The 72,089-nt window shown below is 34.5% G+C and overlaps 1 protein-coding gene, 1 long non-coding RNA gene and 1 pseudogene across 2 annotated transcripts; 2 read left to right on the plus strand and 1 right to left on the minus strand.

Annotated features, from left to right (window-relative positions):
- The first annotated feature begins 9,398 nt into the window (after positions 1 to 9,398).
- LOC129901575 (uncharacterized) lies at positions 9,399 to 21,590 on the plus strand. The gene is made up of 2 exons (XR_008769875.1): positions 9,399 to 9,633; positions 20,316 to 21,590. It is a non-coding gene; the product is annotated as an uncharacterized LOC129901575 (long non-coding RNA).
- Positions 21,591 to 24,414: 2,824 nt separating this feature from the next.
- LOC129900257 (probable LRR receptor-like serine/threonine-protein kinase At3g47570) lies at positions 24,415 to 27,919 on the minus strand (annotated as a pseudogene).
- Positions 27,920 to 49,611: 21,692 nt separating this feature from the next.
- On the plus strand, positions 49,612 to 50,478 carry LOC129899821 (uncharacterized). The gene has a single exon (XM_055974830.1). It carries the CDS (start codon positions 49,612 to 49,614, stop codon positions 50,476 to 50,478), a length of 867 nt encoding a protein of 288 aa, XP_055830805.1.
- Positions 50,479 to 72,089: the final 21,611 nt, after the last annotated feature.

The raw sequence follows: 72,089 nt of genomic DNA on the forward strand, positions 1-72,089 counted from the left end.
TTCAGTTTGGGTCCTTAGTTTTTGAAGTGAGATTGGAATTTTGGGGCTTTGCCTTGGGCTATTTCCCTTGTTTAGGTTGTTGTCATCCTTGGAGGTTCAATTAAGGTATGTGACTTCTTTGAAGTTGTGTCGTTGGAAACTGTAAGCAAGTTTCAAATGGCGTTGAAGGTTTTTTGGACAACTAAGGACCGGCAAGACGCCCTTGGTGGCTAGAAGAAGAAGGAGTTAGAAGCATAAGATGAGTATTTGAAATTTTAATTTGAGTTGTATCTGCCATGGTCCTGTATTGCGCATTTTGGTATTTTTGGTGTAGTTAGTCTTCCTCAAATGAATCTGGTGTTTTCGGTTAAGTTCGGGTTGTTTGGGTGGGACTTAAAGCCCAAAAGGGATTTGGGAGAGTTTTTGGAGTTTGAAGTGAATTTGAGGCTTTTCTTGTCATCCTGAGTTCTATGATGGTGTTGTTCAACCTGAGAGAGTTTCCGAGGATATGGGATAGCGTGCGAGCCCAGTACCCTCATTTTTTCGTGCTTTCAGGGTGTAGATGTACTTCTAAATTCGTGGATGAAAGTTATTTTAGTAGTGGATGTTGCAATGACCCTCTGAGTAATTTCCTCTATTTTCTGGTCTTTTCTGCATTTATAGCTTTCATGTAGCGATCTCAAGTCATTTATGACTTCCAGGCACTGATAGTTTAGTCACCGGGTCGTTCATTTGAGTTTTATGACCATTTCTATATTTTGGAGCTCTTAGAGTGTGAATGGTTGACTTCCGTCAAAACTTTAGGAAAACAACATCAGAATAGAATTCTGACGATTTAATCAGCTCCGAAATATCCAAATAGGCTAGTAAGATGGTTGGCATAAGTATCGACACTTTCGGTTCTAGTTTGGGCCATTTGACACTTTAGCTTTTGAAATTTGGCTTAAGGTTGACTTTGGTCAATATTCTTGGTAAACTTACTTGGATTGAAATTCCTTCAGCGTAGTTGGCTCCAGAATGTCGAGTTTGGTCTAGAATGATCTTTTATTCGATTCTCGAGGCTTTTGGTCTCATTTCGAGACTCTTTGTGGATTTTGGTTTAAAATGGTGCTTGGGTGTGGGAAATTTTTGTCAAGGTGACCTTAGATGGAAATTCTGAGTGCGCCATTGAGTCTGGAATGTTAAATTTGGTGGGGTAGCATAGTTCGTTTGCGTGCCTGAGGTTCCAAACGAATTTTGAGCACCCGATCGGAGACATGTACATTTTCAAAACTCCTTTGCACCTGTTTTACCTGGTGCTATCTCTAAATCCACCCTTGGTCACTAAAGAGACAAGGGTTCCTTAAAACGACCATGGCCCCTAGGCGGGTGTCATTAAAGTGACTAGTAGTCGCTTAAGTGACCACCTCGCTTAAGTGAGGCTCCTAAGGAGACAAGGTTTCCTTAAAGCGACCATGGCCCCTGGGCGGGTGTCACTAAAGTGACTGGTGGTCGCTTAAGCGATCCCTCTAATAAGCGAGGCCTATCTCCTTTGAGGTGGTCACTTAAGCGACCTTCGGGGTCATTTTTGTGACGCTTATGAGATTATTTTACGCTCTATTTTCAGTTTATTTCTCCAAGTCCAAACTCTCATTTCTCTCTCGTTTTAAGTCTGATTTTGGTGATTCGAAGTCCTGAGTGTTTAGGGTGATCTTGGCTATGCTGTGAAATATTTAGAGAACTTTGAAAAATGTCATTTTAAGGTAATTTCATGCCCTAAGGGCTGCCCTCCTTCTTGATTATTCCATTAATGTGTAAAATATTGCATGGACTGTTTTCCGTGTTTACGAGCCTTGAATTATGTTGTATTTTGGACCACAAGCTCATTAATCTCAAATGAACCTCTTCACAAAGTCGAATTCAAGATTTCTGATGTGGGTCTCACAATCCTATTTTAGACTCTATTTTGGGTCCATCTCTGAAAAATGTGATTTTGGTGCCAAAACACTTGTATTGACAGCAAGATTGATATTTTATTAGCATAGTGGAAATTGGAGGTGATTTAGAGGTCAAAAGCTTCAAATTAGAGGATTCGGAGCACGTGTGATTGACTTCAAGGTAGGCTACATTCTCCCACTTTGATTGAGCTTTAGTAGATATTGTTTAGTGTATATTTCATGTGATTTAGGTTTGTATTTGTCGAGTTTAGGACTTTCCTCCTTCTATTTCATTTTCTTGACTCCGAGTTAGTTATAGACTAGTATAGTCTCTTGAAATCTTTATCTTAGGCCTGTGGCTTTAGTTGCGTGTTGGATTGGCGAGATTATCCTTCTTAGGATTGGTGTTGATGGACTTAGACTATTTTTGAGCCTTAGATGCTCCAACTGTGTTTCATTGCCCCTATAGCTAGGTGTAGCTTTAGGTAGGGTCAGTTACAGTGGGTGTGCCTTTGTGCTAGTGACTAAGACCTCTGTGGATCGTCGTAGCCATAATTTCAGCTTAGCCGTGTGCGTTGGGAGATGAGATGACATATTTTAGGTTAAGGCATCTATCCTAGAGATATTTTCTACTTCTATCTGATATTGAGTCGGTTCCCGGTTACTTTGATTTTTGTTTAACGATAGGCTTGTGATGCCATTGTATCTATTATTTGTTGTTGGGCCCGAGTCCGTATTCTAGGAACGATTAGATCTCAGGTTAGTTCCTTTGCCTTGTCAGTATGTATGACTTGATGTACTGTTTAGACTGTGTATATATCTTTTTTGGATGGCGGTGATGGCATGCTTGCTGTCACGACCCAATCCTAGGGCCTAAATGTGACATGGCGAATGCGGAACCCGGAAGTACCTCAATCAGGCCTCTTAGCATTCTTTTAGCCTTTCATAGGTAATGATGATAAATAAACAAGCGGAAATCTTAATAGTAAATCTTCAACTTACATATGTCCAACAATACCTCTAACTATTAGATTTAACTGGGCTAAGACAAGTCCCTAGCTCACCCTCAATCATAATAGAAGAAATGCCATAGTAAAATATCTTAACATATCATAAGCTAGAAAGATAAAGGAGTATTGTTCCCGGAACATGGGAACTCACCAAAAGTAGTCTTCAATGGAATATCAACTAGCCACGTGGAGGAGAACGAGGAGGAGCACTGATCCCTACATGGTGATATCATGTAGGCAAAGAGTATGCGTTAGTACTTCGAATGTACTAAGTATGTAAGGATGCATGAACATTGAGGAAACATTAAAAGTTTATGTAATATGGAACATAATTTAATGTATGCATAATAAATCATATATATATCCTTTAAAACATTTATTTTGTGGGAAATTAACCATAACCGACATTTAAGACCATGCGAGATATTACATGGAATCCAACATAACCCCCTACGTTGGCCGGGGAGACTACTTGCCAGGTAGAACTCCGTCAACTTCATTCATTTCTTTAACTTTAACTTTAAGGGCTTTCATGGATCCATTAGCCTAAGCCTACAAGGGCTCCTATGTTGGCACATAGTTAATGAGACAAGGGGTTGCTACTAGGATTCCCTTATCGAATCCCACCTCAATGCCTCATTCGGTGCTAAGTCAATCCCACGGTATAGTTTAATACTTCAAAATATTCATAGCATATAACTTGAGAATTCAAACATCATATTCGGTAGAATAGCTCATTAAAATATTTGATAATTCAAATATGCAAGAATTGTCCTTATTGCATAAAGAATCCATCATTCATATCATTTCATCATTCTTTCATTTCATAAGACTCCCTTTTTGATCATAGATATTGCTTTCATAAATATTTATTTGGAGTCAAAGCTTTCAAGTCAAACTTTATTAAAAATATAGTAAAACTAGGTGGGTTCAAATCACTTCAACTTGCAAATATGTATGTAAATAAATATACATAAATACTTTGAAATCCATTAATTAAAAATCATGCTTTAAACAACCCACCATGAATTTCAAGAACCTTTAAATAGATAAATAGAGGAATTACTTGCAAACCATCAATTCATACATATGAAGTTATGTTGCATCAAAATAGACCAATAATCATTAGTTTAACCATAATTCATACTATTAAGTAAAAATAAGAATTTACCATAAGAAAATATTACTTGAAATCAAAAGACTTAATTGAAAGAATTTTTGGACTACATGAGTGAAAGAACCCATGGATAAACACCCACATAACTTAGAGTAGAGCTTAAAAAAAATACATATAATGTATCATATAATGAAAATAATTTAGACATGAGAGTGGAAGGAATACTCTCATTGAAGCCTTACATACCTGGAGACCGAAGCTTTAGTTGGTACCGAAAGACTTAATGAACACTTTTGAGTCTAGCTTCTCTCCTCTACGGAACGTTTTGTGTACTACCCGGAGTATATGAATCACCGAAATAGTATTTCTTCACTACTAAGAACTAAAACTATATTTGAGAATGTGTAAAGAAGTGTATAGAGAGAAAATTTGCTTGAGAAAGCTTGATGAATAAAATGAGGAAATAAGGTGGGTATTTATAGGTGGGAAAGAGGACCTAACAATAAATAAAATAATTATAAAGAAAAATCTGAAAATTTAGTGGAATATATTGATGTCATGGATGATGTTAAATGGAGGACAATTTATGTCATGAGTGATGTCAAATGTATCTAGATCTTTCTATGGTAGGTGAAATGAGTTATCTTTGACAGAATACTCTTTTTGGGAGCTGCGTTTGAATAAGATAAATTCCTTATTAGGATTTGGTGTCTTCATAAGAATTGTAGATATGGAAGTCTAGTTTCATATCGTTTAAGAATCAACCAATTTGGATAAACCTACAGTGAGATATGAGTTTTCTTCTATAAACACTCATTTCCGTCAAAGCATCCTACCTTACAAAAATTAATTTATTTGACCTACTTAACCTCCGAATCTTAAAATATGGTCTTCATAAAAGTTGTAGGTAATGATCTTGTGGTTACTCAGAAATTTGAATCACTCAATTTGGATATTCTTATGAAAAGTTATTCCCAAAATATAGAGGTTGTATCATGTTTAGGCGAAAATTGAAACATCGTATACAACGTTTTTAGGGGATGTTACACTTGCATTGATTGAGCATTTTCACATGTTTGGTAATACGATCCCGGGTCCTTCATGGGTTTTCACTATTGCATTAATTGAGCATTTTCACATGTTTTGTAGTATGATCCCGGGTCCTTTATGGGTTTTTACTACCGCTTTTGAGAAGGCTTTCTCACAATTTTACTATTTGAAACTGTGTTACGGGAGTCGCACCACCTAGATCATTTGGACACTAGTTTTGAGATTTACTAGGCGACGGGAATATGGGCGTCCGGTCGGTTATTATTTGATTATACTTGTTCTCACCTCTTGTTGTATTGTAGTTGGTCTGTAGGGTGTCCTAGTTTGGAATTGTGGTTGGTATTTTTTTGCTAGGTTCAGTGGGATTAGTCCATAGGTGGTTATGTGTTTTAGCGGTGATAGTTAGTATTCCATTCTTGGGTAGTTGAATCCTATGGTGCCTTCTTATCATAAATAGGTTGTTTGTTGGCACTTTCAGGTGCGTTTCTTGACTTTGCTCTTTTCGCTATATATCCTTTTCCTTATTTCTTGTCTATATTGTTTTAGTTCTTGATTAGTTATTTGTGTTGTATTTACCTTGTTATATGTTATCTCTACTTGTTTTATCTGTGGAGCTCAGTCGGTCTATGCCTACTGAGTATCATTCTTTTTGTACTCATACTACACTTCTGCATCATGTAGTACGTGTTATTGTCGTTGGTTTAGACCAGTGCAGAGTAGCTGCTGATTCAGAAATTGGGTGAGCTCCTGGCGTCCTAAGTTGTCGATTTCCATCTACTTGGTTAGGACTAGTCTTTACTTATTTTTGAAGGCTGTCTGTATCTATTTTGTATTTGTATAAGACTTGTACTCCCATTTTAATTTAGATGCTTGATTACTAACTAATGACAGATCTTGTAGTGGTTCCTTATGTTTTATTTCAGTTGTTCTTGTTCTTCTAATTGTCATTTGCCTTCCGCTTTATTCACTTACCTTCTGCTTGATAACCCGTTGTCTTTGGTTTCAGGCTAAGGGTTAAGGGTTAGGCTTACTTGCTGGTGGGTGTTAGCAGATGCAATCATGATCTAAAAAATTGGATCGTAACAAAAACAATTAAAGGTGTCGTCCCTATCATGATGTTGTTGTGTACGGCGTTGAATTCTTTTTTTGAGTTTGGAAGTTTAAGGAAACTGAAAAGTTAACTTCCTTAATTATAGGAGCTAAAAACAAGGAAGAAAAATAATTCCACGTTTCCTTAATTAATGTTGGTTGGTTGCACGTTGTTTTAAAAAATAAATCTATAAAAATGATGTTAATTACTTTTGGGATATTTAGTGCTATTTCTTTTTTTTTCTCTATTAATGCTAAGTAAAATTGGGCTATAAATTGCTAATAATTTGTAACAGTTGTCCTTTCATGTCAATTCCTCTTAATATTCAGCCTTAATTGTATGTTAAATCTTCAATTCAGCGGTTCTAATATTCTTGCTTTGCTATCTTTTTACTTTCTTCATTATACCATATAAAGGTGCACAACACACTATGTAATCATTTTATCACATTTCCTATTCTTTTTCTTCTAACAGTTCTTTTAACCAAAAAGATTCATGGGTCTTTCGTACTTCTCTTTCTTGAATCAGTATTATCAAAACATATCGCAGGTATATTCATTTATTTTCTAAGATTGAACTTTCTTTTAGGACATGTTTCTACTTATTTTTTGGCATCGGTAACCCTTAAAAAAGAAGTTTGATGAGCACACAAGAACATTAGAATTTAGAAATATTGCTGACAACAAACAGACTTTTTGTCTCCATTTACTAATTATTGAACAAAATCCCTGTTGAGTACTAATTGTGTGCTGAAAATGTGACAGCAATTTCTTCTACAATCTGCTATAGGGAATTGTGTTTTAATCATCCTATAGCACAACATCAAAAAATAATTTTTAGCAGCAATTAATTACCGATAATACTTTAATTGCCGCAAAATATATTTTTTAGAGGTAGTTAGCACTCTTTGTAAATATTTCCAAAACCTATAGCAACATTGGATCTAATGATACTTAACTAATATTGTAAAGACTTTAACACTCTTTGTTAATGTGCATATTTATCGTAGATAGAAACTGTCTTTGTTGTAGTGTAGATGTCATGCTTCGCGTTTATTTTTGCATAAGACCTCGTGCTTGAAGTTCATTTTTTATTGGAGATCCATCCTCCATTTATGGATTTCTTTTATAATTTATTTAAGTATTTTGTTAGTTTTTCCTTACACATAATGATAAGAATTAAATGCAGAAATTTCATACGAATAAGTTAAAAATTACTTTGCATTCCTGACCCCAATTTGATAAACCTGCAATATATAGAGAATGTAACTTTATGATACTCAGTTTTTGAATATACAGGTTTGAATGGAAACGATTGATTTTATGGGAAGACTTAGCTGAAGGTGACGGAAAAAATGTTTAGAAAGTGTCAAATCAATAATAGTTTTTTGTAATGTTAAAGGCTCTACTTAGTAAGACATAATACCCAACACCTTTACCGACCTAAATTTTATTTTACAATTTTACAAGTTCAGACAATATCTCAACATTTGAAAAGGGTGATTGTTCATCAATTTCAGCTTGAACTTTTTCACTTTGATTTTTTTTGTTACTCATGATTACAATGTAGTTGTACTACGATATTCACGTGCAATGCACGAGTCTAGATACTAATATCTACAAATACATCAAGTTAGTTATCATAAACTCCTCCCTGCCAATAATCACTCACATGCCATTAATTGCACACACAAGGAAAAAGTACTGACTGTCAGAAGTAGGATTAGGCTAGGGCCTAGGAGCAACAACCACCAATTATGGAGGTAATCTTTATTGGTGCACCCTATGAAAATTATAAGAGTTCATTGATATTTTGTTTAGTATTTAAAGGTTTAAATTGAAAAATTATCTTGATAATGGTAAGGTAGTGTGCATATAACACTTATATTACGATCAATCTTTTTAACCGCATGTAAACTAGGCTTACTGTTAGGATATACTATTAATCATGCGTTTAGATATAGTATAATTTACTGAATAATTATTTATTTATTTATTCAATTCAATAAAGTGTTACATTAAATAGCTCATTTTGTCATATATGTGTTCTCAACTTATAAAGTATATGATTTGGTGTATAGAATTTGAGTTTATACACAGAAGATTAAATAATCGGTTCTTATAAGTTAAAAATTATAATTCACAATCGTAGATGAGAATTTGGACAAACCATCAGAAAGATTGTAGCACGAGATTAAATGTAATTTATCTTGATTATGAGAATGATATAGTTCTAACTTCTCATGCTTGTGCATTTTGTATGTATTGAACGGGACCGAGTAAAGATAGATGTTTTAGAATGAGTGATAAAAACGTATTCTCTAAACTATTAAATGTACTTATATTCTCAATCTTGATATAACGATTATGATATGTATATATTAATTATGAGATTCTGAGATGGGTCAATATGCTTAGTAGATTGGATGATAATAATATATATTGGTGAAATAATTAGTTAATTGATGGAATTCATGTCTCAATATAAAGATTGATGATACACCTTTTTATGAGAAGCTTATAAGATTTCATGTGCAAACCCGGTCGGTAGATTTATGAATCCAACACATGAAATAAGTTAAGTATTGCTCTAAAGGAAATTAATCATTAAATTAAATTCGTCAGTAATTTAATTTATTAATTAGTATCTGTAATCTTAACATGGAGAATTACATAAGTGTTTAATGGAGAATTTCGAAATATAAATAGAAAAGTGCAATTATGAATTTTTAGTGGAATTATTTATAATTTATTATGGTAAGAATAATTCAAATTAAATTTTGGAATTATTTCCATAATATGAAGCGTCGGTAATTAATTCTGTGGTTCCTACAGTGTCCATATTTAACTAGAGCTCAGAATCTTATTTCTAAGAAAAAGGGAGGAAGCACGTGGGTTTCTTATTTTTCAAGAATAGTGGTATAGTCGGTATTTTCATACGTTGAGTTATTCGCAAGAGAATCGACTCAAGTTAAAAACAGGATTATTTTCGGACACGAAATAGAAATCTTTAATGTCCAATTCTAATTAGAATATATTTTGGAGACTAGGAGTTCATTTAATTGGGGTTAGATGACTAAGTAAAAAAAATTAGTGATTGATTAAATTAATTAACCTAAGTACTTGTGTGGTCTCCATCTGAATTAATTAATAAAAGGTAGATAGATGCTATGTAGGTTGGGCACGTGGTAGTTAGGGGCTGCTTTTAGAAAGCAAATAAAGGCTATGCCTTAAGGGATAATGCTGAAAATACAATTTATTTTTTTCTTCTTGACCAAATTAGTTTAGAGAAAGAAGTGAGAGGTGTAGAGAGAGAGAAGTTCGGCCAAGCTAGGGCTTGAGGAAGAAATTAAGGGTTCAAGTGTGGTGATTATTCAAGGTCATGGAAGCAAGGATGGAGTCATTAGGGCAGTAAAAACATTGTTGATCAAGTCCTCAAGTTTCCAAGCAAATTGTGTCATTAAAGCTTAAGGTAAGATTCCATATTTTTCCTCATCTTGGAGGTAATTTAAACTTGCATAAGTTGGTAAATGTGTGATGAATGTATGAAATTGTGGGTGTTGATGTTGAAGCATGGTGGAAGACGTTGGGGGTTGTTTGGTGTAGATGATGGTGGACTGATTTTTCTTAGTATTTTGATTGTTATTGTTATAAATTTTTATGATGAGAATAAAGGTATTTAATGGTTAAAATTGAAGTTAAATTGATTTGTGGATTGTTGTAAGAATTATAGTGATAATAATATAGTTGACTTGCATATGAATAGGTGATATAGTTGTCTTGTGGCTGCTGCTATGTCTCACGAAAATTAGATGAAAAGATAGTATGAAATAAGATGTAAAAATCATATGTGATTTCCTTGGTGTGTTCACAAGTATTCACAAGATTTTCGAGCATCTTTATGTTGTTAGTTAGGGGTTGTTTTGATATGTTATTGTTGTTCTTGTTGAGCTTGGAAGATTAATGATAATTAAGAATATATGTTGTGTTGTATGTTGGTTGGGCTGCTGTAGGGTTGTTTCAATGAAAACGTTACGACTATGGATCATTAAAGATAACTTGAAGATGTAGTAGTTGTGTGTGGATTTGAATTTTTGTCGGATGCTATGAATGTGGGCTGCGTTAACCTAAAAATAATGTTATAATGAAGAGATTAGCTAGTATTAAATGGAATTAAAAGTAAAAAAACTCCATGATTAGTGTTGGTGTTGAAATGGACAGAATTGGAGTTGCTTGAATTAGATTGGGTTGATTGTTGTTGTTGCTATTATTGTTATGGATTATGTGTTAAAAGTGAAGGAATTGTATATGTTAATGTTAAATCTCCGTTTGGACCGTGTTGGGGCTGTTCTAATCTAAAAATGGTGTATTAATTTCGATTAATGTTGTGGTTGTTATTGTGGCTGATTATATAATGAAAATGAAAGAATTTGATATGTCAAGTTAGAGTTGTAATTGTTTTAAGGGCTGGTTGTAACGTGTGGCTGCTTGTGTTGAATTGAAAAATTAAGTGTAGTTACGATTATGTATTGTATGGTTATAATTATTGGGCTATTATAAATCATTTCGGTAGAGTGTGATGGCTGCAAACTATTAGGAGTAATTCGATAGCACCGTAGTCGTCATGTTGATAATTAACGGAAGTCAAATATTATGCGGGCTGTTCAGAGTATTCTTGAATCTCGACTTGGTTGGTCTTAACATGGCATTTGAACGTGTGATTGTTGATGTTGCTTAATGATTGTATGGCTGCTTTGGAGGTGGGGAGAGTGAGCGATATAGGGGAGGTGTTGTCCAATTTTTTAGAAATGACGTACTAACGATAAAGTATGTTTTATGCCTTTTCATAGCTTAACCGTAGAGCTTAACGTCTTAATATAGATTGAGACGCTATTGGGCAGCATATACGTGTTGTGTGCGAATAAACGCTAAAGGTATGTAAATCTAACATTTTTTTCTTTTGGCATGATCCATATGAAACAAACGAACAAAGAATTTATAAATTTCAAAGAAGTTCTTCTTCTTAGATACACTAGAATGGCTAATGTTCTTAATTTCCAGAAATTATATCATTATGTCTTGATACATGTGTATGATTCCAGCCGTCCTAGGTTGGTATAATTCATAATTTGGTGTAATTCATATTTTGTCATAATTTGGTATAATTCATATTTCGGTATACTTCGTATTTGATATAATTCATAATGACAATCGAAGGGTACTTGAAATGACTGTCTTGATTTTCAAATGATGGTTTATTTTGATTATTCTATTGAGTCTCAGATGATGATCTAATTGTACATGATTGCTAATGATACCCTATTCGTGCATATTGTTATTGTATTATCCATCGAGTCCTATGATAGGCCGGGTATGTTATCATGTATGGATTTCATTACATTATTCACCGAGTTCCTCACTAGAGGGCCGGATATGTGATATGATGAAATAAGGATATAATTATGACACCGAGTCCCATGACAGACCAAGTATGGTATGTGTACACGATTTTATTCATCGAGTCCCATAATGGGCCGGGTACGGCATATGAAAATGATATGTATGACTTCATTTATAAAATACAGGTATAGTGATTTCTTGATTATTATACTTTTCTTCTGAATCTCTATTTTAGATGTGATCTCCTTTATGGTATTTTATGCTTTATATACTCAGTACATATTTCATACTGATCCCCTTTTTTCGGAGATCTGCATTTCATGCCTGCAAGTATAGATACTCATTTTGGGAATTCGTCAGCTTAAGATTTCCATTCAGCTGTTTTGGAGTACTCCATTATCCCAGAGCCTAGATTTTTGGTACCGATCCTTTTGATGTATATATTTGTTTATCTAGGAATATGGCGGGGCCCTATCCCATCATATGCTACTGTTAATACTTTTAGAGGTCTGTAGACATGTGTGAGTTGTATATAGATGTTATCCAACTGTACTAGTATGACTTATGTTTGGGACGTTCCTACTCGTAAGGGCAGCCTTATCGGCTTGCGTATGTACATGTAAATTTTGAGAATATGGTGTATAGTGGCAGCCTTGTCAGCGTGCATATATGTATATAGTGGGACGTTCTTACATGTAGTGACAGCCTTGTCGGCTCACGTACTATGTTACCTTTTGATGATTGTGACTCCTCAAGAGACAGGTGGTTTTGGTGTATATATATATATATATATATGTGTGTGTGTGTGTGTGTGTGACAGTCTTGAGACGACGTTTTTTCTGTATAAGTTTCATATCATATTTAGTTGCTGATTGATTATAGATAATAGGTGTGTATACGAGTGTCTAGTTTGGTCACTAGTCAAGACCCACGGGGTTAGGTCGTGATAAATAATGGTATCAGAGTAGTTCATCCTCGGAATATCTACAGACCGTATCTAATAAAGTCTTATTTATTGATGTGTTGTGCACCACACCTATAAACAAGAGGCTAGAGGACATTTAGGATGTTATCCTTCCTTTTTACTTTAAATCGTGCGATAGAGCTATATTATTAGGATAATTCCTCCATAACGAATTATTATGTTTATAGCGATGCCTCCAAGGAAAGCGACAACTGTCCATAAGGGCAAGTCAATAGCAGGAGAGACTAGCCAGACTACGAGAGTTACTAGGGCTCATGCCCAGTCGATGTGCTATTTTCCAATAATTGGTAGCAAAACCTTCCTTAAATCTTTATGGATGACTATATATATCATGAGAAAAATCACTAAAAACATAAACTGATTATGAATTGGTTTGGTCGAATTTTTTCTTGAAATAATCATAGACCTTCTTTTCTATCGGATGAATTTAATACAAGTAATTATGTATTTAATTGCTAGTTTGATAATCTATATTAACTCTCCTGAACTGAGCAATATATGATTGTATCAATGTAACTAGGGTCTTAACTTTCACTTGACTTAAACTAACAGTAGACTCTCTATCTGAGTTAGGTCTGTAAGAGTTCAGAGAGTGAATAATCAGTCATTATATATGTATATTGTATGAGTAGTTCTCCCATCCCATCGATTGGCTATTCAAGATCATGAATGTATATGTATGTGATGAGTTTGAATGTAAATATTCAATGTTTAATTGATCTATTGTAACTATTTTTCTAATCTCAGATTCAACATGTCTCCTTTTAACCCCCTTAGCACTATTTTGGGTCAAAATAAACTTGAGGGTCCTAATTATGTTGATTGTTGGAGAAATATTGACATTGTGTTAACTGCTAAAGAGTACAAATTTGTACTCTATGAAGAATGTCCATCGAAACCAAGTGAACAGTCTAGTGATGAGGATAAGTTAGCTTATCAAAAATGGCAAAGAGGTGATGAGATGGCGTGATGCTACATTCTAGCTTCAATGTCAAATGTGCTGCAACATCAACATCAAGGTATAATTTTTTCTTTTGAGATTCTAGAGAATCTGAAACAAATGTTTGGGGACCAGATTCGCTCATCTAAGCAGACTGCCATAACAGATCTCATGAACACTAAGATGCCTGAAGGCACTCCTGTTAGAGACCATGTGTTGAAGATAATAAGTCTTTTGAATGAATTAGAGGTCTTGGGGGCTGAAATTGACAATGACTCTTAGGTTGAGATGATATTGCAGTCCCTGCCAGTCAGCTTTCAACAATTTTGCCTGAACTATAATATGAATAAGATGGGTCTATCTTTGGCGCAATTATTGAATGAGCTGTAGGAGGCAAAGACAATTATCAGAAAACAGGCACCACTCATGGCACTATATGTTAAGAAAGGTTCTACTTCTAAACCGAAAGGTGGACAGAAGAAGAAAAAGGCTCACAAAGGTAAGGCAGTTGCACATCCAACCAGAGGCGTGAAAAAGCTTAAGAAAAAGTGTTTTCATTGCAAGATGCCAGGTCATTGGAAGGCTCATTATCCAGTTTTCTTAGCCAAGCAAAAAAAAATAGGTAACTCACTTTCACTTGTCGTTGAAACGTTTTTAGCGACTGTTTCTTCCACATCATCGTGTGTAGACTCAGGAGCCACTAATCACATTTGCACTTCTTTGCAGGGGTTTTAAGAAACATGCAAGATGATTAGAGGTAAAGTTAGTATTTTTCAGGCGGATGGTTCAGCAACTCCAGCTTTAACATTAGGAAATATTAGTATTTTGTTTGGTAGTGGTAGAGTTTTAATTTTAAAACACATTTTATATGCACCTGCTATTAGAAGAAATTTGATTTTAGTTTCTAAAGCTTTGAGAGATGGTTATGATGCTAATGTTTCGGCTATGTTATTAGCTATAATAAACATTTTTTCTCTGTTGGTACATTAATTGATGGTCTTTTTATTATTAATATCTCTTCAGAACTGCAACAACCTATAGAACTAAATAATGTTAACATTTCAAGTAAAAGAAAGCATTCTTCTGAATTTAATGAGACTGATTTGTGGCACTTGCGTCTATGTCATATAAATATAGATAGGATTTCAAGGTTAGTTCGAGATGGACCTTTAGGTTCATTGAAAGTGGAGGAACTACCAACATGTGAATCTTGTTTAGAAGGAAAAATGACTAAGAGACCTTTCCCCTCAAAAGAAAATAGAGCCAATGATAAATTAGAGCTAATTCATTCTAATTTGTGTGGTCCGATGAGCATTTAAGCGAGAGGTGGATATGAGTATTTCGTGACTTTCATTGATGACTACTCAAAGTATAGATATATTTATTTATTGCATCGTAAGTCTGAATGCTTTGAGAAATTCAAAGAGTTTAAACAGAAATGGAGAAACGACATGGGAAATATATCAAGTCACTACGATCTGATCGTGGTAGAGAATATCTCTCAAATGAGTTCATTAGTTACTTATTAGAACAAGGAATTACATCTCAAATATCTACACCTAGAATGCCACAACAAAAAAGAAGAAACAAGAATCTTTTAGAAATGGTTAGATCTATGATGAGTTACTCTGATTTACCTTATTCATTTTGGGGATATGCATTAGAAATTACAAATTATATTCTGAACTTAGTTCCTTCTAAGTCTGTACCTATGACACCCATTGAATTGTGGACTGGGCACAAACCTAATTTGAAATACGTTCGAATTTGGGGATGTCCAGCACATATGCTTAAAGGAAAGACATAAAAATTGGATTCTAGAACAAAAGTATGTGTTTTTATTGGATACCCCAAACGAACAAAAGGTGGTATGTTTTATAATCCTAAAGAAAAGAAAGTCATTGTGAGTACCAATGCCAAATTTTTGGAAAGGGATTTTTTGACGAACCATGTTCCCAGAAGTAAACTAGTTTTACGAGAATTAAGAAAAGAGATAATAAATCAATCTATTGAAAATAATGAGAACCAAATTCAAAACCCATATGTTAGAATTAACATACCATTACATTATAGTAGTGGGAGAGATGTTAATAGACATATAATTCCACAAGTACAAGTTCCTGAAAATCTATTGCATCAAAGTAGTGGGAGAAGTAATGAGCAAATTGCATTAGAGGAAGAAGTTGTTGTAATCTCCTCACCACAAGGTGCTGAGGATAACATGAAGACTCAATATCCTATAAATGATGTGGTTCCACCACAAGATCATAATAATGCAACTCTCTCTGAACCTGCCTCTGTGCCTGTAGTGACTCATTGCAGTGGAAGAGTGATAAGAAAACCACTTTTGTATGCATTCTTGGGAGAGTCTTTTTACAAAATCCATAAAGAGTTGAATATCGAGCTTGTGAATTACGAAGAAGCACCGGAAGATAAAGATACAGAAAAATAGATCATTGCTATGAAATCAGAAATGGAGTCCATGTACTCCAATAAAGTCTGGGATCTTGTATAACCACTTGTAGATGGAGTCAAACCCATTGGATTCAAGTGAATCTATAAGAAAAAGAGAAGAGTAGATAAAAAAGTGCAAACTTATAAAGCTAGACTTATTGCAAAAGGGTTTACTCAAAAAAAGAGATCGATTATGAGGAAACCTTTTTGCCAGTAGTCATGCTTAAGTCTATTAGAGAATTCTCTTATCTATTGCTGCTCATTATGATTATGAGATTTGGCAAATGGACATCAAGAAAGCTTTCCTTAATGAAAGTCTTGATGAGAGCATCATTATGCGACACCCAGACGGTTTCATAGAAAAGGGCAAAAAACATATGTTGTGCAAGTTTAAAAGGTCTATTTATGGATTAAAGCAATCTTCTAGGGCATGAAATACTTGTTTTGACAATGCAGTCAAGAAATTTGGTTGTGAGCAATGTCTTGACGAGTCTTGTGTACAAAAAGTGGAATGGGGATAAAATGGTATTTTTGGTATTATATGTAGATGATATTTTGCTCATTGAAAATGATGTGGGCTTGATGAATTCAGTTAAGGAATGGTTGTCCACTAATTTTGATATAAATGATTTGGGAGAAGCTGCTCACATCCTTGGGATCAAGGTTTTGCATGATCGCAAGAAAAGGATGATAGGCTTATCTCAAGCTTTTTATATTGATACAATTCTTACCAGGTTCAGCATACATGATTCGAAGAAAGCATTTCTTCCTTTTAGACATGGAATTTCCCTATCTAAGGATCAATGTCTTAAGACAGATGAGGAGAGAGAAAGCATGAAGGCAATTACTTATTCGTTAGCTGTGAGAAGCCTCATGTATGCGATGTTTTGCACTAGACCTTACATCTGCTTTGCCGTGGTCATGGTTAGTAGATTTTAATCTAATACTGGACGAGAATACTGGACAACAGTTAAGAATATAATCAAGTACCTGAAAAGGACTAGGGATTATATGCTAGTCTATCATTCAACTGAATTGGTGCCCTTAGGGTACACAAACTCAGATTTCCAATCTGACATGGACTCTAAAAAGTCGACCTCAAGAAATGTGTTTACTTTGGGAGGTGGAGCCATTATTTGGAGGAGCATTAAATAAACCTGTGGTGCTAATTCTATCATGGAACCCGAATATGTAGCAGACTCTAAGGCGTCTAAGGAGGCAGTATGGCTCAGAAACTTTCTGAAAGACTTGGCAGTTGTCCCTGCGATAGAAGCGCCACTCATAATGTATTGTGATAATAGTGGTGCAGTTGCAAATTCAAAGGAACCACGGAGCCATAAAAAGGAAAAACACATTGAACGTAAGTACCATTTGATTTGAGAAATAGTGCAAAGAGGATATGTGATGGTTGCAAAGATTGCATCAGAAAACAACCTGGCTGACCCTTTCACAAAAGCTTTACCACAAAAGTCTTATGATAGGCATATTGAAGGAATGGGTGTTAGAGTTGTAGGTGCATGGTTATGAGTCTAAGTGGGAGATTGTAAGGATATACTATTAATCATGCATTTGGATATAGTATTATTTATTGAACAATTATTTATTTATTCGATTTAATAAAGTGTTACATTAAATAGATCATTTTGTCATTATGTGTCCTCAACTTATATAGTAGATAATTTGGTGTATAGAGTTTTAGCTTATATACAGAAGATTAAATCACCGGTTCTTATAAGTTAAAAGTTATAGTTCACAATCGTAGATGAGAATTTGAACAAACCATCAGAAAGATTGTAGCACGAGATTAAATGTAATTTATCTTGTTATGAGAATGGTATAGTTCTAACTTCTCATGCTTGTGCATTTTGTATGTATTGAATGAGACCGAGTAGAGATAGATATTTTAGAATGACTGATAAAAATATATTCTCTAAACTATTAAATGTACTTATATTTTCAATCTTGATATAACAATTATGATTTGTATATATATTAATTATCGTGTTGATTTATTAAAAGGTGAGATTTTGAGATGGATCTATATGCCTAGTAGATTGGATGATAATAATATATATTGGTGAAATAATTAGTTAGTTGATGGAATCCATGTCTCAATATAGAAATTGGTGATACACTATTTTATGAGAAGCTTATAAGTTTTCATGTGCAAATCCAGCGGTAGATTTATGAATCTGGCACATGAAATAAGTTAAGTATTGCTCTAAAGAAAATTAATCATTGAATTAAATTCGTCAGTAATTTAATTTATTGATTAGTATCTATAATCTTAACATGGAGAATTTTGAAATATAAATAGAGGAGTGCAATTATGAATTTTTAGTGGAATGATTTGTAATTTATTATGGTAAGAATAAATCAAATTAATTTTTAAAATTATTTCCATAATAAGAAACCTCAGTAATTAAGAATAAAGGGAGGAAGCACGTGGGTTTCTTGTTTTTCAAGAATAGTGTGGGTTTTCTTCTCCTTTTTGAACTAGGAAGAAATCTCTATAAATAGGGATTTCTGCTAAACTAGAAAGACAATTAGTTTTCTATACAATATTTGCCCACCCAAGTATTGAGAGAGTTCAGGTGTTAATTAATTGAGATCAGTGTAGAAGACCGTAGAACTGGAGTATGACATGCTTCAAGATATTTGTTCACGCTTCAAGAGGTATTCCTTGAGTTAATTTTCAGCATACTTTGTATGTGATATGTATTTATGGTTGTTGTCTATAATTCATGTAAGCAGTATGATTCTGAAATGCTTCCGCTGTGTGCTATTTTCCAACACTGGCAATGCATTAAACTCATCACTCTCAGCACTCAAGAGTGGATATCTAGTAATGCTATTAATTTCTTCCAGTGCAGGGCTTAACTTAATCTTACCAAAATCGTCAATCTAGTCATTACTAGTTCAAGAGGATAGGTAAGTAAAGGCAACTATTTTTTCTTGTAGGGTTTGGAGTTGTTGGTCTTCAAAGAAACAACCTATTGTTACTTTGTCGACTACTGAGGTAGAGTATGTTGTTGCAACATTATGTGCTTGTGTCATGCTGTTTGGATAAGAAATATTACTTTTAAAGAACTTTATTTCAAACTGGAAGGACCAATGCCAATTTTTTGTGACAATACTTTAGTGATTAATCGTTCAAAGAATTCAGTTGAACATGGACAGAGTAAGCAAATCAATGTAAAATACCACTTCTTGTGGGATTTAACTAAGGATGCAAAGATTAGCCTTATATATTGTAGAAGCGAAGAGCATATCACAAACATGTGCACAAAGCCCCCAAAACCAGTGTGATTCCTAAAGCTATGTGATCAGCTCGGTGTTTGCAAATTAAACTGAAAGATATTTCATGCTCCATCCGCCGGAAGGCGATATAGGACTTTTATTGCCCATTGGTGGACACAAAGGGAATGTTGGCAACTAGCTTTGTGGAGTAGTGATTTTGTTGTTGCATTTGTTTAAGAGTCAAATAAGTTGTTTTCTAGTCTTTACACTATAAGAATAGTGGAGTCATTTTTTAGATTCAATATTTTAGGAGAATAAACGTGTTCTTTTGTTTACTAGTTTTCATCTTTTTAAGACTCTGGTAACTGGGTATATTGTAGCTTCAATACAGAGAAAACTTCCACACTTGTAGAGTCTTTTCTTTTCATTGTTGCCGTTAATTTTCTATCTCCTCTTTTGTCACCCTTCCTTTTTTCCTTTCTTTTTCATTTGCTTTTTGTTTAATTTAGCTCTAAATTTCTTCTTTTTCACACCGCTTTATTTCTACACAATAAAATAAAATATTAAGTACAAAATGATATAATCAATACTCAAAAGATAATTAAAAATGCTAAAATATGAGGTAAATAATGACTAAATGTTGTATTTTTGGCTCTGACGTCAAATGTGCAACTTATTCCTCATTTGGTTCATAATTTGCAAAGTGTTGAACAATTGATGGCTAGTGTTTACTCTGTTGTATTTCAAAATAAATCATTTGTTGTCAGTGATATGCTATCTGGTCTGACTATTGCAGTTGTGCCTATGACCCAAATGTTTCCCCTTAATGTCTCAAGTGTCGTAAAAAAGGCCTTACTTGCTAACGGTGTTAATAAAACTCAACTATGGCATCTTCACTATGGCCATTTGAACATTAATGGGCAGAAATTGTTGACTAAAAAGAATATGATAGTTGGATTATCAAAAATAGGTGAGCTATGAAGGTTGCATATTCAAGAAACAAAGTAGGAAATTATTTCATGTAGGAAAATCATAGAGAGTTGCCCGTTATCTTGATCTTATACATGCTGACTTATGTAGACCAATGAAGACCGAGTCACAGAAGTAATACTAACCTTTGTTCTCATGGCAGCAGCAACAACAATTTTAATCCAGCCAGTGCCCATTCTCCATCTTCGGCATCATCCAGCGAAACACCACCTACAAGGTTTTGATTATTGAAAGATATTTATTCAGCTTGCCACTTTGCCTTGTTAACTGCTGAACCAACTTGTTATGAAGAGGTTTCGGAGCAACCTGAGTGGAAAAATTTAATAATTGAAGAGATTCAATCCATTGAGTAAAAGAAAATCTGGGAGTGGGTTGATTTTCCTAAAGGGAAGAATGTTACTGGGGTGAAATGGATTTTCAAAATGAAGTACAATGCTGATGAAAGTTGTTAAAATTGACAAGATTCTAGTTGAATTAGTGTAAATATTTGGTAGAAAGATAATTTTTCATTGGTACAAAAACTTAAGGTAGTAACGTTGTAGGTGAAAGTTTGGTAAATCATAAAATGGTTACAAAAGTTAAACCTTGACATTTTGATACATAGTGATGTCATGGATGACATCAAAAAAAGAATTTATTCCTATAAATAGATAGCTCCTAATTAATTTAAAACACACCTCTCACTTTCCTTTCTCATAGTTTAAGATATTTGTAAAATACATTAGAAGAGTAGAGAGTTAAGAAAGCAATTCTCTTAGATGTATTTGGGATCTCTTCTCCTTCTTTGTTAATATAAAGACAGTTGTTCTCTGGTGGATGTAGAATCATTCTGATCCGAACCATGTTAAATATTGTTGTTCTTCCTTGTTCTTTATATTTTTCCTTCATGTTTTCGCTAATAGAAGTGCCGAAAGGCATAATGCTCAACTTGTTGCAAGAACATACTCCCAGCAAGGAACAGGAACTGACCTTGAAGAGATATTCTCACCGGTAGCTCGCTTTCAAACGGTTACAATTACTCTACTCTTGGCTTCTTAACTTGGTTGGCCTATGTTCCAATTTGATATTAAGTCTACACGCCTTCCTAAATGGTGACTTAAATGAAGGAGTATATGTCTACCAACCTGAAGGCTTCATCTCTAGTGAATGAAAGATCAAAACATACAGATTAAAGAAGGCACTGTACGGCCTAAAGCAAGCTCCATGAGCATGGTATATAATATTTTATTCTTTTTTTAAATAGCAGTAGTTCAGAATAAGTGAAAATGAACCTACACTTTATGTGAAAAAGCAAGGTACTGGTGATTTTCTGGTTGTTTGTCTTTTTGTCGATGATATTATATATATGGGCTTTGGTAAATTTATTGTTTCTGACTTTTAAGAGTTGCATGATGAGTAAATTGGTGATTTTCTGGTTGTTTGTCTTTATGTCGATGATATTATATATATGGGCTCTGATAAATTTATTATTTCTGACTTTAAGAGTTGCATGATGAGTAAATTTGAGATGTCCCACTTGGGTATGTAGCATTATTTTCTTGGGGAAGAGGTGAGACAAGGCTAGGATGAAATTCTTATTTTGCAAAGAAAATATGCTACTGAAATTTTATAGAGGTTCAACATGTTGTCAAGGCTAATTTGTTTAACTCTTGACGCCTTTGTTCCATTCTTAGTATTAAATCGAGAAGACCATGATTATTCTCAGAAAAAGTATCGTGACTGGTAGATTTTCTTTTTCAATGTTATGTGATTCTCTTGGTTGTAGTTTCCCCTGATGGTTTAATGTACCATTCTATTTAAGGTGCCTTACGTCAAGACTCAAGGCTAATATGAAACCTTGGAAAAGAATTCTCATTTACTACTACTTGTATTAGCATACAGAATACAAAATCTAGTCGAGCGACAGAGTCCGTTTGGATCTGTTCTTTCTTTTTTCTGTTTCACACTGGTGTCAGGTAGCAGGTTTGCGGCCCTATTAATTGGGGTTTTCTCTAAATTTTACAAAAACCAAGAAAATTGAGGCAAATTTTGAAAATCAAAAATTTTCAAAAGTAAAAGGTGAGTTAGAAAACAAGGTTACACCTATTTTTCAAATTCCTGAATCCAACTTCAAGTTGAATTTAGAAAATATAGGAAAATGGGTTATTAAAAGTGAATACAACCGATGGACAAACAGCTCTTAACGTCCGTTAGTCAAACTTTAAGGGTAAGTCACATGGGGCCATACGACTTATCCTTAAAGATTGTGGGCCCCTGCACCTTCTTCCCACCCCTATCCCAGCCCACCCCAAACCCCAAAATATTTTTATAAATTAGTGTTTACTTTTAATTACTTTTATTTTTTTGTTTAGTTTGTACTTTTTTTCTTGTGATTGAATTAATCAAGTTAGTGTTGAAGGAATAGATCTCACTTACATGAATTGAAATTATATTTCATTTAAATTATTTTTATAAAATTATTATTTTTCAAAGTAATTAAAATTATCGTTAATTTTTTTATAGCATGGAGAAATTTTTTTTTTGCTATAATTAAAATACATGTTATTGTATTTTAAGTTGTTAATTATTGTGATTTATAGTTGTTTTATTAACTTTCTTTTCGAAAAAATAAATTTAAAATTAGGGTAACTAGTATTACAAGGTGAAAAAGCTAGAATGTATGTTTGCCTACATTCGGTGAAGATATGATTGTTATTCGAACCGTGATGAAGTTATGAAGCCCGTGAAGATATTCTTAAGACTAAAACGGATAGAAAAGTCAAATATTCGAACAAGTTAATTGTTTTAGTAGTGGAACTACCTTATGAATTTTTAAAAATTTTTTATTTTAAGTTAGGATGATCTCACTTTTTATGTTTACAATACAAAACAAAATGAGTTGATCAACTATAAAATATTTTCCGTTATTGTAAGTTTCTTATTATGTTTTTAACAACTACTTATTATCTTAATTTTTCGGAAACAACCTCTCGATCTCCATGAGATAGTGGTAAGGTCTGCGTACATCCTATCCTTCCCAAACCCCACTTGTGGAATTCCACTGGGTATGTTGTTGTTGTTGTTTAATTGTTAATATATAACTCTATTATTTGTAGACTTAATTAAGATTAAGTGTATTCATTTTATTAATGTAGACTTAATTAAGATTAATTGTATTCATTTTATTAATGTAAACTTAATTACTTAAATATGTATTTGTAGTTAAAAAATTTATAAAGAATTTATGTCATTTTACATAACTAAAATAAGAAAATAATTAATACACAATATTTAGTTTGTTTCGAAGTCCTAAATATTAGGGAATAATTAAACTATTATTTTTATATTTTTAAAAATAGTCGTACTTTTATCTTTTAATTTTAAAAATAGTCGTACTAATTTTAAATTATTTTTTTGAAAAGAAAGTTAATTAAAATATTATGAATCATAATAGTTAACAATTTAAAATACAATAACACTTATTTTAATTATAGCAAAAATTTATTTCTCCGTACTATACAAAAATTAACGATAATTTTAATTACTTTAAAAGATAATAATTTTATGAAAATAATTTAAACAAAATACAATTTCAATTTATGTAAGTTAGATCGATTCCTTCAACACTAACTTGATTAATTCAATCAAAAAAATAAAAGAGTATAAACTAAAACATAAAAATAAAAATAAATAAAAGTAAAAACTAATTTATAAAATATATTTTGGGGTTGGGGGTGGGCAGGAGGCGGGGTGGGCAATGCGGTGGGGGTGGGAAGAAGGTGCAGGGGGCCATAAACTTTAAGGCTAAATCGCACGGCACCCTTAAATTTTGACAAACGGACCCAACATTTCTGCCCTTTTGGTATGGTCCCCAAATCAATTACCCTATTGGAATTTTCGAAAAAAAAAAAAAAAGAGTTGCCCTTTTTACCCCAGACTCAATTTCTTATGCCAAACATCCTGACTTCTATGTAAAAAGCATGAATCTCCAGTTGGTTGAACTCTCTATTTTTGTTGTTGAGATATTTTTGTCAATTTTTTCCATTTGATTTTCACAGACGATTACTAAGTTTTAATCCAATGTTTTGGAGATCTATTTGTAGTCATTGGGAACATAGCAATCATGTATTTGTGAGATGTTCATTTTAAATTGTTTCTATACCTACTTCACATTAATTTCTTCTTTCCTATTAACCCATTCCAAATCTCATTTTAGATTTCCATATATCATCAAAATTACATAAATCAAGAAATGAGTTGCTTCTTACAATTCTTGATTCAAAGAACTCCTATCTCGTGAAAAACATAAAAGCGGCCCTCAATAGTAGTTGAAAAATTGAAGTTATACCACCTTAACAAATTAACATTGGAAAACACTTAAGTACTTGTGCTCAACTGAAACTTAACACAATCAACATAGGTAATCAAACAACATACACGACACAAATAACACGATGGTTCAATTATAATGCACCTAGTAGCAACTACTAACGAACTGGAATTTAATCATTTTAAGTGTTGAAAGAGCATCTTCTATGCTAATTCTTGCATCAGGTGTCACTATGGTGCATCTCAAAGCTAATTCAAAGATAGATAACAAACATTGAATTAGAATCCACCACCTTATGAATTCCATTTGAAAAGAAATCACTAAACCAACGTTGTATGCTCAAGTCTCTAGTAAATATTTCATCACTTGGTATGATTCTTGTAAACGTCTCCATCATCAGGATATCAAAACTATAAACATCACAACTTGTGGATACTATTCCATCTTGTCCAAACTCTGCAATCATAGTAAAATATTATCAAAAAAGCTTCCTAGTTATCATTGAATATGCTAACTAAGAGTACCAGTTATATTTAAGGCAAAATAATTAATTGGGTATTCTCTAAGGATATGATAAATCTTTGACAAGTTCGAGTACCTGGAGCAATATATCCAATAGTTGCAATTGTCCTTGTTTGAACAAAAGCTTCCCCTTCACCTAACAATTTTGCAATGCCAAAGTCACTGACATGACCAAACATTTCTTGATCTAACAAGAAATTGCTTGGCTTCAAATCACAGTGCACCACTGGAGATGGAATAGCCGTTGTGGAGATAGTTCATTGCAGATGCAATATCTATCATTATATTTAATCTCTGCAACAAGTCGAAGAACAAGTTATGAGAGTATAACCATTTATCAAGTGTCCCATTGGGTATGTATTCTAACACTAGGGCCATGAAATCAAGGTTGGAGCATCTCGTTATGACTTTGGTCAGATTTCTGTGGCGAAGTTTGCGAAGTATCTCACATTCTGTGTCAAAACTTTTGGCTGCACCCTCCAACCGCACATCGAATAACTTTTCTGCAAAAAAGGTACCATCCTTAAGTATTCCTTTGTAGACCATGCTAAAAGTCCCATGACTAAGCAAGCTGTTTTTGTTAAATCCTTCTGTCGCCTGTTCAATTTAATAATAGGAAATTCTTCCATGCCCGTTTACCGGAGATACATCAGTTGGACCTGTATTCTTCTTTGTATTTCATAATCTTACAAATACATATGCAAGGGCTAATACAAGAAATAACAGACCCACTCCTAAAATGATGTACAAAACCAAGAATATTTTTATCCTCTTGCGAGATTGGATGATACATGGTGACACTTTAAAGTTAGATTCACCACAGAGTGCATCATTGAACAAAACAGATTGACCTGTGGCATTTGAAAAAGGAACACCATTGGGAGTCTCTCCACTAAAAAGTTTATTGAATGAGAAGTTCAGGTATTTGAGACACACAAGAGCTACTACTGACTTTGAATTTTACCACCAAGATTGTTATAGCACAAATCCAAGAATTCCAATGCCAATGGTTTTCCAAATGAATATGAAATAGGCCCATCTAATCTATTATGTTCCAAGGAAAGACTAATCAATTTGTCTAGACCCCCTAGAGAGATAGGAATCTTACTAGTAAATTCATTTTTCAACAGATCAATGAGTTATGCAGCCTTTAAATTTCCAATCTCAAGGGAAATTTGCCCACTCAATAAATTATATGAAATATTGAATTCTATGAGATTGCGAAGGCCACCTAAGATTTCAGGTAAGCTTGAATTCAGGCTGTTGTAAGCTATATTAAGATACCTCAAACTAGTAATTTTTCCTAAGCATGGTGGTGCGGAACCAAAATATTGATTTCCTGACAAGTCTAACGCACCAATATTCTTTAAATTGCATATAACATTTGTAGGTGAAGTTCTTGAAGGTTCAACATGCCTTGGATAGTATTTGGAATATGTCCCGTCATCTCATTGTGAAACAAGCTCATCCTTTTCAGACCAGTAAGGTTTCCAATTTCGCGGGGAATGACGCCCTTAAGTTTACAAGTTAGTCCTACAAAAATCTATAAAGAGTTGGAGAAATTACCAATAGATGCAGGAAAAATCCCACCCAATGCATTCTCATAAAACCTGAGTGCTCTTTTTTCCCTACAGTTTTGTTAATGATGTAAGGAAGCTCAATGATGAATCACTGATAAAAGTATTCTTGCCCAAGTTTAGAATCTCAAGGTACTCTAAGTTACCGAGTGATTCAGGAATTGGACCTATGAAACTGTTGCCAGAGAGATCAAGCACTCTGAGTCTTGAAGAATTTGAGAATGAAGCAGAGATAAAACCACACACATTATTCCCTCCAAAGTAAAGTTTTTCAAGGCTGGAAATTCCAAGGCCTAAATTTGAAGGTAGATTACCTGAAACCTTGTTTTGTGTAACTGTTAGGACCTCCAGAGATGACATGTTGAAAATACTTTCAGGGACAGAACCAATAAACTCATTCTGGGCTAACATCAGCAGCTGTAGTTTCTTAAGATTACCAAGCTCCACTGGTATCTCTCCTGTCAATTTGGGGAAATATATGAGTTACTAGTTTGGCAGAAGAGAAAAGGAAGAAAATTTTCATTTTTTTGTAAGGAAATATGATCCTACCTTCCAAATGCAGATCTGCAATATATAATCTTGTAAGAGTTGCTACGTTGGCTAGCTCTCTTGGTACAATTCAATAAACTCGTTGAACGACAATGCCAAGACTTGAAGCTTTCTGCATTTCTCCAGGTTTGGTGGAATAACTCCATCTAGGGTGTTTCTTATGAGGTAAAGCTCTTCCATGTTTGGAAGATGGTTACATATAGTTGTCGGAAGCTTTCCAGTAAGACTATTGCTTGTAAGAGCAATCACTTGCGTTGTTGTAATGTTAAAGATTGATGGTAGTATAGAGCTAGTAAGCTGATTATATTACAGATCCAGGATAGTCAAGTAATGAAGATCACCGAGTTCCCAAGGGATCTCTCCTTCGAGAAAATTTCTCAGCAAGCTCAACACTTCCAGCTTTGTTAGATTGGAAAGGAAAGATGGAATTTGTCCTGAAAATTGATTCCTCCAGAGGTACAAGGTTCGGTAACAAACTTAAAATGATGGAATGGCTCCAGTGAAGTTATTTCTTGTGACATTAATCAATTTCAACCTTTGCAAATGAGCCAACTCTTTTGGCAAACTCCCGTGGAAAGTGTTGTCACTGACGTCAAGGGAGATGAGAAATGAGAGGTTTCCAAGATGTGGAGGAATGGTACTATGAAGTTGAATGCTAGAAATGTCTAAAGCAGTAACTCGATGGTGACGGGAGCTGCAAGTGATTCCAATCCAGCTGTAAATTGGGGTTGAAGAAGACCAGTTTCTTGCTAAGATGTTGCTAGGATCAGAAGAAATGTAAGATCTCAAGGAAAGAAGGCAACTTCTTTTGGGAAAAAGCAGACTAACACAAAAATATATATGGTCAAAATAATAAAAATAAAAAAGAAAAATAATGACATCAAGAATTTTACGTGGAAATCCTTTTAAATAAGGAAAAAACGACGGGTCAAGAGGAGCAATTGATATAACGAGTACAATACTCAAAAAAGACTACCACACACTCAAAAAGAATAACACTCTTTTGATTTACCACCTTACTAAAATATCGTTCACACTCTATTTTTCTTCACATATTATTTTCTTATATATAGACTATGAAAACCTCACAACTCTCTAAATATTTTTTCTCTGTGAATTGGTTTGTTAAATGAGGAGCTCAAGACCTCCTCTTACAGGAGAAAATTGTTCCAAAACTTCAACATTTACTGCGTTTGTTTTTGACAATTGCTTGCTGCAATTGAAAAAGTGTAGCAACCATTGTTGACTATAATTTCAGCAATTGAAAATTGTAGCAACCAATGTTGACTACAATTGCATGGCATGGACCCCACAAATCTCCCCCTCCAATCCCATGCACCAGAAGGAGGTATCTTCATCTTCTTAGAGAGAGCTCATGCCAACAAGTTTTTTGCACAAATCAAACTTGACCCTTGTTACCACTTTGGTCAGCATATCTGCAGGATTCTCATTTGTAGAAAAATTTTCAACTTGCATAGATTTATCTTCTATCGTTTCTCAAATCCAGTGATATCTCACGTCTATGTGTTTCGTCCCTACATATTACGTGGAGTTCTTACTCAAGTCTATTGCACTTTGACTGTCATAATAGACGATATACGCCCCCCGATGCAAGCCAAGATCTTGAAGAAATTGCTTGAGCCACATCATCTCCTTGCCAGCTTTAGTAGCCGCAATATACTCAGCTTCAGTTGTAGACAATGTAACACACTTCTGCAACTTTGACTGTCATGATATAGCTCCCCCTGAAAAAGTAAATAAATATCTAGTGGTGGATTTTCTATCATGGTTGCCTGCCAAATAAGCACCTTTATATCCCTTCAAGATTGGATTTGATCCTCCAAAAACACAAACATTTATCTGAGCTTTCTCTCAGATACTTGAGTATCCACTTTACAGGTTCCAATGCTGTTTTCCTGGATTTTCAAGAAACCTACTGACAACACCAACTGCGTAAGCAATATCAGGTCTAGTGCATACCATTGCTTACATTAGACTCTAATGACGGAGGAATATGAAACTTTCACCTTCCTCACTTTTTCCTCCATAGTTGTAGGACACATTTTCTTGCTCAAGTTCATATGACCAGCAAGAGGTGTGCTAACAAACTTAGCAATCTTCATGTTGAATCGCTTCAGTACACGTTCAATGTACTTCTCTTGTGATAGATAAACCTTCCTTTCATCTCTGAGACGAGTAATCCTTATGCCCAAAATTTACTTGGCATGACCGAAATCTTTCATAGCAAATGACTTACACAACTTTTTCTTCAACTCATCACTCTTGGAAGTATTCTTCCCACAATCAACATATCATCCACATATAGTAAGAGGATGATAAAATCATTATCAGAAAATTTTTGTACAAACACACAGTGATCTGAGGAAGTCTTCTTGTAGTCTTAATCCCCCATAACAGATTCAAACTTCTTGTACCACTGTCTAGGCGTTTGTTTTATCCCGTAGAGATACTTTTTGAGTTTTGCACACAAAAGTTTCTTTATTATTTACTTTGAAGCCCTCATGTTGTTCTGTATAAATCTCCTATTCTAGGTCGCCTTGAAGGAAAGACATCTTCATATCCATCTGCTCAATCTCTAAATTAAGACTAGTATCCAGACCAAGAATTATACGAATGGAGGACATTTTCACAATAGGAGAAAATATTTTATCAAAGTCAATACTCTTTCTTTGACTAAATCCCTTAACAACCAATCTAGCTTTGTACCTAGGCTTCAAGTTATGTTCTTCAACTTTAACTGTCAACACATAATTGTTCTTCAAAGCTCTCATGCCATTAGGCAATTTCACCAACTCATAAGTGTGGTTCTCATGCAAAGATTTTATCTCATCTTGCATGGATTCAATACATTTATCCTTATGATCATCTTCCATGGCCTCCTCATAACATCCAAATTCACTCCCGTCAGTGAGTAACCCATACTCATTAGGTGAATAACGAGGAGGGAATACGTTGTCTTGTGTACCTCCTAAGAGGAACATTTGATTCGTCCACAACTTCATGAGTAGGGGCATCATCAATAACAACATCATTGTTATTATCAATATCAACATGTTGATCGAGGACTTAATTCTGAGAATCACCATGATCATCAAGTTTACTAACGTCATGTAAACTTGTATGAGGAAGTTTATCAAGATAAACGTCGCCATCAGAACTTGAAGATTCTAGCTTCTGTGCTTTGTCAATATTTTCAATGGTTTGATTCTCCATGAAGAAGATATCACGGCATCTCACAAGCTTCTTTTCAATTGGAACATATAGCCTGTAACCAAATTAATCAAGGCCATATCCAACAAAAATGCATTTCCTTGTTTTTGCATCTAACTTTGACCTCTCTTCTTTCAGAACATGTACAAAAGTTTTGCAAACAAATACTCGTCAAATGGTCCACAATATTTACCACCATTATTAGTACGAATGCATTTCAATTTCTTTCTATTTTTTCTTTCAACAGAAGCTTGAAATTGCTTAAAAACACCTAACAATTGGTCTTTAGCCTTTAATATGTAGACCCAAAGCTTTCTTGAGCTGTCATTAATGAAAGTGACAAAGTAGAGTGCACCACCCAGTGTCCTTGTCTTTATTGGACCACATAAATCAGAGTGCACCAACTCAAGCAAATTTTTCTTTCTTGAAGGAGGGTTAGACTTAAAGGAAACTCTATTTTCTTTTCAAGCCAAGCAATGCTCACACTTTTATAATTTAGCACTTTGAAAAACAGAAAACAATTTCTTCTTGGACAAAACATTAAGTCATTTCTCACTGATGTAGCTAAGCCTCTTGTGTCATAACATTAAAGAGTTCTCGCTCTTAACTGCATTCACTATATTGGCATAAGTAGAAGCCATAGTCCAATATAGATCACGATGTTTGTTACCACGAGCCACATACAAGGAACCCTTAATGATTTTCCACTTTCCACCGCCATTGATACAAACATATCCTTCATCATCTAAACACCAACAGAAATTAGATGTAGATGAACACCAGGACCATGTTTTACATTGTTCAAAACTAATTTAGTTTCAACACTAGTTTCTAAACAAACTGTACCAACACCAACCACTCTAGATACAGTCTCATTACCCATACTTAAGGTTCAAAAATCATCAGAAGTATAGGAAGAGAAAAAATCCTTCCTTAATGTCACATGAGATGCGGCACCAGTGTCCACAACAGAGCTTGACTCGTCACAAGAAATATTTATCATGTCTGCACGATAACAAGATCTTCGATGGGGTTGGTGGCTAGGTAATTTTCATTGCCATCTTCTTTATTTTTCTCTTTGTCATTATTTTCCCTCTCAATTTTCGATAGAACTTCTTTGTGTGCCCATTCATGCCACAATGATAGCACTCAATATCCTTAAGTATGCTTCTGGATTTTCTTCTGCTATGTTCTCTACTTTGAGAACCGCAATTTTTATTTCTACCTTGGAGCCAGTTAAGAACTTTGAGATTTTCTTCTCATCTCTTCGTTCAAGACACTACTCTTGGCAGAATCAATAGAGATCACACCATCTAGAGCAGAATTTGACAATGAAGTTTTAAATGTTTCCCAAGAGTCTGGTAGGGAACCAAGTAGAAGCAAGCCTTGAATTTCTTCATCAAATTTAATGCCCATAAACGATAACTAGTTCATGATTCCCTGAAAATAATTTTGGTGATCGGTCATTGGAGAACCATCATGATATTTTAAAGTTAACATCTGCTTTATTAAGAGCATTTTATTATTTCCAGTATTCCGAGCATACAAGCTTTTAAGATGCTCCCATAAGGTACGAGGATGTGTCTCCTCAAAAATATGGTTCAACATATTATCGTCAATCCATTGCTTAATAAATACCCAAACCTGTCTGTACAACAAATTCCATTCTTCATCTGTTTTATTATCAGGCTTTATAGTGGTAAATACTGATTGATAAAATTCTTGACATAAAGCTTTAATGACCCTCTAGTTAATATTCCTAATACTGTATCTGTTTTATTGTTTAGAGCATTCCTATAATGAACCTATATCATATATGACCTGCTAGAACCGGTAATGCGGTCGCCTACTCGTTCTTTTGGGTTTTAGACCCGTTTCTCTATTTTTGAGCTTTTATAGCTTAAAAAGTTGACTTCAATCATAGCTTCTGGATAATGACTTCAGAACAAAATTTTGACAATTTTGTCAACTCCGAAATGGCCATATTAGGCTAGTAGCATGGTTGGCATGAGTATCGAGGCAACCAGTGTGAGTTTGAAACCATTTGACACTTTTGCCTTTAAAATTTGGCCCATGGTTGACTTTGGTCAACATTTTTGGAAAATGCGCTTGAATGAAAATTTTGACAGCATGGTTAGCTCTGGAATGTCGAGTTTGGTCTAGAATGACCCTTCATTCACTTTTTGAGGCTTTCGATCTAATTTCGAGGCCCATTGTCGAATTTGGTTTCAAATGGCCCTTGGGTGTGGGACCCACTTTCAGTTGTAAGGACCTTGTATGGAAATTATAACTGCGCCATTAAGTTTGGAACGTCGAATTTGGTGGGGTATCATATCTCGTTTGCATGCACAGGATTCCAAACGAATTCCAAGCTCCCCGCCGGAATTTTTGAACTTAAGAAAGCTCAGATTTTTAGCTGATATCTGGTGTCGGAGAATTATTTCTCTGCGATCGCGGGCCACTGGCCACATTTGCGGAGACCCAGGTTCTTTTTCTCCGTGTTCGCGGGGCCATGGTTACGTTCACGGAGGTATGGCTCTTTTGCCTTCGTGTTCGCGGGGCCTTGGTCGCGTTCGCAAAGGTGTAAGTCTTTTGCCTCCGCGTTCGCGGGCCTTTGGCCTCTTTCGCGAAGGCTAAGCTTGCTGACCTCCATGTTCGCGGGCCACTTGTTGATAGACAATTTTGGCCCTCCAAAATGTAGGAACAAACTTTCGTATATTTTATTGTTTTCAAATCACGCTTGTATAATTATGCTTAGTGTGTTATTATTTTATTGTAGTGTCCAAATCAATTTAGATCTTCATTATTTTATAAAATATGAGAGTTCTATCTTTTTCTCACCAAGCATAAATATTGAGTAGTTTTATCTACTCAAACTTAAGTAATTGAAAATAATTATCATATTTTTTATTCTCTATAGAAATTTAAATCCTATAATTTTCTACTACCCTTGTTTATGTGATGCAAACTCCTGTCTTTATTTTTCCTATAATTAGTATTCCAATTTATTTTTCTTATTCTTGCCGTATAATACTTTAAGACTACATAATGTAAAAAGTCACTTTAAGAATTGAATTGAGCTTGTTCTAAAATTGGTCATCTAAAATTCTTTCACTCTTTATCTCTGTCATCTATGACAATTTAGTAGGCACGCTTTAGCTCTTCAAAGCACACATGCACAAGAAAATATCGAACAATGAGAAGACAGTACGAAAACATTTACTTATTATTTTATTATTTTATTTATTTATATATATATATATATATATATATATAATTATATACCACTTGTCCCCTATGTAAAAAAAAAAAAAAAACTCCTACACGTGCCTCCCCTGTATCACAACACTGCTACTATTAATATACCCATCCCCATCAACAATACCCATCACCCTTTGTCTCCTTTTCAATATATATATATATATATATATATATATATATATATATATATATATATATATATATATATATATATATTTATGCATATATGTATATTTTATATATAACCTTTAAAGAATATATAATAATAAAAAATATTTTTATTTTATTTTCTCATTCGTATTCATGCATTTCTCTTTCTAGTAATCAAATGCTTTGCATTTACTTTCTAGTTTAATTTATATTTTTTATTTTTGATATGACAAGAATGCATCTTCATGTTCAAGATAACTTTTATTTTTAATTAGTTATTATTATTTGAATAAAATATCATCAAGTATTGTCTGCCATATAATATTTGTGAGGGTCACAAGAATAATTTTTATCTTCTCCACACTAACCAATCTACTGCACATTCCACTAACCTAAAAATAAAAAAAAAACCATATACCCACTACTACGAGATGTTCCCCAACAATTTCAAATGCTGACAAGATCTCACTACACTTTTTCTTTTCTTTATAATATATCCGTACATACACAGCAACACTCCTTGATTTTATTTTATTTTTTATTATAATTTTTTATTTATTTATTTTCAAGACATTCCATTTTTTTTTTATTACTATAATACCCTCCCTCGATGTTTTTTAAAAGGAGGACATTACAGCAACTCCGAAGGAACCCCCTTGAATTCCTAGTTCAGCCCCTATAAATACCAACATTTTGTACTCATTGTGGGAGGGGATTTTTTTTTGGATCATTTTTCAGCCATCAATACACAACAAAAGTTGTCTGAAACACCTCGCTTTCTCTTAGAAATATCTAGTGTTTTTTTTCTTTTTTTTAATCTCTTTGGTGGTCTCTAGATTATTTTCTTTTACATGTTTGAGTTCTAAGTAAGTCGAGTTTGAGTGTAGATTCGTGATCAAGCCATCTCCGTTCACTGTCCAGCAACATGTAATATTTACTTCATTTTTCTTTTATTTTTCATTGTAATTATGATAAAAATGTTGTCCTAAAATATTATCTTGCTAATTTTGATAAAAATGTTGTCATTATTTTTCTTGTTTGCATGAACACTCCTGGAGCAAAATGGAGTCTTGATTTAAGACTCGATATAATCATCCTACCCTCACATGGAGTCGATATCCTAGATCTTTTGAATAGCAAATAAATAAGATGGCCATATTCAGTGTCAATCCGGGCTGCTTATATTTTCAGCATTTATTATTTTTGTTATTATTATTCTTATTATCATTATTATCAGTGTCTTTTATTTGATGTCGTTATTATTATATTTATTATTACTTTTCATTATCAGTATCAGCAGTAGTAGTAATAGTAGTACTTGATTTACTGTTTTTATTATTATTAGTGTCATTATTATCATTGATATTTTGTTATTAGTATTATCATTAGTAGTAGTGGTAATTTTATTTACTGTTATCGTTACTATATCTATTATTATTTTTATTATCAATATTATTAGTAGTAATAGTATTTTTTGTTTACTGTTTATATTATTATCATTATTATTATTACTATTATTTTCGTTATTATTATTATTATTATCATTTTCGTTACTTGTATTATTATTATTATTATTACTATTATCGTTATTATTATTACTATTATTAGTAATGGTATTTTTTATTTACTGTTTTATTATTATTTTCATTATTAATAGCAATTTTTTATTTTTTCTATTATCATCATCATTATTATTATTTTCGTTATTATTATTATTATCATTACTATTATTATTTTTTATTTACTATTAATATTATTGTCATTATTATTATTATTATTATTATTAGTAGTAGTAGTAGTAGTAGTAGTATTTTATTTACTGTTATTATTATTATTATTATTTTCGGCATTATTATTATTAATACTATATTTATTTTCGTTAATACTATTATCATCATTTTCATTACTATTATTATTATTATTATTATTGTCATCATTATTATTAGTAGTAGTAGCAATGTCTTTTATTCACTATTATTACTATCATTATTATATTTTTTTGTTATTATTGTTGTTATTACTATTGTCATTATTAGTATTATTATCATTATTAATATCATCATCATTATCATTATCATTATTTATTGTTAGTATCATTATTTTTATTGTTATTATTATTATATTTGTCGTTATTTTATTATGATTAGGATTATTATTATTATTATCGTTCTTATTATTTTTACTATTATCGTTATTATTTTATTATTATTATTAATTATTATTAAACTTGAAATTGAGATTGAAAAGAATTATTTATTTAAAATAAGGTAAATTAAATTTAATGGAATGAAAGTCATCAATATCTTTTAACAATAACTATTTAAGTAAATTTTATTTCCTTAAAATTTCATAGTATTTATTTTTTTCAATTATATTCTAAATAGATGGAAACAAAAATATACTTATTTAATTTATACATAATTTATTTTCTTCTTTTTTAATAAAAGACTAACCTAGTAAATTGAATTAAATGAACTAAAAAATTGATGATGTCATTTATTTATCTTCTGAATATACATTATAATATAAGTAACTCAATCCTTACACATTTTTAAAGAATCTTGACGATTTTTAAAGTAACATATAATTGAATGGGCAATGATTCAAAATATAAAAAAGTTTAAAGTAAAGTAGAGTACTGCAAAATAAAAGAAAAAATACAAAAAAATTTAACAAGGCTCAATGAAGCAGGGTAAAAGTAGGAAGAACCTAAAAACAATATGAAAAAGCAAGTAAAATTTAGCAGGTTAAGATTAATATTATCTTTCCCTGTCTCACTCCATTTTTTATCTTGTGATTTTCATGTGTTTGCTTCTTATACCTTGAATCCCCATCTTAGAGATATTGGCTCCGCAACTAGCTATACATGTACGATATGTGTATCATAAATAAAATTTTAAACTCGATTTCAGCTACAAATCTCAATTACAAACTAATTCAAATCACTTTCAATCTTCCACAAGTTTAATATATTCTCATCTATGCATTTTCAAATCATTCCATACTTACCCATTTATAACATTTCCCTTGATTTTCAATATGTTAGATACCATTGATAACTTTTTATTGGCCATAAATGATAAATAGCCTTCTATGACTAAGTGACTACAAACTTCTTATATTTTGATACATTCTCGTAAATCTCTCTAGTATTTACTATAAGTTTACTTCACTAAATAAAGATGGATTATGATATTCATTTATGTGCTTATTAATATTTTTGCAGTAACAGGAGGGGACATGATAAGAGGTGTTTAAATCCTAAAGACAAAAGGAGAGGAACTAATAAAATGTGTTAAATTTATTTAAGTTAAATGTTTATATCATTCAATAAAAATATCATATATGTCGTTTATATATATTATTATAGAAGCGAACCAAGAATTTTAAATTTATGATTTCTAAAACTAACATTTATGCTTATTACATGTAATGACCATCAAGGTCATTTCCTTTTATTGTGTTATTTTCAGTGTTTAGAACATTCCTATAGCGCCCCCATTCATTTATGACTTGCTGGAACTGATAGTTCGATCACATGGTCGTTCGTTTGATTTTTATGCAAGTTTTTGTGTTTTAGAGTTTTGAAACTTGAGCAGTTGACTTCAGTCAAAACTTTAGGTAAATGGCCTCAGAATGATATTCTGACAGTTCCATTAGCTCCAAAATATTGAATTTGGTTTAGTAGGACCTTTTTTAGGTCTCGAGGCTTCAGACTCATTGTGAGTATCCTTGTAGCTTATGGCTAAGATGGATCTTTGGTGTGAGACCCAATTTTCATCAAGACATTCTCGGTTGGAAGTTTTTGACATTCCCATTGACTCTGAAATGTCACATCTGGTGGGGTAAGAGTTCATTTGCATGTATGGGGAAACCAACCAATCCTGAGCACTCGAGCGGAGTCCATTCGGACTTTGCTAGAATTTCTGGTACTTCATGCTGGTGTAGTAGCTTTAGCGGTCTTGGCATCGGTATAGTGATCGCTGTTTTAGTGGCTAAGGGTTTGCTTTGGAGAGCCTTGCCCATGAGGGGGCAACTGCTTTAGTGCCTCTAGCTTCGCTTAAGCGATGTCTGCATAAGAGGCCAGGGGTCTGCTTTACCGATATCCTGCCTGCTTGACTAGGCTTCTTTAGTAGTCAGGTCATTGCTTTTTCGATGCCGCTAAAGTAACCAAAGTGACCAATTTAGCCGCATAAGCTGTTAGTTATACCCTTTTTTATCCTCTTTTCCCATAAGTTGTAATTCAAATATTGCTCTTGGGAACTTGATTTTTAGTGGGTTTTAGCTAGTTGTTGTGGGAATTGGCCGGAGAATTATTTTGGGAGTTTGGTTGACTCGTTCTTTTGAGTATAACCAATAAGTCTTCTTCCTTCTTCTCCGTTTAAGCTTCAATGGTGTAGTTTGGGTGTTATGATTGCATGATCTATTTTACTGTGTTTCCGAGATTGAATTGTGCCCATTATTAGGGCACAAGTTCAGTAAGATATTTAAAACCCAATGATAGATACAATTTTGGGCTCATTTTCAATTGTTGCGATTTTGGTGTTTAAATGTTTGTACTAACATTGTGATCATATTTTTGATACAGAGCAGTGATCAGAGGTCATTTAGAAAGGTAAAGCTCCAGAATAGTGGTTTGGGAGCAACTGTGATCGTCTTTGAGGTACGCTATGACTTACTAATCTTTATATTGAGCTTGTGTTAGTAAAATTCATGATGATTATCTCCTTTCGAGATAGGTTTCTAGGCTGTATCACGTTTAGTTGATTGGAAGCATGTCTTAACCTTATTTTAGGTAGTTTGAGGGACATCGAGTATTCCTTCTTTGATTTTTTGATTGTACTTTATCTCCTAGTATATGTTGATTTATTTCATGATGAAAGATAGATTGTTGTTGGATTTAGCCTAGTTATAGCCTAGTGATATGATGACTTAGCTCCCTGTAGATTGATATAGCAAATGTAGGTCTGACAATATGAATCTTAGCTAGGCTATAACTCAGCTCTCATGACCTTTCATCCATAACTCCCCTTTGATACGGTAGATCTAGTGTTATTTGATCATGATTTTATGCTTCGTTTAACTATTCGGGATTGGATTTGGTTCGACGTTGGAGTGATTCGATGGCAACTTTGGGATGGACTAGATCTAGTGTTATTCAATCATGATTTTATGCTTCGTTTGACTATTCAGGATTGAATTTGGTTCGACGTTGGAGTGATTCGATGGCAACTTTGGGATGGACTCTGATCCACGGTGGCCCTATTATGGCAACTTTTGATATGGACTCTTCCCTGACTGCTTGTATTATCGCGGTTTCAAGGTTCGGGCATACCATTCTCATAGACACTAATTGGTGGTCTTGGAACCTAATCTTCAGTCGTAATCTAGGTTACAAGTACATTACTCCAAGTTGGATTGAGACTTGGTGGCATGGTTCTATTGGGTTCCTCAAGTGTTCTCGACATGGTTTGAGGTTCGGGTTATGCACTATGTTGCTCCCAATAGCACACAAGTGTACTTGGTCAATCAAGTAATACAGTGACTCTTTCGAGCTGAATTATCAAACTCAAAGGATCTTAACTTGACAATTAATCAATTTCAAATCCAATTAAGTAAACATGCTAGTTTAAGAGAGTTATAAAAGTGGTTTTAAAACTAATGATTTCAAAATAGAGAAAATTAACTAATGACTATAGACGATTCAATTTCAATGGAGACTATCCAGATTAAGAGAGATTCCAAGGCTACTGCATAAGATAAGTTCAGGCTTAAGATTTCTCACTTTGGTTTCCAATAGGTCATTAATTTACTGATAAAGGTTAACTATACGATCATGATCTTTCGACCTCTAATCATCTACATCTGTTGACAACCTAACTACATCGTTGAATGGGGATAGACTCAAATTAACAAAGGTGCACTAAGCTATCTTCTTGTTTATTAACGAAACCTTGTGTATAGATATATGTCACAAGTACCCTATATACGAATCATTCTAAGTTTCTTGCCCTAGAACGAACACGTTCCCCACATTCCTTGTTCTATCCTCCTATTCTTTTTCATACTTCAAGGCGGACAATAGATATATCCTAATGTTGGCCATACATTAAAATAGTAAAACTAGAATGTAAGAGTAACCATGAACAACAACCCATCTTCAACCAGGCTAAACAATCTTATACCATCACTTGTAGCTACAACCCTAGAATATGGAAAATTGCTACTCATTATTTGAATAATAGTATCAAAATGTTTAATGAACATTCCAAGAGTAGTATAATGAAAGAGAGTGAGAAAAATAACCCTAGAGTCGTTTCTCCTCTAACTGTTCATGTTCTCCAAAATAAAAGACTGAATCCCTAATAAAAATTGCAAGTGTTCTATTCATAGTCTCAAAATTCGTGAAAAATAAAAAATTGGCACTGCAGTCCACAACGTAGACTTGTTTCATCCTTTCACATATTTGCATCCTTCAGCTTTTCGGTGAAGATGTATTGCCCATCAACTAAGTCTGCGACATGAACTTGGTATGAACTCTTCTAGTTAAGCGAATTTTTCCATTTAATTAATTTCTTCACTGTGCTTCCCAACTTCACTCTTTAGTTCCTGTTTTCTAGATTATGTCTTGATGAAGCCTTTTTGAGGTCCTTTCTTCCATTCGTAGCTCTAAAAGCACCTAATCATATTGGTTAGCTCAGAAACACACAAAAGACTCTAAAATGTAGTAAACTTAGGGAATTTGTTCTCAAACTCGGTTACAACTATGGATTAAGTTGGCTATTAGGCGCATAAATACACCCAAGATCACCACCCACACTTATAGTTTTGTTCTTCCTCGAACAAATTTCCATACTCATGCAATTGACACTTTGACACGAACTTTATATAAGGCAATCAAACTGGCTACAATGATTAGCATTGTAGGTTCTACATCACACAAGCATGTTATCAAATTTCCACCACAAAAGTGATGAATCCAACACCTCCTAACCTCAAGAATTGACTTGATAACGCAGCAAACTCATGTATATTATTCAGTCAAGAATTAAACAAGTTACTAGTCCTTCATTGAACATGTGCCCTCACCACAAAGAATTTATCCATACTCACTCATAGATATACAATTTCATCAATAGTGGGTAAAAACAATTCAAATTGCTCACTCTCACAAAAGACTTCTCATTCCACCCAATATGAATTATAGGCTTGCCACTGGTGTAATGTGTCGCTCATTCAAGAATGCGGAAGTTTAAGATCAATTAGGACTTTATGGGTTGTGATGTAGGCTAGGAAATGGGTAGGTACCATTTTTGCTATGAATAGTAACTACATTCCCAAGCGATTTAATACACCACATTTAACATTTTCGCATATTTTCTCAATAACCTTATTCTTGCCCCTCTTTACTTCACTTTCCCCTTTTTATAAGCCACTCAATCACTTTTTGTAGGGAGATTTCAACATTTTATTCTCTCTCTCTCTCTCTCTTTATATATATATATATATATTCAACCACACTTTGGTTTTCTTCATGCACTCCTTAACAAAGAAACTTTGAACTTTTTCAAATACCCATGATTATTTCTTCGGTCCCTCATGCTTACTGCTTCTTTTTCCTTCACTTTCACTCACCTAAAGTGCTTAGGAGATTTTGTTAGAGTTCAAGGTTTAAGTAAGGAATGGGAATATGCTTGTATAAGTCTAACAAAGAACAAGTAAAGGGCTCAACGAGGTTAACTATGAATATGCAGTCAAGGTAGGTGCAAACAAAAAAGGATACAAGACAAGTCTATCAAAGAAATACCTATATCACATCTTAAACTTATGTTTTTATGCATACATTATCTGTGTTTATGAGAAGCATTTTGATATTCTGGATATTTTGCTCATTTTTGCACCTTCTGTTCTGGTAATGGCTTTACTTATTACAATCTATGCTTTACATACTTGGTATATTGTCTGTACTGACCCCTTGTCTTCGAAGGCTGCATTACATGCCCATAGGTACAAATGCTCGGTTCGCTGATCCGCTCTCTTAGGATATCCACCCTGTTGGTTGGCACTGCTCCTTTGTCTGAAGTGCTATTTTGGTACTAACTTTTCTGTTGTACATTTGTACATGTTGGTTAAGGGTACGAAGGGTCCCTGTCCCATCATATGACTAGGTTATCATTCTGTAGAGGTATGTAGACTTGTGATGTGGTTTATGTATATATGTTTTGGGCTTTGTGTTCCGTGATGGCCTTAACGGCCCTCTTGTGCTATATCTGTTCTCATGCGCTCTCTAGCGATCTCTTTTTGATTTCTACTTTTGTCTATTCTGCTAACACGCTAAGTAGGGCTAAGGGTACATATGGATGCCCAACTCGGGCATCAGTCAAGGCCTACGGAGTTGGGTCGTGATAAGGACACCTTGGATGTTGATGGTGTTTTAAGATTTAATGGTCGGATTTGTGTTCTGAGAGTTGGAGACTTGATCGGTTGATTCTTTGTGAGGACCATCATTCTAGATATTCTATTCATACAAGCATGGAAAATATTTATCATGATTTAAGGCTGCATTATTGGTAGAGTGGCATGAGGTGAGACATTGTGAACTATGTGTCCCGATGCTTGTGTTACCACATCACCATGGACTTCCGGCTGGTAATGATCGAGCATTTGAGGTCTAGTGGTGAGATTTAGAGATTACTCACTCTAGAGTGAAAGTGGGACCGCATCACTATAGACTTCTTTATGGGATTGCCTCGGACTTATAGGGGTGTTGGCAGTATTTGGGTCATCGTTGATTAATTGACCAAGTCAACAAACTTCCTTCTCATTTAGTCTTTTTTCAATTATGAGAGATTGACTTGTGTCTATATTTGTGAGGTAATTCATCTTCATGGGGTGCCTGTGTCCATTATTTAAGATAGGTGTTCTCAGTTTACTTCTAACTTTTGAAGGGCATTTCAAGAGGAGTTGGGTACCCGCATCAATCTTACCACAACTTTCCATCTACAGAATAATGGGCAGTCGGAGCATACTATTCAGGTTTGGAAGACACAAGATTGTGTGTTAGACGTTAGAGGTTAATGGGACCAGTTCTTAGCCTCGGTGGAGTTTGTGTATAACAACAGTTACCACTCAAGTATTCAGATGGTTCCTTTCGATGCGTTATATGGTTTGCATTGTTACTCTTCGGAGCATAGGCCGTATGGTATTAATTTGCTACAGGAGGCCTTGGACCGAGTTTGGGTGATTCAATATAGGCTTAGGTTAGCACAAAGAAGGCATAAGAGTTATGCTAACCATAGGTGCCGACCCTTAAGATTTAGAGTAGGTGACTAGGTCTTTTTTCAAACGTTGCCCATAAATGGTGTGATGAGGTTTGAGAGGCGGGGCAAGCTTAGCCCCTAGTATATAGGGCCATTTGAGAATTTCTAGATTATTAGTGATATCACTTATGAGTTGGCCTTATCTCATATATTTTCATCTATTCATCCAACTTTCATATTTATATGCTTCATCGATATGTTCCTGATGAGTCAATTGTGCTCCGGTATAATTCAGTTCAGTTGGATGATCGCTTGACTTTCGTGGAGAAACCAGTTGTTATTTTGTCTAGAGATATGAGTTAGTTGTGTTCGAGAGCCAATCCTATTATTAAGTTCCAGTGGAGGCATCATCCAAATGAGAAGCCTATTAAGGAGACTGAGCACGAGATACGAGAGCAATTTCTCCTCTTGTTTGAGTCTTCAAGTACTGCTTGAATTTTTAATTTCGAGGATGAAAGTCCTTTTAGTAGTATGTGTTGAAATAACCCTCTAGTCCATTTCCTTTTTATTGCATTACTATTGGTATTTAGAGCATTCCTATAGCGACCCCAAGTCATTTATGACTTGATGGGACTAATTGTTGGGTCACCTAGTCGTTCGTTTGGTTTTTTTGCAAATTTTCATGTTTTGAAGCCTTTGAAAGAGTGTGTCATGAGATATATCATTCTTTAACTTCTTGCAGGATTAATATAGAAAACCAGTAGGGATATGCAAGAGCAAACAATTCTTGAACGATTGACTTCGGTCAAAACTTCTGATAAACAACCTCAGAATGCAATTCTGATGGTTTTGTTAGCTCTAGAACGTCAAATTTAGTCTAGTAGGACTTTCGTTCAGGTCCAGAGGCTTCCTGACTTATTAAAAGCAACCTTGTGGCTTATGGCTAAAATGGAGCTTAGGTGTGGGACCCACTTTTCATCGAAACAACCTCGATCAGAAGTTTTAACATCTCCACTAAGTCTAAAATGTCAAATTTAGTAGGGTAGTATAGTTATTTTTTCATGCGCGGGGTTCCGAAACAATCCCGAGCACCCAAGAGAAGTTTGTTAAGACTTAGCTAGAATTTTAGGTGCCTCATGTTGGTGTAGCCTCTTTAGCGATCGTTTCTTTAGTGGCTAAGGGACTGATTTAGCGTGCATTTTCAGTGAGGGGCCAACCACTTTAGCTGCCCTAGTTTCGCTTAAGTGATGGACTCTCTTAAGCGGTCAGGGGTCTGCTTTAGCGGTAACCTACCTATATGGGTAGGCCTCTTTAGCAGTCACGCAATCTCTTTTGCAATGCCGCTTAAGCAGCCAAAGTGACCACTTTAGCAGCATTAGATGGTAGTTATACCCATTTTTAGCCTCTTTCCCCATAAATTCTAATTCAAATATAGCTCTTTAGAACTCAATTTTCAGTGGGTTTTAGCCAGTTGTTGTGGGAATTGGCCAGAGAATTGTTTTGGGAGTTTGGTTGACTCATTCTTCTCGTGTGTAACATGTAATTCTTCTTCCTTCTTCTCCATTTAAGCTTCAATGGTATACTTTGGGTATTTTGATTGCATGATTTGTTTTAATGTGTTTTCGAGCTTGAATTGTACCCACTTTTGGGGTACAAGTTTAGTAAGCTAATTAGGACCCATTGACGGAGTCAATTTTTGGATTTCCAGTGCGAGTCCCACAATTTTGTTTTTGACTTGATTTTGGGCCCATCTCAAATTGTTGCAATTTTGATGTATAAACGTTCGTATTGAAGTTGTGATCATGTTTTTGATAGAGTGGTAGTTATCGGAGGTCGCTCGGAAAGGAAATGTTAAGGAATAGTGGTTTGAGGGTTTTTGTGATCGTCTTTGAGGTAGGCTACAACTTATCGATCTTTAGATTGAGCTTAATTAGCTAGTTTTGGGGCCAGTTTCTAGGTTGTATCATGTTTAGTTGATTAGAAGCAAGCCTTACCCTTATTTCAGATAGTTTCGGAGAATTGAGCATGTTTTCTTTGATCTCGTGATTGTGCTTTATCTCATAGTATAATTTCATTTATTTCATGATGAAAGATAGATTGTTATTGTCCTTAGCCTAGATATAGTCTAGTAAATGCCTTACACTTGTTTTTCGGAGCCGATAGACCATTTGATGTGTTGGGCTCGGTGTTATTTGATTGATTTCAGACTTCATTCAACTATTCAGGATTGTATTTGGTTTGACCTTGGACTGATTCGATGGGAACTTTGGGGTAGACTCTGATCCACGGTGGCCTTATGATGGTGACCTTTAATATGTGACTCTTCCCTGACTGCTTTATAGCTGTGTTTTAAAGGTTCGGGCATACAATTCTTATAGACGCAGATTTGAGGTTCGAGAACCTAATCTTCAGTCGCAGTCTGAGTTATGGGCACATTACTCCCAATTGGATTAAGGCTTGGTGGTATACTTCTATTGGATTCTTCGAGTGTTCTCACCGTGATTCAAGGTTCGAGTTATGCACTCCTCTGTTCTGGATGTACTGATTCTCGTTCATAATAGATGTAGCTTTTCTGTGCACCCATCAGGCTTATGGAATCCCTTTTTGGTTATTTACTTTAAATTGCGCACGAGTTTACCTTCGAGGCTTATGGGTCCAGTTAGATTATAGCTAGTTACTTACCTTTATTTTCATTTGTTCCTAGACTCGTGTGCTTCATAGTTAATCTTTTGTTATTGATTCGCTCGTTAGACCTTTGTTGCTGTTATTTCTCGCTTTTCATTATTGTCTTTACTTTCCAAGCTAAGTCAGCTGATGATTCCTACTGAGTACCTGTTGTTTCTATATTCATACTACACTCTGAATCTATTTTTTTTGATACAGATCCGAGCATTAGTCACCCGAATCTATTTTTTTTGATACAGATCCGAGCATTAGTCACCCGTGTTGAGTTCGAGCCAACTGCAGGTTATTCGAAGACAGAGGGTGAGCTTAGGACGTCCTGGATCGGTCTATCTCTTTTTGTTATACTTTTGGCTAGTCTTTTGTATTTGAGACAAATATGTATTTTGGTCCACTTTTGGGACTTGTACTCTTTTTGGCAATTTATTTTGTGCTTGTGACCACCAGGTCATGGGATTAGATCTTGTAATGTTTGTATGGAAAAGGGTCAAATATACCCCATGTACTATTGAAAATAGTTTAAATATATTCATCGTTATACTTTCGGGCTAAATATACCCTTCCTATTATACTTTCGATTCAAATATACTTCTCTCATTATACTTTGGTACAGATTCACCCTTTATTTTAACGGAACTACACGTGAAAAAATCAAAATTAAATAATTCATTTCCAATTTTAAATATCTAATTTTTTTTAGGAATGAATAAAATTTTCAAGTACTAATTTGAGTTTTTGTTTTCTTAGAAATGGCAATCCAAAATGCATTGCATAATTTTAAGTGTTGTTGCAACATTTTCTGTCTTATCATTTTATAAGAAAAAAAAACTCAAATTAGTACTTGAAAATTTTATTTATTCCTAAAAAAATCATATATTTAAAATTGGGAATGAGTTATTTAATTTTGAGTTTTTCAAGTGTTCGTCCGTTAAAATTAAGGGCGAATTTGTATCAAAATATAATGAGAGGGGTATATCTGAACTATCGAAACTATAACAGGAGGGGTATATTTAGCCCAAAAATATAACGAGGGTATATTTAAACTATTTCCAATAGTACAGCGGTATATTTGGCCCTTTTCCGATGTTTGTATATAGTTATGTCATTTTTTCCTTCTTTTGTTGTCTTTTCATTTATTATTGTTGTTTCTACCTTATATGTTTGTTACTTGTTATTCCGGGATATGGGTACCTATTGGTGGGTTATAGTAGATGTCATCATGACTCGAGATTTTGGATCATGACATTACATTACTAAAAACATAGGCTTTTTTCACAACAAATTAATAAAAATTTTGTGTTATAAAACATGACTTTTCAATACCTTTTCCATCAAATCAACTAACTAAGAAAGCATATGGTGGGACTTAAATATTGGAAAGCTTCGTATTTTTTTTGTGAAAACATTTATTTTCTCAGGAATTTAATCAAAATATCTGTGAAAATTGTCACTAATAAATTTTTAACCAAAAAAATGTTGTTTTAATATGTTCTTGATATATTATTTATAAACTCAAATAAATTTCATATAAGAAATACAACGTTAATGTTATCAACTTATCATAGTTAACTAAACTAATTTTTTTTAACCACTTTTTGTACTTCACTGTAGTAAATTTAAGTATTTTTATTAGGGGTGGACATGATATAGTAGATATCGAATACCATATCAAAATTGAAATTTTAACACCGCAATTTGGGTTTTATAGTATTTGGTATGCATTTTTAACAAACTTGGTATTTGATATTTATAAAAAAAAATACAGAAATACCGAATATCATACTGAAGTATATATAGTTACATAATACACACACACACACATATATATATGTAACTATATAATGCTAGCAATTATATAAAATAGTAACTAATTATTTAGATAATTAAATTTTGACTGCTCTATCTTTATTTAAATGTTCTTTTTGGTGATTATTTAACAAAAAGAATTGTTTGTACTGTATTTTGAATATTTTTTACATGTATAAAGAATTAGTATGATATAATTGAGACGTTTCTTGAGAAGCCAAAATCATAATTGCTTATTATACGAATATATGTAGGTTGAAAACTTGAAGTCGACCAAACTATGGTAACCGATTTATCGTACCGCAAAATATCGAAATCGAACTTTAAAATGTCGAACCATACCAAATTAATTTAATATGATAATAATATAATAATTTTAAAAGTCGTAAACCAAAATTAACAAACTGAATTTTTTAATATCGTACCATGCCCGCTCATAATTTTTACTGTATAGATCAGGAGTGAGTAAATGTTGTCGAAATCAAGAGTCCAAAATATCCGTAGAACGTGAAGCATCCAATCAAATTCCATAGAACTTTAGAGCATAAATACTCCTTTCATTTTAAATTATTTATAGTAATTTTTACAAATAATTATATCAAAGTATTTGTAATTTTAAAAATTCAAATAAAATTTAATTACCATTTCCTATTTTATCTTTAGCAGTTGTTGTTATTAAAGACTACAAAAGCCTTAATAGAATAAATATTTAGTGAAATAAGATTATCTTACGACAGAAAAAAATAAAATAATCAAAATTTTCTCCTAATTATTAATACTTACTCATTCCCTCTAGTCCATATTAAATAAATTGTTTGGGGTATGACACACCCCTTAAAAAAATATTTAAGAACATAAATTGAGGACTATTTTTCAACATTACTCTTTTGATTATTCTCAAACTATTCTCTTAGGAAATGTAAAGTAGTTAAGAACACTATTAAATGAAGGCTAAATATGAAAAAGAATCCCAATAATTTTCTTAAATTTTAAATAATTTATTTATTGTGAACTATGAAAAAGTCCTAATCATTCACTTAACATGAACTAAATTTTTTATTTTACAATTTGCGTAAAAGAAAAACAGGACGAATAATTTGGGATAGAAGATAGTACTCGCTCTTTATTACCTTACTCGAAGACATAAATAACCTCGGGACTTCGGCAGACAACTTTGTCAAGGATGTTGTATTTCGCAAAGTGGTAATTTGGGGTTAAAATTTCAGTGTTTCTCAAACTACTAACTACAATAAATTATAGTTAAAATCAAAAAGATAATAACCATTTTTCGTCTCAAAATAAGTGTTATTTTAGTTTTACAAGAAAAAAAAAATCCTATAATAAGTGTTATTTTAGAAACTCGAGAAAAAAATTAGTACTCTTTCTATGTTTACTTTTACTTGTCCATTATACTAACAATATATTTTCATATTTTGCATATTAAGAGAAAAACATGTAAAGTGAACGAATTATCCTTAACATTAATTACTTGTTCTTCAAATTAATTTTCAAGACATAAGATTATACATCAATCAATACGAGTATTGTAATAAAATACTCATATTAATCATTGTTTATTTAAAGGGTGTGCAAAATTTAAAGTGGACAAATAAAAGTGAACAAAGTGATATGATTTTCCAACTATACCCTTTGAATTAAAGAACTATACTTTTTAATAATGCTTAATTATGGGTAATTTAGTAGACTATATATTTTATTTATTATTTCTTAATAGGTGTGAAATGAGATAAAACTAACATTTATTTTGTTACAGAGGGAGTAAAACCAAACAGTTTTGGTCAAATTACATTCCTCGTGTTATAAGTTCAGTGTGATCACTAATAAATTTAGATTAGATTTAGTTAATCTAATTAGCTTTTCCTTTGTGCTAGTAAGTTGTGAAGTGCCACTTATTCTACATGATTGTGGGAAAAAGAAATCTTACTCTTCCAAGGCTTGGATTCTTGAAGTTCATATTTTGGCTCTACAGATAAGAACTTATTGAAAGCCTTGGTCATATATAAGGATTGTGTTAGTACTCACATTAAAAAATAAAATAAAAAATAGGCATATTTTGAGAGTACTCTTTCAACAATGTCATCTGGGATTTCACTTGAAGACCTTCATTTGTTCCACAAAATTGATAGAGAAGTGTTCACTCGACTCGTTGTGTACCTATGTCGCAATCCAGCAGAGTCACTTTTGGTTGTGTCTATGTGGCTATGGTTTGAAGAAGAACATCTACCAAGCATAATTGACAAAATGGTAAAGTTACCTAATGAAATTGTAAATAAGTTGGCTGAAGAAGGTGCTACTTGTTTAAAATGGATCGAATCGAAGGTTCCCCCCTCTGTTCTTAATGATGCAGGGGATATGCCTCTTACTTCTATAATATTGAAAAGAACAGTTTCATTCAACATGTTTTACCAACAAAGGTTCACAATGATAAGTGGAATTAAGGCATTCTTGAACAAGGTGTGTGCAATTATATTTGCTGACATTTTACATCAAACTATTCCAGGACAATCAAGAATCCGTCTGAATTCCCCTATTCTTATTCCTGGATTCCCTCATCCAACATTTGGTCCTATAACAGTTGTTCCAAGATCCTTAGATTCAATAATTCCTAGCAAAGGATTATGGGGCTGGTCAATAAAAAATGATGCACAAGTGGATGATAGGACTATGTTTTTAACATTTTCAAGGGGATTTCCTGTTACTGAAGGTGAAGTGAAGGAACTATTCAATTCTTGCTATGGGGTTAATTGTGTTGAGCAAGTTCATATGGTGCCATTGACGTCTTCATCAGATCATTCTCTCTATGCCAGAATGGTTGTGCGCGATGTTTCAACCATTGATCAGATTTTATGCAGCGGATCAATTGCTAAGTTTAGGATTAATGGTAAACATGTTTGGGCAAGGAAATATGAACGTAGAGAGCACCTTGATAAATTTAATTAATTACTATAGGCATATGATGCTAAACTATAGATTAAATTTCAACTATAGAAGAACTACTCTACACATGTGATGAGTGTTAAATATATTAAACTTTCTACTCCTGTGATTTTCCAGTTACTAGTTGTGCTCTTTTATAATAGTTGTTTTTTATATTTGCTTCTTGGTACAAGCCCATCCCACTTTTGGATTGCTAGAATAATAACCATGAAGCAAGAATAGCAGAGCGGGTACCTTTGATCGCAAAGAAAACCGTTATAATTATCACCAAAAAAATTTGTCCCAAGTCCACTTTGAATTACTAGAAAACAAAGTTTTGATTCCACAAACTAGATGTCTTTAGTTTGTGTGTGCTGTTTAGGAAGATAATAAGAAACTAGAAATTCTTGTTCTCATACCTCTGGAATAATGCGTATGGTTCCTCTTAATAGAGGAAATAAGACAGTTATAGGAAAAACCACTGCATTGTCTTAGGTATTGTTAGTGTTAGAGTGGGTTATAACTACTATGTAACTTCCCCCCACTCTTATCATCATTAATCGGGTCGGGTTAATCCACATGAGTCACCCATTCAACATAAATATTCAACATCTCCCACTTCCTACATGATTGACTAGTCCCAAACCAGCACCATGCTAATAGCACACAATAGTTCATACTAACAAATAGTTTGTGCACTCTGTGAGCATCAAGAGCTATTTCTTCTAAGGTTTTACATGAGCTTCGCGTAGGAATCCAATCATATATCGAAAAGAGTTCACTGCTAATATGAGGATCTTATTACTCGCATTACTCCATGCATCATTCACTACTTCAGTAGTTATTTATCTGATTCATCATCCTCTAAAGAGGTGAACTCAAGTTCATATTTAACTTTATATCCACAATCATACTCTTATGGTAAATGTAATGGACAATCCGTGTATATAAGTTAAATTATTGATTTTAATTGTCTTTTATTTCTACTTGAATCGATCTCTTTCAAATCAACTACTTTCCTAAACATGTACTTCACTGTTGAATCACTCATGACAATTATTGACATGCTGAAGTAGCAACACCGATTGAAACTTCAAAAAACAATCAAAGGCAAAAGGGTATTTCAATGAAAAGTTAATGCAACTTTTTGAGGTCTCACACAATGAAGAAGCAGAGATCCATTCTTTCATCGACCCACTGGTCGCTAGGGCACATATGTATGAAACACATGCTATGGTGTTCTCACTTTCTATTGATGCATGTGTCTCATTCTTTTACTCATTAATACCATGCAAACTCTGGTGTAGACATCTCTAGATGTCAAACCCAAGTTTCTTTATTTACTGACCCTCAAACCTATCTTCTTAGAGAGACTCACATCTCGCTTACCAAACAAATCAGATCATGGTGGTGAAATTTATCTCTTTACCTTCCTTGACGTAAGAGGTGATTGTTTGTGTGAGAGAGCCAATCTCCCGACTTGTTTGATGCACTTTGTGAATACAATACATCATCACATACATATGATATATGAGAATAAATTCAAGCGTCAATTATTGATGAGAATATTATAACAGCCAAATAATTTTATAATACAAAAATTTGATCATATCCTACGCAAATCTAGAGTCATGATGTGCCTGTTGGTAATTCCTCCGGTGCCTGTTGATAATTTCTCAAACTTGCTGCAATATTTTCAAGGAAATGGTTATAAACTGAAGGGTGTCATTATTCGAGGAATTGGTAATATTACTGGAGTGATACATATGAGTCTGCATAATAATGAGTTGACCAAACATATTTCAAATACTATCCAAGGATCCTTCAAGAATTTCACCTACAAAGCAACGACATTGAAGGAACCATACCAGATGTTATTTGCAGTTTAATGAATCTAGGTTCATTATACTTGTTTGGAAATTAGTTTTCAGGCTCCATGCCACGATGCTTAGGAAATATTATGAGTTTGAGGTATCTTAATCTAGCTTAAACATGTTGAATTCAAGCTTACCTGCAACCTTGGGGGATCTTCGCGATCTCATAGAATTCACTATTTCATCCAATTTATTGAGTGGACGAATTCCCCTTAAGATTGGAAATTTAAAGCCAGCATCACACATTGATCTGTCAACAAATTAATTTTCCCGGTATGATTCCTAGCACTCTTGGTGGTCTAGACCAATTGATTTGTCTTTCTCTGGCACGTAATAGATTAGATGGGTCTATTCCATATTCATTTGTCAAAATATTGGCATTGGAATTCTTGGGTTTATGTTATAACAATCGTGGTGGTGAAATTCCAAAGTCAATATATTGAAGCTCTTACGTTTCTCAAATACTTGAACTTCCCATGCAATAAACTCTGTGGAGAGATTCCCATTGGTGGTCCTTTTGCAAATGCCACAGGTCAGAATTTCTTGTCCAATGATGCGGAAAAAAGCAACCTTCGTTTTATACATCAACATTTGGAATGATCTGTTATTTCTTGTATTAATTTTGCATATGTATTTGTAAGAGTGCGAAAGACAATGACGAATACAGATCAAAAGATGTATCTCTGGTAAAAGGACATGAAAGAATTTCTTATTATGAACTTGAACATGCAACAAAAGAATTCAACAAAAGTAACTTGATTGGTAATGGGAGTTTCAACATGGTCTTCAAAGGGATATTTAAGAATAGTACCTTTTTCGCAGCAAAGGTATTCAATGTGCAGTTGAAGAGTGCATTCAAAAGTTAATGTGAGATATTCCAGAACCTTAACCATAAAAATCTGACCAATGTCATCAGTAGTTACTCCAATCTTGATTTTAAGGCCCTAGTATAGGAATAACATGCCCAATCGGACAAGTAATAAATGTTTATATATAATACTTTCATAACCTATTCTTCAACTTATTACAGAGACTAGATATACTAATAGATGTTGCATATGCAATGAAGTATCTCCACAATGGCTATTCAACACAAGTGGTGCATTGTGACTTAAAGCCAAGCAATGTCATGTCCGTGATTTTGTCATCGCAAAATTGTTAGGCGCAGGGGAGGCTTTTGTTCAAACAAGGACAATTACAACCATTCGATATATTTCTCCAGGTATATTAGAAGTTTTGAAAGTTCTTATATAATTTAGATACTCATAACAATTTTTTTCCATTAAATATAAATTTTTGTTCTCAATTTTGACATATTTCATTTTAACTAGGAAAATTTTATGATCATTCACTGCAGTAAAAGACATATTTAGTGATAAATATTTTTTTACATTTAGTGGCAATATTTATTGCCGCAAAATCATTTAATGGAAATTGAGTTAATGTCATTGCATCCAGAGTCGATAAAAACTTTAGTGCTATTTATATGGAGTGTTGGTTATAAATATCCATATTCATTTTTGTCGGTAAATCCTTTATTTGTTGTAGCGATTGGAGAGTATGAATAAGATGAAAGATTTACTCGAGACTTGAGCATCTAACGTTGGGTTAGTGATTCCTTCCTAAGTGGAATTCATAAGATTGTAGATTCTAATTTGGTACAGCTAGAGGATGAATAAATTGACACAAAGATACAATGTCTTTTATCTATCATGCAATTAGCTTTGAGCTGCAGTTTAGTGGCACCTGATGCAAGAATTAGCATGGAAGATGCATTTTCAACACTCAAAAAAATTAGGCTCCATCTTGTCAGTAGACGCTACCAGGTGGAATCGAATCCGTCTGCTCTTGTATGCTATTCTGTAAGATAGAGATTGTGATTCTCAAGTCCACTTTTTTTGACCTCTCAAAATAGAGTATTTTAAAGCCTTGTATAATTGAAAAAAAAGATCTTATAATTGAATCTAATTTATGTTGAAGCACACAAGAGTTAGTTAGAAGAGTGGGTTGAGTTAGTTAGAGGAAGTGTGATGTGTGTCATGTGATAACTGTAATGATCCATCTATCAAGTTAGTTGGTTAGTTTGTCAAACAAGTTAGTTTGTTATACAATCAGTAGGTGTATAAATAGGTGCCATGGCAGTGTATGCAGAACAATGAAATCACAATTCTCTGAAATAGAATCTAGTTCTTCTTCTTCCTCTCTACATCTTTTGTTAGCTTAAATTCTAATATGGTATCAGAGCAGGTGCTCTAAATTTCCGCAAGACATCAAAGTTAGGAAATGGCTGAAAGAGATACAAACACACAACTACCAATGGCAGAAATTGATCACAATCATGCGTTGTACCTGCAAGCATCGGATACTCTAAGTGCAGTTCTCGTTCCAACTCAGTTTATTGAAGCTGAAAATTATGGATTGTGGAGTAGATCCATGAGGATAATTTTTTCTTGAAAAAGGAAAATTAGGATTTGTGAATGGAACCTGCAAAAGAGAAACGTTGAGGAGTGAATTAAGAGATATGTGGGATAAATGCAATCGTGCACTCATGGATTATGAACTCTGTCTCGAAGACTTTGTTAAATGGTATAGTATATGGATCAAATGCACGCGCAGTGTGGGAGGATCTAAAGGAGTGGTTCAACAAGGTAAATCATATGAGGATTTTTCAATTACACGAAGAGATTGCGACATTATCTCAAGGTACAAACTCTATTTATGTATATTATTCGAGGTTGAAGGAGTTGTGGGATGAATATGACATGATTATGCCAGTGCCAAGTTGTGGATGTGACAAATCGAAGGAATATGTAGAACACTTTCAGGAACAGAGAGTATTGCAATTTTTAGCTAGTCTAAATGACTTGTATGATCATACTAGGAGGCAAATCTTACTGAAAACTATTGCTCCTTCCGTAAATCAGGTGTATATAATGATAATTGAGGTAGAAAGTGACAAATATATTGATGTAAACTCTGCCAATTCAAATGATCTTTTGGCAATGAATTTTGGTCATGGAAAAGGACAAAGTTACCAAGGATCTACTGGTAGGGGACAACCCTATCAAGCTGATATTGGGAGAGGCCAACTTTACAAAGGGAAGAAACCTTTCTTAGTATGTGACTGGTGCCAAAAGAAAGGACATGCAAAGAAACACTGGTGGAAGATACTTGGCTATCCAAATGAGGGATAGGACAGAAAGAAAGCTCACACTGTAGTTAAGAATGTAGCTGGTGAGAATTCTTATCAGAAACAAGGAGGTATGGAAATTATACCAACTGTTGAACATGGATGAAAAGGAAATTTATTCAGTGAAGAACAATACAAGCAAATTATTAGCTTACTAAACAAGGAGGACACCACCAGTCCAACTCAACAAATTCAGCAATACTGTGATCACCAAGCCAATATGATAGGTATGATTACATGTTTTATGAGAAATATAGAAGTAGGTTAATAGATTGTTGAATCTGGAGCAACACATCATGTGATAGGAGACATAAGAAGGTTAGAAGAAGCTATCAAGACTATAGGCAAAAACAGGAGATGAAGTTCAACTACCTAGAAGAAAAAAGGCAAACATTACACATATTGGTAGCCTAAAACTATTGGGTAATGATGTTGTGAAGGATGTATTACATGACCCTGACTTTTAGTTCAATTTACTGTCAGTAGCTAAGCTGACTAAAGAACTCCATTGAGTTGTCACCTTCCTTTCTGATTTATGTCTATTTCAGGATCTTTCAAGTGGTAGGGTCAAGGGGATTGGTAGAGTAAGAGATGTATTATACATTCTCAGTGATGGTGTGAAGAACTTGAGTCACTTTGGTCACAAAGATGTACACATTGCTGCAACAGTAAAAGGGAAGGATGAAGTTGATCTATGGAACAAGAGATTGGGACACATTTCATCAGCCACTATGAAAAAGATAGACTTCTTGCTAATGTAGATACTAGACTAATGTTTCCACATAGTGTATCAAGGTCAGATGCTCTATTTTCTCTTGTACACATTGATCTATGGGTCCCTATATAACAACAAATTTTGATAGCAAGCAATACTTTCTGAATATTGTGGATTACTATAACAGATATACATGGATGTACTTGTTGCATCTTAAGTCTGAAGTAATTGTAGTATTAGAATTTTCTTATCCATGATTAAAAATCAGTTTTGAAGAATGGTTAAGGTGGTTAGAAATGATAATGGTACAAAGTTTTTCAACTCTCAGTGCACTACCTTTTTCCAAGACCTTGGCATCATTCATCAAAGTAGTTGTGTGTATACTCCACAACAAAATGGTGGTTGAAAGAAAGCATATGCACATCTTAGATACAGCTAGAGCTTTAAGATTTCAAGCACATACTTATTAAGTACTGAGGTTTATGCATTAAGTATAATGTTTACATCTTTAACAGATTACCTTCAAATGCTTTGGGAGGAAAAATTCCTTGTGAAATGCTGCACGGGAAGAAAATGTGTATTCGGAATCTCAGAATTATAGGTTGTTTATGATATGCTACTATTATTCCTAGAGGGGAAAAGTTTACTGAAAGGGCAAGAGCAGTTGTATTGATGGGTTTTTCATAAACATAAAAGGGATATGTATTATTTGACATTGTTCATAAGCAAATTTTTGTCAGCAGAGATGTTTCCTTTAGAGAAAATGTCTTCCCTTTCATTAATGCTACTAGCTGAAAATCCTAGAGGAGTATATCAGTTTGAAGAATTAATTTTAGATGATCACCCTTCTCACCATAGCTCATAGGTAAAAGGACATGACCTTGTTGATCATGCTTTAGTTGATACAAATATCCCAAATATTATGCCAAATGCAGCTGATAATCCACAAGAGACTACAAATGTTGAAGTTGTACCTACAAGTGAGCTTAAAACTGTATGTGTTCATGAAGATCCTACAACTCCTGCTGATGTTGTTGTACCAGTGATTGCTTCTCCCACAGATCCTACTAGAAGGTCTACGAGGACTGTGAAACAACCCATTTGGATGCAAGATTATGTATCCATCCAACCAAAAACCTTTGGAACCTATCCCCTATCAAACTACTTGTCCTATGACAATGTCTCTGTATCTTATAAAACCTTTTTTCCAAAATTTTCTACCTTGATAGAACATGGTTCATTCAAGGAAGCTTCACAAGATCCTAGATTGGTGAAAGCTGTGAAGTATGAGATTCAGTCTCTTGAAGCTAATAAAACTTGGGACATTGTACCTCTTCCTACTGATAAGCATATTGTGGGGTCAAATGGGTTTACAAGATCAAATATTTAGCTGATGGAAGTGTTGAGAGGTTTAAAGCAAGGTTTGTAGCTAAAGGTTATAGCCAAAGGGAGGGATTGGACTACCATGATACTTTCTCTCCAATTGCCAAAATGGTTACAGTCAGGTCCATAATTGTTTTGGCTGCTTCCAAAAGATGGCACATGTTCCAGATGGATGTCTATAATGCTTTTCTACAAGGGGATATTGATGAAGAAATGTACATGCAATTGCCACAAGGCTTTGATAGATAGGAGCATAATAATGAAGTATGCAATCTAAAAAAGCCTCTTTATGGTCTCAAACAAGCATCAAGGCAGTGGAATATCAAACTCACTGAAGCTCCCATATCAACTAGCTTTGTTCAAGCAATCATGACTATTCCTTATTTACCATGAAGCAGGGATTAGAAATAGTCCTAATACCGATATATGTGGATGACTTGTTGATTACTGGGACTGTATGGCTCTAATTGATCAGGCTAAGGCCATTATGCATCAGAAATTCATAATAAAGGACTTAGGTTCCTTAAATACTTCCTGGGGATTGAAGTACTGAGGTATGCAGAGGGTGTGTTGTTGAACCAAAGGAAATATATATTAGAACTCATAAAAGAAATGGGGATGGGAGGTTCTAAACCAGCTACTACCCCTCTTGAAGTAAATCAAAAACTAACTACACATGAATATGACATCACGGTAGGTATCACAAGTGATGAATTATTTGCAGATGTTACTACATACCAGAGGTTCATTGGGAGGTTTCTATATGTAACAATCACCAGACCAGACATAAACTTTGTTGTACAGACCTTGATCTAGTTCATGCAGCAACCCAAAGCTTCACATTGGGATGCTACCATAAGGATAGTAAGGTATTTGAAACTTGCTCCTAGTCAAGGTATTCTATTGAAATCAAGTTTGCTCCTAGTCAAGGTATTCTATTGAAATCAAGTCCAGCTCAAACTCTTACATGTTGGTCTGATTCAGACTAGGCAACTTGTCCCAATACTAGGAGATCGGTAACTGTTTTTGTCATTAAGTTTGGTGATTCCTTGGTCTCATGGAAGTCAAAAAATGCAAGCCACAATCTTTAGAAGCTCAACTGAAACTGAATATAAAAGTATGGAAACAACAGTGGCAGAAATTACTTGGTTGTTGGGATTGTTTAGATAGCTAGACTGCATTTTTAGTGATAGTAAGTCTGCTACGCAGATTGCTCAGAATCCCATATTTCATGAACGAATGAAGCACATCGAAATAGATTGCAACTTCATTCATGACAAGATCAAAGAAGGACAGGTGGAAGCTGTCTATGTTGGAACAAAGGAACAACCTGCTGATTTTCTTACTAAAGGTCTTAGTTGACGACAACATGTTCATTTGCTAAGAAAGCTAGGAGTATTCAATCCTCTTCATCTGCGTGCTTGAGGGGGAGTGTTGAAGCACACAAGAGTTAGTTAGAAGTGTGGGTTGAGTTAGTTAGAAGAAGTGTGTTGTGTGTGATGTTACAACTGTCAAGTTAGTTGGTTAGTTTGTTAAACAAGTTAGTCAGTTTGTTACACAATAACCAGGTGTATAAATAGGTGTCATGGCAATGTATGTAGAACAATGAAATTATAATTCTCTGAAATGGAATCCAATGCTTCTTCTTCCTCTCTACATCTTCTATTAGCCTAAATTCTAGTAATTTATGTATACCACATATGGTAAAGGTGATCTTATTGACATATTTTCGTATCTTTTAATTAGAAGGGACTGTCAACAGTTATTCACTAACCATATAGTATAATTAAAAGGTACACAAGGGGACGTTTGAGTATTACTTTTTGAATGTTGCCGCCATTGCATTGGCAACGATGACTAGGTGTAGTAAGTATCTCCCTAATTCGGACCATGATAATATAGTATCCATTTGTAAGAAGCGATTATATTTACCCTTAAAATAAAACTTTTTTGAGCGAATCTGAATTAATCAAGTCCCAAACCTAATATCTATCAAAAAAAAACTAAAAGATATTATCCAACTTAACTTGCCAAATTATAAAGCAAGCAGCAAGTGACTTAGAAAACTTAAAAACAAGCAAACCCAAAATGCTCCTATATCTCCAGTAAGAGCTTGTGCCTACTGACTCTAATAGAAGTAGTATTTATAGTGGGCCTTAGTTCTTATATTTTCCACATGCATTACAAATTCGGCATTATCATTCTTGCTTTTATAGAAAAATTTATGGAACATTCATGCTTAGGTTTTTAGAGTCCATTCATAAAGGTTGATCCAGTCTCGATGCAACCTTCCAGAACAATCAATAAGAAATGGATGTTTCTAAAAGTTTGCAACCGTTCAGAACAGTCATTAAAATGACGAAAAAATTTAAATAAATTTGAGAAAGAAATTGAATCGGGTCACGCGGATTCGATTCAAAATTGGGTCATTCGGGTTGTCTAATTTAATAATTAATTAAAGAAAATTTTGCCCAAAATAATTAATTAATTCATTAAAGAAATTTTTTTCCAAGCCGCACCGAGTCAGCTACGGTGACGATGATGAAGGAATGAGAGGTTCCCTCTTTTCAATCATTTTAATAACAAGTAGAAGTGTTTCCTTATTTAAACACTTGAAGTTTTTTTCCACCACCAATAAAGGAGAAATGCTTTTCACTAAAGCATAAGGGACACTTCATATACCCTCCTTTCATATTCATTCCATTTCCCATTTATTCTTACTATACCATACAATCCTCCACATGAATGAGGAATGGCTATAACATAAAGGAATGCACAAATGAGTGTGTACTTTACACACAAGGATTAATAGCATCTTGATAAGTAAGTTTCCCTATATACTTTTTGTAGTGAACAAATGTCGGATATACTTTATCAATCGATAGATTCCATATTTTTGAACCGTTGAACTTTGGTATATACCTAGAAAACCATATGTCACACTGTCACAATCCAAGCCTAGGGCCTAGACGTGACACGGCGAATGAGGAACCCAAAGGTACCTCATCCAAGCCTCTTAGCATTCATTTAGCCCATCCGTATTGACAATCAATAATAAGCGGAACAAAAAAGGGAAAGCGGGACTAAGGGAGAACATCATAAAATAAGAGTCATCATCAACCTTGGACTATCATACATTTATGTCCAAACATATCTCTACTAATAGACTTGGCGGGGGCTAAGACATGTTCCTAGCTAACCCTCAAAATAAGTATAAAAAAGAGCCATAATAGAAGTCTTAATGGTTTACATAACATCAGCTAGAATAAAGAGGGATGTTGTTCCCGAAACATGGCAACTCACCACAAGTAACCTTCAATCTAATCCGAGCTATCCACATAGGGGAGAACGAAGAGGAGCACCGATCCCTACATGTTGATATCATGTAGGCAAAAGTATGCGTTAGTACTTTGAATGTACTAAGTATGTAGGCATGCAACATGATAGAAACATTACAACATTCCTAAAGTAAAATACATAAGTGAATCCATGAATGAAAAATCATCATATGAAAACTTAAAACATTCATTTTGTCGGAAAGTGACCTTAATTGACATTTAAGACCATGCGAGCTATTACATGGAATTCGATGACTCATGCATCAAGAAAGGCCGATGACTCATGTACCGAGACAGGCCGATGAGTCCTACATCGAGATAGGGGAGGTTACCTTGCCAGGGCACACTCCATTAAATCTTTCCTTTATTCTTTAACTTTAACTTTAAGGGCTTTCATGGATCCACTAGCCTAAAAAGCCTACAAGGGCTCCTATATTGGCATATAGTTAATGAGACAAGGGGTTTCTACTAGGATTCCCTTACCGAATCCCACCTCAATGCTAAGCCAAATCCCACGGAATAGTATATCATAGTAACATAAGCATACATATAGTTTCAGACTTTAAACATCACATTCAGTAAAATAGCTCATTAAAACCTTTATTGATTCAAATATGTTAGAATTTTCCTTATCACATAAAGAATCCTTCATTCATATCATTTCATCATTCTTTCATTTTTATAAGACTCCTTTTTTGATCATAGACATTGCTTTTATAAACATCCATTTGGAGTCAAAAGCTTTCAAGTTGAACTTCATTGGAAACATAGCAAAACTAGGTGGGTTCTATTCAATTCATCTTTCAAACATGCTTTTCAAAAGGAATATGCATAAACATTATCAATTGAGTCAATTCAAAACATACTTCAAATAACTCACCATTCATTTCAAAGACCCATAATAGGTTGAGATAGGGAATTCTTTGAAATCCAACAATTGATGCAATTGAGTAGTAATATAAGCTTATTTGAAAATAATATCAATAATTTGAACTATGATCTAGCAATTTGAGAAGGATTGAAAAATATCCATTTGAAAATTCATAAACCCAAGATAGAAAGTTAGAGCATTTATAGGTAGAAATCCATTTCATGCAATTTGTGTCAATAACCACCATTTCAATAATGATTCATACTAGTAAGAAGAAATTAGAACCACCAATAAATAATTAATACTTGAATCCAAAGGAATTAGTTGGAAAGGGTTTTGGGATCCATGGGTGGAAGCACTTATGGATGAAGAAATCCACATACCTTTGAGTAAAGCTTAAAGAAAATCTTGATGCTTGATCTTCAATGAGGAGCCTTGAATCCCTTGAGTTTGAGAGAAATTTTATAAGGGATGATTTGGAAGAGAGGGGGATGAAGTTCAGGGTTTTGGGTAGGTAAAAGAGTGGAAAATGACCCCAACATCCAAGTCCATCTATATATGTTCAGGAAATTGTCCAAGTTGCCCTTACTTGAAACTGGAAATTTTTACTAAATTTTGAACTAACTGGAAACAAGTATGCGACATGGAGGTGTTCCCCAACAATTCGTTTTTTTCCAAAATTAAAATTTGAACCAAGATTGACCAAGTCCATGATGCGGACTTGGCGCGCACCCTTCTGGTTAAGAGGACATAATATTTTACTCCAAATTTCAAATAATTCAATCTTGATGGCGTCAAAATGAAGACACAAAGATATTTAATTGAATATGTCATGCGTCACCTAATTCTATATATGCTAATAGATGATCATTTGAAAATGACCCTTTTACGGACTCATATGAAAACTTAGCCGATAGATATTCTTTGGACTCAACTTGGTGTTAGATATCCCTTATGACCTTACACCACATCTAACACTCTTTAAATACTTAGTAATCAATCCTAAATCATATATACAATTTGAATTCATCGAGTTCAAAAAATCCTCCAAAGCCATTTTTCCTCCATTTCACCTTATAATAGCACATTCCAACCCTTAAACCACACGGGACCTTACACACACAATCAACCCTTTATCGTCTATGGTTCTTACAATTGTGTTTGTTCCAGAAATGAACACTTCTTGATTTTATAAATGTGTAAATAATGGGCTTTCACCATTATTCTCTTTGAAGCGTCTTACACTTCATACTCATATAGGTGATTTCTAATCATGTTATCACGTAGATACACTATGTGATCAAATTTGGCAAATTTAGAAACCATTAAAACTATAAGCTTTATTAACTCATTAAAAAGCCTTAATGTTTTATCTTTGTTCCTAAACATTTTCTTCATCATGAGAATGGATTGAGTTAATTGACAACGTCGAACCCTCATTCACAACTATGTTTGATCTCCTTGGACCTAGCTCTTGGTCTTCAGTCTACTAGGTAGAGTTACCTCTATGATGGCTTGTCTTAAGCCTTAAACCCATTCCCTTAGATAGTCTTTCAACTGAATCTTTAGCTAGGACTTTTGTAAGTGGATCCAACACATTATCTCTACACTTGACATAGTCAATAGTAATAATTTTACTAAAGAGTAGTTGTCTCATGGTATTATCTCTTCGTCGTATGTAACAAGATTTTTCATTATACATAATGCTCGATGTCCTACCTATTGTTGCTTGACTATCATAATGTATGCATTCGGTATCACAGGTTTGGGTTAGAGTGAAATGTCTTCTAAAATATTATGAAGCCATTCAGCTTCTTCATGGGCCTTATCCAAAGCAATAAGTTTAGATTCCATTGTAGAACAAACAATACATGTATATTTGGATGATTTTTAAGAGACTTCTACTCTACCAAGGATAAATACATATCAACTTGTGTCTTTTACTTCATTTGAATCGGTGTCAAATTTGCATCGCTATATCCCTCAATCATAGTAGGATATTTGTTATAATACAAAGGATAGTTTTGTGTATGTTTTAGATATCCCAAAACTCATTTCATTGTCATACAATGAGTTTGATTGTGATTACTTGTGAACCAACTCAATTAACTGATAGCACATGCTTTATCTAATCGCGTACAATTCATAATATACATCAAACTTCCCAATACTCTTGCATAGTGCAATTGTGAATCACTTTCACCTTTATTCTTTTGAAATGCAAATCTTACACCAATTGGAGTCTTTGCAACACTGAAATCTAAATACCTGAACTTGTCAAGTACTCTTTCAATATAATAAAACTACGATAATGCTCGACCTTGTGGAGTTTAATGAAATTTGATTTCTAGATCAAATTAGCAACTCTTAAGTCTTTCATGTCAAATTTACTAGATAGCATGCACTTTGTAGCATTTATATCGTCACTATCTTTATATTTCTCACTATCAACATGTCATCAACATATAAACAAACAATGACTTCATGATTTGGAGTGTTTTCAATGTATACACATTTATCACACTCGTTGATCTTAAATCCATTTGCTAATATTGTTTGATCAAATTTAGCATGCCATTGTTTAGGTGCTTCTTTGAGTCCATAAAGTGACTTAACAAATTTATACACTTTTCTTTATTATCAGGAACCACTCAGATTATTCCATGTAGATTTTTTCCTCTCTCCATTTAGGAAGGTTGTCGTAACATCCATTTTATGGATATCAAGACCATGTACAATCGCTAGTGCCACTAACCCACTAATAGATGTTGTTTTTGTTACTAGCGAGTATGTGTAAATGTAATCGAGGCTTTATTTTTGTATATAACCTTTGACCTCAAGTCTAGTCTTATATTTGTCAATAGTACCATCAGCTTTCATTTTTTAAAGATCTATTTTGATCCTAAAGATTTATTTTCAGGAGGAAGATCAATCAATTTCCATGTATGGTTATTCAAAATTGATTCAATCTAACTATTGACTGCTTTTCTCCAAAATGTTGATTCAGAAGAAGGCATTCCTGCTTTAAATATTTGAGGCTTATTTTCAAGCAAGAAAGCTACAAAATCTAGTAAAAAAGAAGTGGATGTTCTTCGACGTTTGCTATGCCTTGGAACCTCTTTATTTTGTGTACTTTCGTATGGTTCTTCTCGCAGTTGTTTAGATCTCATACTTGATGACTCACAATTAATTTTATATAGATAAATATATTTTAAAAAGTCTGCATTATCTGACTCAATTACCGTATTAATATGAATTTTGAGATTATTGGGTTTGTGAACTAAAAATCGCCTGGCCTTGATGTTTGTAGCATATCCAATGAATACATAATCCCATAGTTTTTATTCAATTTTCACTCTTTTGGGTAAAGGAACTTGTACCTTTTCTAAACACCACTACACTTTGAAATATTTCAATTTGGGTTTTCTTCCTTCTATAGTTCATATGGAATAGATTGAGTCTTGTTATGAGGCACCTATTGAGTATTCAGTTGGTCGTAAGGATATATTTCCCTCACAAGCTCTACAGTAAATCATAATTTATTAATAAAACATTCATCATTTTCTTTAATGTTTGGTTTTTTCTCTCCTCAATTCCATTTGATTGTGGTGTATAAGAGGCAATAGTTTGATGAATAATTCCATATTCTAAACATATCTCTATAAAAAGAGATTCATATTCTCCACCCCAATCACTTCGAATTATTTTTATCTTTTATTCAATTGATTCTCCACTTCATTCTTGTATTACTTAAATGAGTCAATTGCTTCATCCTTATTATTAAGAAAATACAGATAACAATATCAAGTGCAATCTTGTAATGACCCTCTGAGTTATTTTTGAAATAAAATATTCATTTCATCATTTAGAGTATTCCTGTAGTGTAATGACTTTCTGGCACTAACTGTTCGGTCGTCTGGTCGTTCGTGAGGGTGTAAGGCCAGTTTCCCTGTTTTGGAGCTCTTATAACCTACAAAATTTATTTTGGTAATTACTTTAGGTAAACGACCTCTGAATGAAAAACTGACGGTTCCATCAGTTTTAGAATGACCAAATTAGACTAGTAGCATAGTCGGCAAGAGTATCGAGAAAATTAGAATAAGTTTGGGGCCATTTGGCGCTTTTGCCTTTGAAATTTGGCCTATAGTTGACTTTGGTCAACATGCTTAGAAAACACACTCGAATAAAAACTCTATCAGCGTGGTTAGCTATGAAAAAATGAGTTTGGTCTAGAAAAAACTTGTGTACAGTTCCTTAGGCTTTCGGTCTCATTCCGAGCCTCCTTATTGATTTTGGCTTAAAACAAAGCTTGGGTGTGGGACTCACTTTTTATAAAAATGACCTCAAATAGAAATTCCGAATGCTTCGTTGAGTTTGGAATATTGGATTTGGTATGGTAACATAGTTTGTTTGTGCGCATAGGGTTCTGAATGAATTTTGAGCACCCCATCAGAGACTTTAAAAATGAGAATAAGTTGTTGGTGCACTAGTACATCGTATCTGGTGCACCCTTGCCCTATAAGGCAGTCTTTCTCATAAGTTTTCTTCTAATTTCAAAGTTGTATTTTTTGGGCAATTTAAGCCCAAATTTAGTGATTCAAAGATCCATCTTACATGATATTTCGTGGAGATTATCATGGTGTAGTCGAAATTAGTTGAAGACTTATCATTTAAGGTAAATTGAACCATTTTGTTGTTGCCATTGTTGAGTTTTGAGCTAAGGTTTTTGGAGAATTTTGAGACTTGATTTCCTGGGCAGTTTAGGTCCGAATCTAGAGGTTCAAGAGTCTAATTTGTGTGGTTTTTCGGGAAGAATGCATTGGCGTAGTTGGAATTCAAATTTGAAGCTTTGTTAGAGGTAAGAATCATGATTTAGCTGCTGCCATAGCTCATTTCAAGCTCCATTTTTGAGGAATTTTGGAGTATAATTTCTTGCTCTTTTTAGGTCCAAATTTGGTGACTCAAGAGCCTCGACTGTGGGGTTTTTGTGAGGATTATTGTAGTGTGGCAGCTGTTGAGCCTTCATTTTTGATAATTTCTTGAATATAACTGCTACCCTTGTTGTCCCTTTTTAGCTTTAATAGTGATTTTATGCATGTTGGTTGTTGGTTTGATTCGAGCCCCGAATTGTGTTCCTTTTTAGAACATAAGTTTAGGATAGTATTTAAGACCTTTTCACTGAGTCAATTCCATAATTTATGAAGTGGGTCCCACATTTCCTTTTGACTCCGAAATTTGGCCTATCTCCGAATTGAGTAATTTTGATGTTAAAATAACCGTATTGATGATGTGATTCTATTATTAATAGTGTGGCAGCATTCTAAGGCCGTTTAGAAGGGAAAAGCTTCGGTTTCTTGATTAGGAGCGTGCGCGATTGGCCTACAAATAGGCTACGGTTTTACCCTCTTTAAGCTTATCATGCTTAGGCATTTTTATACTGATTTGCATGTGTGTTTGGGTGTTTGGGTGTTGATCATGCCATATTCCTAGAATTTATGTCGTAGGCTCTATTTTTAGGGAATTCAGGCTAGTTAAGCATATCTCTTGTCAAGTGTTGATCATCCGTACCTTGTGGCGTGTATTGTGTGTTTGGTTTATGTCCTTGGAAGCATGTTTGTCCTTAGTCTAGTATTAGACTAATGTTTCCTTAGACTTGTGTAATTTTGGTGTCGGTGGGCCTTAAAACTTCTTTGACGTTGTTTTGGATAGTTTAGCTCTCTGTAGACTGATAGAGTAGACTTGAGTTTGATAGTTTGAGCCTTAGATAGGCAGTAACAAAACTTTGGAACCTTATCTCCATAATATCCTACCATTCTATCAGTTTTGCATCACCTAGTTCTTGGTTTCGGAAGTCTATTCATCGATCCTAGTTGGATGTGGATTAGGCTGGAGTGATTTACTAATGGTATTCGGATTGGAGGTACTCCCCATGACACTTGATTGCCTGTTGATCCTAATTCTGACTTATTCACCTCTGTTCGTGGTTAAAGTCCCCAATCTACTCCACCGACCGCAGTTCAAGTCCTTGCCTTGGTATTATTGCCTCGGCTCTAGTCCTTATCTTTACTTGGACGTGGTTCAAGTCCACCACTACTATCAACCTTGACTCAATTCCATAGCTACTTACTAGGCATGGTTCAAGTCCATAGCTACTATTACCTTGGTTCAAGTCCTTGGTCTCTTTTACACATGGTTCAAGTCCACGATTATCCAAACTTGGGTTCCAGTCCTTAGTTACTTTCAAATCTTGGTTCAAGTCCTTGATCCTCTTATATTTCTTCATTTCAAGTCCTTAACCCTTTCATGTTTCGGGTTCAATCTTCAGGTCCTTGGAATGGCCCGGTTCAAGTCTGTGAGATTTTGTGATGTTGTTGGTACTTTATCAGATTCTGTCATTTCACTTCAACTATCTTTTCTACTGTTGGGCTTATGGGAGTCTGTTCACGTTGTTTCTTTTAAACTTATGCACAAGCATACCCATGGATTTATGGGAGCCCGGTGGATTTAGTTAGTTTCTTTTCTTCTCCTTGTGTGTTGAGTACGATCGTGTACATACCTACCTTGAGTTCTTGTTTCTATCTTTGGTTGTAGTTAGTTCTCGCATTTCAGTTTTATTTTGCTTATTTTGCTCAGTCGACATACGATGCCTATAAGGTACGTGTTGTTTGGTACTCATACTACACTCTTTATCTATTTTCATGATGCAGGTCTGAGTACTAGCTATAATTACTGATTTTGAGCCAGATGTAGTAGTGACCGGAGATGAGGGTGAGCACAGAGTGTTTTGGATTTACTTTTCTCCCTCTCTCTCTCTCTCTCTCTCTCTCTCTCTATATATATATATATATATATATATATATATATATATACATATATTGTTCGTCTTTTGCTCTTTGAGATAGTCTTGTTTCTGTGGTCCACTTTTGAGACGTGTACTCATTTTGTAGTGGCTCTGTACATGTGACTTCCAGGTTCTACGAGGGATGTTTTTGTTTGTACATATTTTGATTTGCATCTGCCGTTCATTTGTGTTCTTGTTAATTTGTTACTGCTTTTAGTTTAAATTTCTAGTCTTCTACCTTGACATCCCATTACTTACAATTTCGGGATATAGATCAGCTTATCTACTGGGAGTCATAGTAGGTGTCATCATGACCTAAAAACTTGGGTCGTGACAAGTTGGTATCAGAGCCTTAGGTTTACCGGTTTGACTTGTACAAAGCTAAGGTTTAGTAGAGTCTTGTGAATCGGTGTGGAGACGTTAGTGACTTATCTTGGGAGGCTACAAGATGTCTTTAGGAACTTGTCGCATTTGTATCACTATTGTGCAGTGTATGTCTTATCAATTTCAGGAAATGTCACTTCCTCTACTCTTTTACAAGATGGCTCACATACGTCATAGGGCCCTAGCTAGTGGTAGAGGCCGAACCCGAGGTCGTGCCAAGACTACCTCTCCAGTCTGGGGTAGAGAGAAGATTCTAAAGCTGGAGATGGAGCCACATGTAGTTACAGTACACCATCAGCATATGGGGTAGGAACCAGCCTAGCCACCACCCGAGCTAGTTGCAGCTTCAGACCTTCAGAAGATGTTCACCCAGATATTAGTTGCTATTGGGGGTGTGCATCAGACTCCAGCTCCAACATCGCAGGGTACGTCTGCAACAGAGGCGCCAGTAGTTTAGAAGCCACTGGCACCTGTCGATCATCTTGATGATTTAGTGGACGTTATGCCACTTCGAGAGAGAAATATGCTCGGAGTGTTCCTTAGACTATCACCTTCGAGGATTTATCAAGGTTGTGGGTGAGGACGCCCATGATTTTCTACTTACTTGCTGTGAGAGGCTGTAGACTTTGGGTTTAGTAGAGTCGAGAGGAGCTGACTTCATTGCTTATCAGCTAAATGGTTCTACCCGGCAGTGGTGGTGTCTATATATAGATACTAGGCTACTTAGGTCTCTATCGATGTCGTGAGCTGAGTTTTTGGAGGTATTCTTGGCCTGGTTTATCCCCAAGAGCATTGATCCATGACAGTATTGGAGTATGAGGCCCAATTTCATGAGTTCTCCTAAAAGGATCCCATGATCTTAACTACTGAGGAGGAGAGAAATTGGTGCTGTGTCAGAGGGTTGAGACTCCAGTTGTGGATTGAGACTCAGTTTTTACTCTCAGCAGGCCGCTCTTTTTATGGATGTGGTGGACCATGCCCGCACGCTTGAGAAGCTCCATTGCGAGGCCTAAGGTTGCAGCGACAAGAGAGCTAGGTAGGAGGATAGCTAGGGTAGGCCTTATTTTAGGCCTAGGGAGTTATATGATAGATCCCGCCAGAGATTCTAGCTGGACCAATCCAGTTACCCATTCTAGGTCTCACTCCATGCTTCACAGGGTGACCAGCACAATCAGAGTGTCTTTAGTGTCGGTCCAAGCCAGGGTTGATGTGGTATTCATAGGGGTTATTTTAATCAAAGTGGATGGCCTTCCACTGCGAGACGATAACCACAAGGGTACTATGACTAAGGAAAGCTAGATCATTAGTCCCACCAGTGCCTTTATCATAGGTCAATTGCATCAGCTTCACTGGTAGCTGGACTTGTGCTAGCAGCAGCACCTCCAATTAGAGGCAGAGGCCATATGCAGGATTACAAGAGTGGTCATCAAGGTGCATGCAAGTTCTCTGAGGAGGCAGGATAGTGGGCGAGTTGATGCACGAGATATAGAAGCCTAGACCCACTTTTATGCAGCTCCTACTAGAGCAGAGGCTAAGACCTCAGACAATGTGATCCAGGTAAGATTCTATTATGTTATAAGCCTACATCTATATTATATCTAGGATCCACCTATTCTTATATATCTGTATATTGTGCCCTACAACTAAGTATGAGTCTGGAGCCCTTAGCTGAGTCATTGTATATCTTGACCTCGGTAGGTGATTCTTTAATAGTGGATCAGGTCCTTCGATCTTATGAGGTGACTATTTAGGAGTGTAACACTAGAGCTGACCTCATTTTGCTTGATATGGTGGATTTTGATTTAATCCTAGGCATGGACTGGTTATGGTTATCCCCTCACTGTGCATTTTTGGATTGCTATGGCAAGATCATTACCTTAGCTATTCCTAGTATTTCATCAGTGGTGTGACAGGGCTCTTACAGTTGTACGCCAGATGGGGTGATATCTTTTGTTTGAGCTTATGGGTTAGTGGCTGGCGGATGTTTGGTATACTTGGCTTATGTTAAAGATGTCAGTAGGGAGGGCCCTATGGTTGATTCAGTGCCTATAGTCCGAGAGTTTGCAGTTGTGTTTTCGGCTGACCTGCCTGGTCTTCCTCTAGATCATGATAGTTTTCGGCTGACCTGCCTGGTCTTCCTCTAGATCATGATATTAACTTCTCCATTGATTTAGATTGGGGGGTACTCATCCTATTTCCATCCCACCATACCGTATGGCTCCCGCAGAGGTCAAGGATCTCAGTGTTCATTTTCAGGATCTCTTGGGTAAGGCATTCATTCGGCCTAGCATATCGCCTTGGGTTTTTCCAGTCCTATTCATTAAGAAGAAGGATGGTACTATGCAGATGTGTATTGATTATAGGTAGTTGAACAAGATAATAGTGAAAAACTGTTAGCCCATGCCTAGGATTGATGACCTATTTGACCAGCTTTAGGGTGCTTTGGTATTTTTTAAGATTGATTTGAGATCCGGCTACCACCAATTTAGGATCAGGGCAGCAGACATTCCTAAGACCATATTTAGGAGTCGCTACGGGCACTATGAGTCCCTAGTGATGTCTTTTCGATTGACTAATACCCCTGCCACGTTCATGGACTTGATGACTCATGTATTCAGGCCATATTTAGACTCTTTTTTATAGTCTTCATCGATGATATTTTGGTATACTCATAGAGCTAGGATGATCATGAGCAACATTTGAGGGTAGTACTCCATACTTTGAGAGATTAGCGGCTTTATGCCAAGTTCTCAAAGTGTGAGTTTTGGATTGAGTCTATAACATTCTTGGGGAACGTGATAACCAAGGATGGCATTATGGTAGATCTAGAAAAAGTTGAGGCTATTCGTGATTGGTATAGGTCCACCTCTGTGACTAAGATTCATAGTTTCATCAGATTGGCAAGGTACTACAGGCCCTTGTTGAGGGATTTTCTACTATAGCAGCACCTCTGACTCTATTGACTCGCCAGGACATTCCATTTATGTGGTCGGAGGAGTGTGAGATAAGATTCTAAGGGTCAAGAAGTTGCTTACCACC

The sequence above is a fragment of the Solanum dulcamara genome, chromosome 8, assembly GCF_947179165.1.
Source record: "Solanum dulcamara chromosome 8, daSolDulc1.2, whole genome shotgun sequence".
Taxonomy (NCBI): Eukaryota; Viridiplantae; Streptophyta; class Magnoliopsida; order Solanales; family Solanaceae; genus Solanum; species Solanum dulcamara.

Bases quoted from the DNA above. Each gene is read 5' to 3' on its own strand.
- LOC129899821 (XM_055974830.1), top strand. From the start codon at position 49,612: ATGTCATCTGGGATTTCACTTGAAGACCTTCATTTGTTCCACAAAATT.